Below are 71,779 nucleotides of genomic sequence, written 5' to 3'. Positions count from 1 at the left end.
ATCAATGCGCAAGGTGTAGCAGTGGACCCCAGCAATGTGGAGTCAGTAACAAAATGGACCCCGCCTAAGACGGTTTCCCAGGTCAGAAGTTTCTTAGAACTTGCGGGCTATTACCACCGGTTCATTGAGAATTTTTCAAAGATAGCCAAGCCAATGACACAGTTGTTGAAAAAGGAAGAGAAGTTCAAATGGTCAAAAGAGTGCGATAAGAGTTTTGAAGAGCTCAAGCAAGGGTTGGTTTCAGCACCCGTGTTGATTTTGCCAGATCAGATGAAAGACTTCCAGGTTTACTGTGATGCATCCAGATCAGGACTTGGATGTGTGCTAATGCAAGAAGGAAAGGTGGTTGCTTACGCCTCTCGTCAGTTGAGACCACATGAGGGTAACTACCCGACTCATGATTTGGAACGAGCAGCCGTAGTGCATGCCTTAAAAATCTGGCGACACTACTTAATTGGTAACAGGTGTGAAGTGTATACGGATCCTAAGAGCTTAAAGTATATCTTTACACAACCGGATTTGAACCTCCGCCAGCGTAGATGGTTCGAATTGATCAAGGATTATGATTTATGTATCCGTTACCATCCAGGCAAAGCAAATGTAGTTGCGGATGCTTTGAGCCGGAAGAATTACTGTAATGCTGCGGTATCAACGGAAGTCTGTGAGCAGTTACAGCAGGAGTTTGAACGGCTAAATTTGGGTTTAGTCGAAGAAGGTTTTGTGGCAGCCCTAGAAGCGCAGCCCACTTTGGTGGATCAAGTTCGCCAATCCCAAGCAAATGATCCGGAGATAGCCGAGCTAAAGAAAAATATGCGAGTTGGTAAAGCTCGAGATTTTTCAGAAGATGAACATGGAACAATCTGGATGGGAAACAGGTTGTGTGTACCAGATAACAAGGAGTTAAAGGAGTTGATACTCCAAGAAGCTCATCAAACCCAGTACTCTATTCACCCCGGGAGTACCAAGATGTATCAAGATCTCAAAGAAAAGTTCTGGTGGGTCAGTATGAAGAGAGAAATTGCAGAATATGTCGCCTTGTGCGATGTTTGTCAACGAGTCAAAGCGGAACACCAAAGGCCAGCAGGACTGTTGCAACCTCTCTAGATTCTAGAATGGAAATGGGAAGAAATCGGGATGGATTTCATCACGGGTTTACCAAGGACCGCTGCTGTCACGCCTAGAAATTTACACCAAATCTCTGAACAATAGCATGCATTAAATCTCGGTCCAGGAATCAGCCCGAGTACACACTATGACAAATTAATACACAGTTCCATGACTTAAAAACAAATAAAAACAATTATCTATCGAAATGCAGCGGAAAAGGAAAACAAGACTAGACCATCTAATCTTCAGCTTCAGCTAGCGAAGACAGCTCCACACCACAGGCATTCTTGACGGCGGACTGAACCTCACTTCAACCTTCGGAACAACCTTCTTCTGACACAGGCTCGGGCACTTGCTCTAGTGGGGGAAAAATTAAGCAAGGCTGAGTACAAACCACCGTACTCAACAAGTAACACCCAAGAGAGGGAGAACAATGAATGCAATAGGGTACAAGGAATAGGCCAAGGTCAAATTGCACAAAGCTGCAGTAATTTAGCAAAACAGTAGATAAAATAAACTGAAATAAAAGTAAAGTAACATTTAAAATAAACATCCACTGTCCAACGTTACACCACGTTGCAACAGGCCCAAACCACTGTCGAACGTTACACCACATAGTGACAGGGTCAACCCTCTGCCCAACGTTAACCACGTTGCGATAGACCCAAACCACTGCCAACGTTACACCACGTTGTGCAGGGTCAAACCAGTTCCAAGATTAAGAAAATTATTAAAGGGGTTCAACTAATCCCAGTGAGTCTGTCAGTTCGCCCAATAACCGCGGGCACGGCTATTCGAATAGTTTTACTCTGCAGAGGTGTACAACTTTACCCACAAGACATGGCTGCCAAGCATGTTACCATGCCCCAACGTATCACCACGATACCTCAGTACGGAAACCATGATAAGACCTTTCACCTAGTCCTCCCTAGACAATCGCACCACACTTCAGGTTTCACCCCCTCCTTTACACCAAGTCGGGCAGTCCCCTCTTGTGCCTTGGTAGATCCGGAAGCAGCAGAGGCTTTCGTTACACCACGATTGCCCGTCCATACTCCATCACGCCTACCCTTGCCTCGGTACGTGGAATAGGGACAAGCTAGATTACGAGTCTCACCGTTGCCCATTCTGGCTTGTGGTTAGTACGTGTAAGACCTTCAGGGTTTCCTGAGAACCGGTCCTTAATTGCCATGGGCACGACTCTCAAAACCATGCACCCACAGCCCACCATAAGCAATATTTTAGTTGTATTAATCCACCTCGGGAAATGAATAATGATAACAACCATTGAAGGCGTACCAAAGTGCAACAATAATTAAATAATAATTGGTGAGCTAGTTGAACTAAGCATGGCTAAGCATTGACTAACCCTAATTCTAGTCAAATTAACCCTGGGATGACAATAATAAATGGGAATCAACAGATGTATTGGTAAATTCCCAATAGATAAATACAATAAATAGATTTGCATAAAACAATGCATGTTTGAATGTAAAAGCGGGGGATTTTATAAACATAGGTTCAATATGATCAAAGAAGGGTGCCACTTGCCTTGCTTAGACCCATGAGGAACTTCGGCGACGACTTCGAGAACGAACGGCGCTGCGACGGGGTCAAAACCTACGACAAACAAGGCAAAACAAGAAAAACAGGCTAAAAAAACTACTGAAACAGAGAAAGAAACTATTTTTAATGGATTCTTGACAATTTTCTGGATTTAATGAAACTTGAATGGACCTAAACGGAGACTAGATGAATTACTTATGAATTTTAGAAGTTTTCTGGGTTTTTAAACTAAACAGGAAACCTTAATGAATTATTGCGCAATTAATCGGAGGCATGACGTCAGCACAAGAGCGAGAGGAGGCTGACGGCTGGGACCCACTGGCAGTGAGACAAGAGGAGAAGAGGGGCTGACAAGGGGGCCCACGAGGAGAGAGAGATCGACTGGCCGGGCCCGCTGGACAGAGGAAGAGAGCAGAGCAGGGAGGGAGAGCGCAGGCGCGGCAGGCGGCAGGCGGCGGGGCGGCGGCACGAGCGGCGACCGGCGACGTCGGCGCAACGGCAGCGGGCGGCGGCGACGACCGACGGCGCGGCGAGCGGCGGCGCTAAGGATCGGCGAGGTGAGGCGGCGGCCGAGGTAGAGAGGAGGCGCATGGCCGACGGCGGCAACGGCGCCCGACGGCGACGACGGCGCGATGGGAGGGCGACGGCGCTCCGGCGTCGGCGAGGTTGCGTCGGCGACGGCGAGGCGAGGGTAACGATGGGCGGAGGGGCGACGGTGACGTCTGGGGCACGCACACGCGTGGCGGCGGCAGCGACCACAGCGACATCGTGCGGAGGGAAAAAGAGGGAAGGGGGACGACGACGGCTTACCGGCGGCGATGTCAGTGAGTCGGCGTCGTGGCGGGACGGGTGGTGACGACCGGTGGCGTGGATGGCGGCGCATAGGTGGCGAGATCGGGCGCGGCGGCGAGGTGGCTAGGCACAACGGCGGCTCGGGCAGAGAGGGGAAAGAAATAGCGGCGGCGGGCAGGGAGGCGAATTTTATAGGGGCGGCCGGCTAGGGCGGAGGCGGCGGTTAGAGACCATGTTGCACACGCGGGCGCGACGGACGGCGGCCGTTGCGGGCGCGGGAGATGGAGTCAGTGGCGGATTCGGCGCAGGAAATCCGGAGAGCGCGGCGGCGCGAGGCGGCGGCTGGCGGCCGGGAGAAGCGGGGCGGTGGTTACTCCGGGCAACGGATTTGGCGGCGACCCGGGGAAAACAGAGTGGCGGTTGCGCCGGTGTGAGGGAGCGGGGCGGCGGTGCACGGCGAGGCGTGGCAGCGGCGCAGCACGCTAGTGCCGGCACGGTGGCAAGCAGAGGAGGTTGGACGGACGCAGCGCAGCGGCGCGAGCGCGAAGACGACGCGGCAACGGGCGACGCATCGTGGGTACTCGGCTTGTGCCGTGGCGGTGAGGGGGGCAGGCAGAGGAGGGCGGCGGCATCCGGCGCGGAGGGCGGCGAAGGACGGCTGTTCCGCGGCGGCGATGGCGAGGCGATGGAGACGGCCCCGAGAGGGTGCGTCGGCGGCGGCAAACGGCGCACGCGCGCGACGGCGACACACCCGTCGACGACGGCGGCCGAAGTGAAAAGGAGGGAGGAAGAGAGAAAAGGAGAGGCTCACCGGTGATGAGAACGGCGGCAACGGGTCGGCGTGGACGAGGCGGAGGTGGCGTGCGACGGAATCGGGTGGCGGCGGCATCGGCCGAGCGGTACGACGTCGAGCAACCAAGGCGAGCCGAAGGGGGGCGAGCGGCGGACGAGGGTTGGATTTTATAGGGAGCCGATGCGGCGGCGGCACGCTTAGGGCGGAGCGGTGGTTAGCGCGGCCGGGTGGACGCGGCGCGGCGAAAGCGGAAGGTGGTTGGCGGCGGCGCGGGTCATGGCCGGGAAAAGCGGCACAGTGGTTGCGCGCGGCCGGTGCAGGACGAGGGCGGGGCAAGGTGGCACGGCGCGGACAAGCGGGCGGCGCGGCTGCACAGCTCGGGCGCGAGCGTAGCCAGCGCGGGCGAGGCAGCAGCCGCGACAAGCTTGGCGCGGCACGGCAAGGCGACGCGGTGATGACGGCGAGCAGCGGGAGCACGAGGGAGGAGTGAGGTGGTGGTGTCGGCCAAGCAGCGACGCAGCATGGCGGCCGAGTGGCGGACGCGACCGGAGCGGCGGCGCACGACGACGGCGCAACCGGAGCAGTGGGGCATGACGACGGCACAACCGAAGCGACGGCGACACAGGCGCGGTGAGGGAGAGCAGCAGCGCGATGGCGCTGACGCGGCGACACGGCGAGGTGCGGCGTGACGGGAGCCACGGCGAGGCGGCGGAGAACGGTGGCGTGCGACAGGGCAGCGACACAACGCGGATGGCGTGGCGGCTAGGCGCGACGACACGGCGTCGGGCGGCGCGGAGCGACGCGACGGCGGGCGCCGAGGGAGAGATTGAGGAGGAAGGGGAGAGCTCACCGGGTGGACAACGACGACGGTGGGGCGGTGGACGACCGACGATGGCCGATGACCGGCGGGCGAAGGCGCAAAGGTCAAGACAAGCAAAGATGGCGGCGCAGCGATGCAGTCGCGGGCGCGACGCGCGCGGGCGCTGGCGCCGACTGGAGGTGGAAGATGGGGCTGATTGGTGGGGACCACCTGTCAGCGTCCCGGGAGGAGAGGGGAGGCGGCCTGGACTTGGCGCGCGCGTGGTGGCTATGGGCCGTGGCTCGGGCCACGCACGGGAGAGAGGAGAGGTGGATGGGAGAGAGGCTGAGGCGAGCTGAGTTTGTGGTCATCTTCATCGATGACATTCTTATCTACTCCAAGTCAGAAGAAGAGCACGAGCAACATTTGTGGATTGTGCTAGAGAAGCTAAGAGAACACCGGTTGTATGCCAAGTTCAGCAAGTGTGATTTCTGGCTGCGTGAAGTGAAGTTCCTTGGCCATGTGATCAATTCCCAAGGTGTAGCAGTGGACCCCAGTAATGTGGAGTCAGTAACAAAGTGGACCCCGCCTAAGACGGTTTCCCAGGTCAGAAGTTTCTTAGGACTTGCGGGCTATTACCGCCGGTTCATTGAGAATTTTTCAAAGATAGCCAAGCCAATGACATAGTTGTTGAAAAAGGAAGAGAAGTTCAAATGGTCAAAAGAGTGCGATAAGAGTTTTGAAGAGCTCAAACAACGGTTGGTTTCAGCACCCGTGTTGATTTTGCCAGATCAAATGAAAGACTTCTAGGTTTACTGTGATGCATCCAGATCAGGACTTGGATGTGTGCTAATGCAAGAAGTGAAGGTGGTTGCTTATGCCTCTCGTCTGTTGAGACCACATGAGAGTAACTACCCGACTTATGATCTGGAACTAGCAGCTGTGGTGCATGCCCTAAAAATTTGGCAACACTACTTAATTGGTAACAAGTGTGAAGTGTATACGGATCATAAGAGTTTAAAGTATATCTTTACACAGCCGGATTTGAACCTTCGCCAGCGAAGATGGTTGGAATTGATCAAGGATTATGATTTAAGTATCCATTACCACCCAGGCAAAGCAAATGTAGTTGCAGATGCTTTGAGCTGAAAGAATTACTGTAATGCTGCGGTATCAACGGAAGTTGGTGAGCAGCTATAACATGAGTTTGAACGACTGAATTTGGGTTTAGTCGAAGAAGGTTTTTTGGCAGCCCTAGAAGCGCAGCCCACTTTGGTGGATCAAGTTCGCCAATTCCAAGCAAATGATCCGGAGATAGCCGAGCTAAAGAAAAATATGCGAGTTGGTAAAGCTCGAGATTTTTCAGAAGATGAACATGGGACAATCTGGATGGGAAACAGGTTGTGTGTACCAGATAACAAGGAGATAAAGGAGTTGATACTCTAAGAAGCTCATCAGACCCAGTACTCTATTCACCCCGTGAGTACCAAGATGTATCAGGACCTCAAAGAAAAGTTTTGGTGGGTTAGTATGAAGAGAGAAATTGCAGAATATGTCGCCTTGTGCGATGTTTGTCAACGAGTCAAAGCAGAACACCAAAGGTCAGCAGGACTGTTGCAACCTCTCCTGATTCCAGAATGGAAATGGGAAGAAATCGGGATGGATTTCATCACTGGTTTAACAAGGACCGCTGTCGGTCATGACTCGATTTGGGTAATTGTTGATCAATTGACAAAGGTTGCCCATTTCATACCAGCTCACACTACCTACTCCGGGAAAAGACTAGCTGAGATTTACTTGGCTAGAATCATGTGTCTACATGGAGTACCGAAGAAGATCATTTCTGACCGAGGGAGTCAGTTTACTTCGACTGAATTTCAGTACAGCTTATCATCCGCAGACAGATGGTCAGACGGAAAGGGTAAATCAGATTCTTGAAGATATGCTCAGAGCTTGCGCTCTCGACTTTGGTGGAACTTGGGATAAGAATCTACCGTATGCAGAGTTCTCATATAACAACAGTTATCAAGCCAGTCTACAGATGGCACCTTTTGAAGCTCTGTATGGGCGAAAGTGTCGTACACCCCTCTTCTAGGATTAAACAGGAGAACGTCAAGTTTTTGGGACTGAAGTTTTAAGTCAGGCGGAAGAAAAAGTCAGCATAATCCGTGAAAGGTTGAAAACGGCTCAAACCAGACAGAAGAGTTATGCAGATAATCGTCGAAGGGACTTAGCCTTCGAGGCAGGAGACTATGTGTACCTCTGAGTCACACCTTTGCGAGGAGTACACCGGTTTCAGACCAAAGGAAAGTTGGCACCACGTTTTGTGGGACCATACCGGATAGTGGAACGCAGGGGAGAAGTTGCGTACCAGTTAGAACTCCCTGCTAACATGGCCAGAATCCATGACGTGTTCCATGTGTCGCAACTTAAGAAGTGTCTCCGCGTGCCTGAAGAACAGACCAACTCCGAGCACATCGATCTACAGGAAGATCTAACGTATGTGGAGAAACCAGCACGGATTCTAGAAACCAGTGAAAGGAAGACTCGGAACCGTGTGATCAGATTCTGCAGAGTTCAGTGGAGTCACCACTCAGAAGAAGAAGCGACATGGGAAAGAGAAGATGAGCTCAAGGCTGCCCATCTGCACCTCTTCGCCAGTACCTCCGAATCTCGGGGTCGAGATTCCGTTTAAGGGGGTAGGTTTGTCACACCCGGAGTATTGTCCTAAGCCTTAATTGTAAAAGAAATCCGTAAACAACAATCGGCTTAATTAACTCAGGAAGAATCCCTCTAAAAGAAATTAATTCAATTAAATCGAGGCTCACAAATCAACTAACTGGATTTAAATTCAAATTGCAGAAGTATGAAATTTGACCAAACAAATTAATTTAAAACTCGGCAAAAGTGGGGTTTTCCTTTTTCCCTCCTTTTTCCTTTCTTTTTCCCTTCCTTCTCAAATTGGGCCGAAATCCAATCTTCCCACTCGGCCGGCCCAGCCGACCGGCTCCTTCCTCCCGCGCGCGCGCCTTCCCCTGCTTGGGCCACCGCCCGGCCCAGCTCGCGCGCCGCGCTCGCCCGCGAGTTCGCGCCGCCTCCCTCCTCCCTCGCGCCACTGACAGGTGGGGCCCACCTGTCAGCGACCGAGCCCCGCCAGCTCTCGCGCCCGCGCCGCGCCGCGCCACGCCGAGTCCGAGTCCGCGCCACCGCCGCAACCGCTGCCGCCGCAATGGCCGCCGCCGAGACCGCATCGCGCCCGACTCTGTCTCCAACCTCCGCCCCGCCCTAGCCGGCGCCGCCACCCTATAAATCCCGAGCCGCCGCACGTCGTCGCCCACTTTTCCTCTCCGCTAAGTCGCCGTCGCACCGTCGCTGTATGCCGCCGCCGTACAATCCCGCTGCTGGCCGCCCGTCGTCGCCGTCCAGCCGCGTCACCGCCTCCGCCTCGGCGTTGCCAACCCTCCGCCACGCGCCCTTCGCCGCTCCCTTCGCCGCTCCTCCATCCTCTCCACCGCCCTTCACCGCTCCTCCATCCTCTCCACCGCCGAGCCTCGTCACCTCGCCGTCGTTCGCCGATCTCGTCGCCGCGCGTCGCCAGCCGCCGCGCGTCTGCGTCACCAGCTCCGTCTCGTCCTCGCCGACTCGCCCGCACAGTCGCCACCGCCGGTGAGAGTCTCCGTCCTCCTCCCCTCTCTCCCTTCCTTCCCGGCCGACCGCCGCCGAGCCGCACTCCGTCGCCAGACGTGTGCGGAACCCGTCGTCGCCGCCGCCCGCTGCTATCGTCGTCGCCTTCGCGACGTCGTCGTCATGCCGCCGCCACCCACGCCCGTGCGTGCCCGCGCTCGTCGCTCGCTCGTCGTCGCCGCGCCAGCCGTCGCCTTGCCCGGTTGCGCCGCGTGCGCCGCTGCCTTGGTCGCGCGCCACGCGCCGTCGCCGGACGCCGGTCGTCGCCGTCGCGCCGTCATCGCTGTCGCCGTGCGCCGCCGCCGTCTGCCCGAGCCGCCGCTCCCCTCACTGTTCCCCTCTCACCGAATGACGGGGCCCACCCGTCAGCCGTCACCCGCGCCCTCCTCCCTCTCTCCTCCCGTGGGACCCACTCATCAGCCTCTCCTCTCCCCTCTCTCCCACCGACAAGTGGACCCCACCCGTCAGCGCCTCCTCTCTCCTCGCTGACGTCAGCAGCCCCATTAATTGCGCAATAATTGATTTAGGAATTTTCTGTTTAGCTAAAAAACCCAGAAAACTTCTAAAATTCGTAAGTAATTCATCTTGTCTCCGTTTCGGTCCATTCAAATTTCATTAAATTCATAAAATTGTCAAGAATCCATTAAAAATAGTTTCTTTTGCTGTGTCAGTAGAGTTTGTGCCTGCTTTATTTATGTTTGTGCTTTGTCGCTTAGATTCGGACCCCACCAAAGAGCCGGTTTACTTCGAGATCGTCGCCGAAGTTCCCCAGGGGCCAGAGCAAGGCAAGTGGCACTCATCTTTGATCATATTGAACCCATTATTGCAAATTCCCCGCTTTGTTTATTCAAATATGCATTGTTTTAATTAAAGTATTTACTGTATTTATTTTTCTTCGGGTAAACCTTATTATTATGCCGTTGATTATCCAACATTATGCATTGCTGGACCAGGGGTAACTTGATTAGAGTTAGGCCTAGGTTAATGCTTAGCCGTGCTTAGAACAAGTAGCTCATGGGATCACATTTAATCATGCTTAGTTCTGAATAGCTGTAATAATGATTCATTACCTGGTTCGGGTTAATGTCAACTAAAATATTGATAGTGGTGGGCTGTGGGTGCATGGTTTTGAGAGTGGCACCCATGGCAATTAAGGACCGGTTCACGGGAAACCCTGGAAGTAATTAAGTGCTAACCACATGCCGAAATGGGTAAGGTGGGATTTGAAGCATGACTTCGAACTATTTGACGTACCGAGGCAAGGGTAGGCGTGATGGAGTATGGACGGGCAATCGTGGTGTAACGAAAGCCTCTACTGCTTCCGGATCTACCAAGGCACAAGAGGGGACTGCCTGACTTGGTGTAAAGGAGGGGGTGAAACCTGAAGTGTGGTGCGATTAAATAGGGAGGGTTATGTGACGGGTCCTATCACGGTCTCCTTTCTGATATGCCATGGTGGTATGTCGGTGCACGTTCAAGTGTAGTGGAGTCGTGTCTTGTGGGTACAGTAGTGCACCTCTGATCAGAGTATAATTTATTCGAATAGCCGTGCCCACGGTTACGGGCGAACTCCCAGCTTCACTGTGATTAGTGAACCTCTAATAACTTGAGTAAATTGGTTCTCACTCGGGACTACTGCAACGTGGTGTAACATTGAGTAGCGGTTGGGCCTGTTGCAACGTGGTGTAACGTTGGACAGTGTTGTGGTACTTTACAACTGTTATTTACTTATTCTTTACTGTATTCAATTACCTGTATTCTTTTTAATCTCGATCATTTGTTTAACTGCTGCTTTATTGCAACTAACCTTAAGCCTGTCCTTGATAATCCCTATGCATCATTTATCTCCCCTTTTCCGTGTTACTTGTTGAGTACGGTGGTTTGTACTCAGCCTTGCTTAACATTCCCACCCCAGAGCTGGAAGTTGAGTCCGATGGAGGTGCCTCTTAGGAGTGAGCTGATCTGCCGTCGAAGCTTCGCCTGTGAACTGGAGCTGTACCCGCTGGAGCTAGTCTACCCTTTTTCTTTCCGCTGCATTTCCGCTAGAATAAGTGTTATTTTCAATTGTTTCTAAGAACGATGGTTATGTAATCAACATTGTTTTTTTGTGTACCCTGGCTGGTCCTGGACAGGGATTTAATACAAAATTAAGTTCAGAAATTCGTGTGAGGAATTTCTGGGCGTGACAGGCGTGCCAGTCAGTTTGATCCTGTAACTGAAAAGATAATCATGGAAAACAGTTAACCCTGAAATCGCTATTGGCTGGATAGCCAATACCGTCCCAGGACCCTAGCCGATAGACTAGACGATCGGCTTTACAGGAACTTTATGATATCAATTATAAACATACCTAATCGGCTAAGTCACAAGCAGGATAAATACTAGATAAGCCAACCAACGAGTTAATCTTAAAAGATCGGACCCAACCGAGACAGTCTTAGGATTAATCGGTCGATCGGACTGCTCCACCATTTATCATCTACTAGCTTGCCAGCCAATGTAAGACTAAGCACGGAATTCATATAGTAAACTAGAATGCTACACTAATTACTCGCATAAGATAATATCAACCAATGACATGTACGCCCACACCAGATCTAGAAGATCGAAACTAATCGAGATAGTATAGATCTAAGCATAACCCCACATGACACTAGATAAATATTATAGCGCATGAATAATAAGATAGCAAAGCAGCGTAATTCACCAACTAATCTATTAAACTCAGCCGATCGGACAAATCCCCATAGACAGATCGCACCAAATATATAGATTGGACCTAACCGAGACAGTATGCTATCCAGGGCGATGTAACCATCGAAATATGAAGACCAGTAAGATTAATAAACCAACCAATGAATTACTTGAGATAACGCTGGCTAGAACTCCAGCAGTAAGCCCTCGCAAGCCCTCACCCCAAGCTGATAACATGAACCAAGCAAACCTAATTGATCGGACCAAACCGAGACAGAATTAGATCAGCATGACTCACACGAATAGATTAGACAGAAGAACTTACGAGAACTTGATCGAGAACTACCATTACCTCAAACCAAAACAGATTAAAATAATGATAAAACTCAGCCCGCCGATCAACTAAACAGAAGATCGGATACAACCGAGATAGTTCTGCCTTAATTGATCGACGGGTTTTGACGAGCGAGAACTTACATTGCGAAGCTGACAAACCCCGCGCTGAAAGCTCAGGCAAGTCGAAGATTTGAGGCGATGCGCCAAGTTAAATTGATCGAGAGATATCTTACAAAGACCCCGGGCACCTATCTTTATAGCCCCGGGAAATAACTAACCGGATAAGAATCCGCTAATAACTAAGTTTACATTACTCGGACTCTAATTAAATAACAGAATCCTAAACAAACTTCAAGATAAATCCTAACTAATTTACACGGACTCACGGTTAAACACCGAATCTATCTCTAATTTTCAGGCCCAATTGGACTCCCATTCTTGTCCGATTCGAACTCTATCGGCTACAACCCTTTTGTGCCCAGCTTCCTGTTCCTAGTCGATTCAAGCTTCCTTGTCCGATTCGGTTTTTAACCATGTTTCAATCAATAACACTGATTTGCCAAAATCTGGCGTTAACAACTGATCGATCAGCCTATCGGCTAAATACTGTTACATCAATGTCTGGTCAACTAGTTTCTCACTTACCTATCGACTCGATAGCCGATCGGTTTGCTTTACTGTTTATCTTAACAGTTGTAGGATCAAACTGACTGGCACAGCCGCGCACCTTCTAAGAATTTAGTTCCTGCACTGGAGCGGTCTTAGAGTGACTCCCAAGCCTTCGTGTGAGACACGTCATCACGATCATATTTTGACGTCAACATCTGTTAGCAATGGTTTCATTGTTATATGACGATCCAATGGATGTTTATTCTTATCATATATTAAGCATGCTGTCAGATGTTCTGCTATTGTTCATTAGATTATTTCCTATGATTGTCATGCATGTTATCTTATTATTTTGGATTAAAATATGCCAAAATATGACCATATTTCCAACAATCCAAAAACCTTATAGCTCCTTTTCGGTAGTTGGTTTTGCTGCTACTTTAAAACCGCATGCATTTGATGGTTCAAACTATAAGAGATGGAAAGCACGTGCACTGCTGTGGTTGGCAGCCATGCAATACTTCTTTGTCTCACAGGACAAACCGACCGAAATGTCTCTCTCACCTGAGGAGGAGACCAAATTTGAGTTGGTGGATTGACTGTTCCGTGGGGCATTGATCAGTGTGTTGGCTGACAACATAGTGGATGTGTATATGCACATGCCTTCGGAGAAGGAGATGTGGGATGCAGTTGAAGCCAAGTTCGAAGTTTCCAATGCCGACAACGAGCTATATGTCATGGAGCAGTTCTATGACTACAAAATGGACGATGACCATTCTGTAATAGAACATGCTCATGAGATACAGATGCTGGCAAAGAAATTTGAGAATAACCGCTATGAGTTGCCTGACAAGTTTGTGGCCAGTGGCCTTATTGCCAAACTACCACTTTCTTGGTTGGACTTTGCTACTTCTCTAAAACACAAGAGATAGGAGTTCGGTGTTACTGATTTCATTGGCTCTTTGGGTGTTGAGGAGAAAGCAAGGGCAAAGGACAACAAAGGCAAAAAGGTAGAGGGAGGTTCTAGCGTCAATTTGGTGGAGAAGAAGAAATCTCATGCCTCCCACAACAATAAGAGGAATGTCAAGCCTGACGTCAAACCAAATGCTACTACTGCCTTTAAGAAGAAAGACAGGGAAAAGACCAAGGGTGACTACTTTGTATGCGGTAAACTTGAGCATTGGGCCAAGAATTGTCCTGATCGCAAGGACAAGAAGGCTACCAACATGGTCATTAGCGAGGGCGAAGGAATATTAGGGTATGGTAATCTTTTACCTACTGTTTTCTCTATTTTTCATTCACCTGATTGGTGGATTAATACTAGTGCTAATATTCATGTGTGTGCTGACATTTTCCTATTTTCTTCTTATCGGGTTGGGAGAGGTTCCTCCTTGTTGATGGGAAACAGGTCACTTGTGGCTGTTTATGGTGTTGGTACGATCGATCTGAAGTTTACTTCGGGAAAGAACGTGCGGCTCACAAACATGTAACATGTCCCTTGAATAAAGAAGAATCTTGTTAGCGGCTCTCTACTATGTAGAGATGGTTTTAGACTTGTATTTGAGTCCAATAAATGTGTTGTTTCAAAGTATGAAACTTTTATTAGTAAAGACCACGAAGAAAAGCGGAACAAACAGATATCGGACGTCGCCACCTGTCCCGCCTCCTCGCCGACCTGTCGCCGTCGTTCCCATCGCCGGTGAGCCTCTCCGCTCCCCTCCTCCCCTCATTTCCTCTCCACAGGATGTCGCCGAGGCCGCCGCCTCCGCCGCCATGCGCGTGCGTGCCTTGGGCGTTGCCGTCGCCCCTCCGTCACCGTCACCCCTCCGCCCGCCGTGACCCCTGCCTCGCCGTGCGCCGCCGCTCGTCGCCTCGCGCCGGTGGTCGCCGACGCCGTCGTCGCCCTCCGGCCGCCGATCGATGTCGCCGACGTCGACGCCCTCGCGCCGCCGGTCATCGCCGTCGCCACCTTCTCCTTCTCCTCGGCCCTCGCCGTCTCCGCCGTGCCGTCGCCGCGCGCCGTCGCGCCGCTCGCCGCCAGCCGCGCCCTCCTCCCCTCTCTGTTTCCCTCTCACTGGCCAGCGGGTCCCACCCGCCAGCCCCTCCCTCTCGGTCGGGCCCGCGTGTCAGCCGCCCACTTACCCTCTCTCCCACCGACAGGTGGCCCCCACCTGTCAGCCGTCAGCCTCCTCTCTCCTCGCTGACGTCAGCAGCCCTATTAATTGCGCAATAATTGATTTAGGATTTTTCTGTTTAGCTTAAAAACCCAGAAAACTTCTAAAATTCATAAGTAATTCATCTAGTCTCCGTTTAGGTCCATTCAAGTTTCATTAAATCCAAAAAATTGCCAAGAATCCATTAAAAATAGTTACTTTCTCTGTTTCAGTAGTTTTATAGCCTGTTTTTCTTGTTTTGCCTTGTTTGTCGTAGGTTTTGACCCCATCGCAGCGCCGTTCGTTCTCGAAGTCGTCGCCGAAGTTCCTCGTGGGTCTAAGCAAGGCAAGTGGCACCCTTCTTTGATCATATTGAACCTATGTTTATAAAATTCCCCGCTTTTACATTCAAACATGCATTGTATTCAAATGTATTTACTTTATTTATCTATTGGGCATTTACCTTTATACCCGTTGATCCCCATTTATTATTGACATCCCAGGGTTAATTTGACTAGATTTAGGGTTAGTCAATGCTTAGCCATGCTTAGTTCAACTAGCTCACCAATTATTATTTAATTACTGTTACACTCTAATAGACCTTTATTGGTTGTAATCATTATTAATCTCTCGATGTGGATTAATACAACTAAAATATTGCTTATGGTGGGCTGTGGGTGCATGGTTTTGAGAGTCGTGCCCATGGCAATTAAGGACCGGTTCTCAGGAAACCCTGAAAGTCTTACACGTACTAACCACAAGCCAGAATGGGCAACGGTGAGACTCGTAATCTAGCTTGTCCCTATTTGACGTACCGAGGCAAGGGTAGGCGTGATGGAGTATGGACGGGCAATCGTGGTGTAACGAAAGCCTCTGCTGCTTCCGGATCTACCAAGGCACAAGAGGGGACTGCCCGACTTGGTGTAAAGGAGGGGGTGAAACCTAAAGTGTGGTGCGATTGTCTAGGGAGGGTTAGGTGAAAGGTCTTATCATGGTTTCCGTACTGAGGTATTGTGGTGATACGTTGGGGCATGGTAACATGCTTGGCAGCCATGTCTTGTGGGTAAAGTTGTACACCTCTGCAGAGTAAAACTATTCGAATAGCCGTGCCCGTGGTTATTGGGCGAACTGACAGACTCACTGGGATTAGTTGAACCCCTTTAATAATTTTACTAATCTTGTAATTGGTTTGACCCTGCGCAATGTGGTGTAACGTTGGCAGTGGTTTGGGTCTGTCGCAACGTGGTTTAACGTTGGGCAGAGGGTTGACCCTGTCGCTACGTGGTGTAACGTTCGACAGTGGTTTGGGCCTGTTGCAACGTGGTGTAACGTTGGACAGTGGATGTTTATTTTAAATGTTACTTTACTTTTATTTCAGTTTATTTTATCTATTGTTTTCCTAAATTACTGCAGTTTTGTGCAATTTAACCTTAGCCTATCCTTGTTACCCTATTGCATTCATTATTCTCCTCTCTTGGGTGTTACTTGTTGAGTACGGTGGTTTGTACTCAGCCTTGCTTAATTTTTCCCCCACCAGAGCAAGTGCCAGAGCCTGTGTCAGAAGAAGGTTGTTCCAAAGGTTGAAGTAAGGTTCAGTCCGCCGTCAAGAATGCCGGTGGTGTGGAGCCATCATCGCCAGCTGAAGCTGAAGATTAGATGGTCTAGTCTTGTTTTCCTTTTCCGCTGCATTTCGATAGATAATTGTTTTTGTTTGTTTTTAAGTCGTGGAACTGTGTATTAAGTTGTCATAGTGTGTACTCGGGCTGATTCCTGGACCGAGATTTAATGCATGCTATTGTTCAGAAATTTGGTGTAAATTTCTGGGCGTGACAATGCGTGAGGCAATACTCATGTTTTATGATGGAATTGCACTATATTCTAGTAATACATGTGTGTGTGTGGGAGAATTCCCTTAATGAGATTTCTGCTTTCATTTATCTGGCTTAACATACTTAGTAGAATATTCATCTAAATATCTTCCCCAAAATATTATGGATAGAGTTTTATTTCCTTTTTATTCTATCCCCTCTCTTCTTGATCTACAAGATGAACCTAGTGGTCCATTCACAATACCAACCCGAACTTGGGGCCACCCGGTGGAAAGCTGATCCAAAGTTCTAGTCGTGTAGTACTTAGGTATCTGGACATTCACGGTAGCCCATATGTGCCTCACATACGAACAACTCTTGCCCAACCTCTTTCGAGTGGAACTCGTTTGCCCTGCGTGAAACGACTCATTTGACCTTAAACCTCATCAGGTGGCTTCACACAACCCGTGCCTGTAAATGAAGAGGGACACACTATGTCCAGACTAGCAAAAATGCAAACTCTAAGTCCTGTCATCTTATTCTAGTAGATACCTATTAGTTCAAAAACCATGTCGATATTAACCCACCTTGATGGTTTGGTGACATTAAGGATAGGGTGTAGATCGACGAGATATATGATAGTTGCTTAAAGGTGTTCTAAAAAATGAAGGTATATGTCCTACCTTAGCCCCACTGCGTGGCATGTTGAAACAACATGGTACATGAGGAAGAAGGGAGATTGTCTCGTGGCTCGGCTAGGTGCAGTACGTAGGGACCATAATACCCATGACAACTCTAAAACCCACTTCCACATGTAAGGCATTAGTCAATTAAATGTTTTGGTCTTGCTGCTATGTAGAATATGTCATAGGCCTTGTATGCGCGGCATGAGGAGAATGGAATTGGCCGAAGACAGAGGAAAGAGTTTTTAAGCATGGTATTGTGTTAATCAAATATTGAAATTGTGTTTATTTTTCTCAAAATTACTTCATAATCTCTCAAAATCCTGAGACAATTTCACAATGTATTCAGGGCATGAACTAAATAAAGAAACATATCAAGATTTAATTTATTAATGAAATTTTATTTATTTAAATCATGTATTATAGAAATAATTTATTAAACAATTATTACTTTCTTGGCAAAATCAGGGTGTGACGTAGGATCACATTGGAATCCGACTCTTTGACTGCTCTTACGGACTTGTCTAGAAAGAAATACGCGGTATATTTATAAATAAAAAAATTATAAATGAAATTTTTATATATGTATTCTTAGTGATCTAAAAACCAATATACAAAATAAACTTCAGTGAAAAAAAACCTAAAATCAACTCTAAATTAAAATTTTAAATTTTAGGTTATAAGTATAAATATAAGCGAAAAGATGTTTCCTTCCGGTCTGATCTCTCCGCATAATTGAACGAACAGAAAGGAGCAGTTAGTTTTTTCTTGTAAAGAAAATTTTAATGTTGCAACTCTTTTTTTTCCTTTCTGTTAAAATTTTTGATGTTATGAGCATGTCGAAATGAACCGCAGAATTGACGAGTCTAATCAATGAGAAACCAAGTGTACAAATACTACATTCATATATACATTTACAGGAAGCTGCATTCCATTGTTTTGTTTGGTTAAATTCCACCGTAATTCTATAGATATGAACACGCTGACATATCACTTGGTTTACAATATCTGGAACAGTGCTTGTTCGGCCTGAACTATTTGTGTTCAGTTACTCAGTTTTGCTTAATGGAAGCAAACAGATCCTTGAGAGGGCGATTCGGAGCATCAACTCGAGTGAGAATCTCGATAACTTTGTAGGAAGATTCCTCTGGGCATAACAATGCCTCCACAGCCACATCTGCAACTTGCTGTCTCGATATGGAGCCCTCGTAGAGTGTATCCTACAGATCGTTCAAATACAAATATCACATGACTTGTAGGGAACAAGAGAAATTTACATTATACTCTGTCCGTCCCAAACAGAACACAATTCTAGCATTCAAATTTTGTCCCAAAAGGAATGCAATTATACAGTACTACTTTTCCCTCCTATCAGCCACATTGAAAATTTTCCTCATCTTACCCTCAATCACGCTCCCTTTCGACTAATCATTTAAGCCATTTTCATTCCCTACTAGTTTGACTTCTGAGTGCTACACTTGCACTCTTTTTGGGATGGGGTAACATTGCACGAAACGAAAACCTTTGAAGGAGTGCATAAATTACATAAAATGTCCCTAGATTAGTGGCAGTTTATTTGCCAAGTTGCTAGAAGGGAAAAGTATTTTGGTAAGGTTCAAATTGGCAATGAACGAAACGAACTCATTACCGTTTTAGGCTTTTAGCCATTGGTTGAATATGATTAGCGGACAATGATGGTAGGATAGGATAACATGCTGCAAATTAGAGGACATGCTATCGATGTGGCAATACATGTTCTATGTCATATAGATGTGTAACTAAATAGTATTAATTCCATGATGAAAACAAAAAGATATCAGAAAAATTACCAACGGTGAGCATTATTGAATGGCTGTTTATGAGCAATCATAAACATCAGTCTAGCTACATATAAGGAAACAATGGAATAATAACAATAGCTTTGCAGATCCACAGATATCTTAAGAAGATTTAAACTAGATCCAGGTGACAACACGAAAATGATGAGAGAGTTGAGATGCATTTTTTATATATTTACCTCTGGCTCCATGACTATGTTCCCTGTTGGTGGTTGTTCAGTCAGGCCTCCAGGCCTTATAATAGTGTAATTTATTCCTGATGACCTGATATGTTTCTCTGCCTGCAGCTTTGCAACAAGTACTAAACCAAACAGGTTGAGCACAATATATGCTGGATTCAGAAGTTGACCCATAGCAGCACCATTCACCAAAATGGAACTTATGAGTACAAATCTTGTAACTCCAGCCTTGCGGCATGCTTCAACAAGGTTTACTGTGCCAAAGTTGTCTACCTGTAATAGTAAATTCCTCAACTAGCTGCCACCACAACTGCACTAAGAAATAACATGAAAACTGATTTGAACTATTCATGGCTATGGATTGGACATTCCATATATACGTTGATCAGATGAGCATCCCAGAGATGTCAAGCTTAATGAAATACAAATACTATGATCATTTCTTCTTTAAAAGAACAACATTGAAGATATGCAAATACTTTATGGTTATTCAGAAAGTCAAAAACATATTTTGTTATCTATATTCCCTGTAGTAAACAGAATGAAATGTACAAGCCCATAAAAATCTCCAGTGTGGTTTATGCATCTAGGAACCTAAAGATTCAAAACATACACCTTTACATAATGAGCAGAGGAAATAAATAAAAATCAAGAAATAAAACAAAAAGAAGTACTGACAGACATAAATAGTCCATATAGTAATTAGCATTGCTCTAAGAGCTAGGTTAATGTCACCTAAACACCAAAAATAGTAGTGTAATTCTGTGATTTTAGATAGGATCTAACATTCCTTGTTTTCTTTTTCCTTATATAGTAGTTGCATGTATAGAACTATAGATATTATATAAAAACCTCTCTGTTCCATGGTAATATCCTGATAGTTCAACCATAATCTAATATGATAGGAGCAAGCAGTAGCAAAGTAAACCCATCACATGCAAGTAGCCAAGGCCTCTGCCACATCCAAGTACACATGTTTTCTAAAATGGCCAAATATGTAAACATTTGTGTATACTTAAAGCAGTAGAATGGTAAGTACTGAATCACACTGACTATTTTTGTTCCGTTGTAGTCTCTCCTGATTAGTTTAGAATATTATTACTCTCAATACTTGGTACTTGGTCGATCAGAAATGACAAAAACATATTGGGAATTCTAGCCTTGAATGTTCCGTGCTGAGACAACAAGAGTTAGCCGAACTAAGGTAGCAGCAGGCTGCCTAGTGCCCAGCCAGTGTTGACGGACGATTCACAATTGTAATGTTACAATAGTGTGGAGATGAATTTTCTCTCCCCCGGTTGAACATCCACTCCTTTAGTACATGCCATCTAAATAGTTATAAAATCTATTTTTTAGAAAAATAACAAGATAGATTAGTATCAAATATATAGTTACATAAAGATGTAAGTACAAATTCGACTTTTATAAGTTATAAAAAACAAAATAAACTTCAACCAGTATGCGCACATCAACAGTTAAATTTGTATTTTTGTTACAACCTGTATGAGTTGAATTTAAATTTACATGTTTATGGACTCTCATATTAATCTATCTTGTTAAAACTTTTTAATTTTTTAATGACTATTTAGTTGCACGACATTCACGAAAGGAGTGGATATCTAGCTAAGGGATTTCCCCAATAGTGTCAGACATTCAATCAGAACCGGACAAACCTTCCAGGGAGCAAAGGGATCAAGCGACCGCCGGAACCCCGTCGCACAGACGACGGCGTCGACGCCGCGGATCGCCTCAACCAGCTTGTCGGCGCCCTCCGTCACGTCGGCACTCACCTTCAACTCAGACCACACACTCATTTGGTGTCATCGTCACGAACAAATCAACAGCCCAACTGCACAAGCAACAGATCTACAGTAGCACTCTCACTGGGAGCAACTCACAAGCCGGAGGTTTGGGTCCTGGGGTAGGCTGCCGCGGGCACGGCCCACGTCCGTCGTGCCGGCGACTACGCCGAAGCCCCTCTCCAGCAGCTTCTCGACGACCCGCTTGCCGGTGCGGCCCGTCGAGCCGGCCACGAAGACGGTGGCCGTCTTCTTGGTGGCGTCCGACGAGCTCGCGGACGCCGTGTCCATGCTGCAGGCGGCCGTGAGGGTGAGGCGGAGCTTTCCAGCAGCACGGCCGGGAGAGAGGCGGGCGAACGCCGCGGGAGGAAGACGGGGCCGGGCGGCGATGGCGTGGAAAGCGGTAGCCATTGGATTTGTGCGGCTCGTCCGCTCGTTATTTCCCTTGCTGACAATTTTCACTGTATACTAGTACCATCCAACAGACAAGGCCAAATTGGCCGGTCAGACCGGCACGGACAGGCACGGGAATAAGTCTCCCTCAATTTATCTGGTTCAGTCTGTTTTTCGTCCTTAGACTGTAAAACTGGGTATAATCGACCCATGAACTATTAAAACCGGCGCAAAAAGTTCCTCAATGGTTTTAAAGGCAGTTTTGGCTGACTTGGCACCTACATGGCTAGGTTGACTAGATCTTCGCCCCATATGACATTGAAATGGCGTTTACATAACAACTATATATCAGAAAAACAACAGGCCCACAGAAAAACAGTGGCCCCACATGTCATTCCTACTTCCCTATCATATTTATTTCTTCTGGGTAGCTAATTATGGGCCCACATGTAGGCCTGTCATTTTTAAATTATTTTTTATGTGTAGTTGACAGGCGGCCTCACAGTTTTTATGATAGATAATTGCCATGTAAGCGCCATGTCAATGCCACGTGGGACGGAGACCTAATCAAACTAGCCATGTAGGCGCTAAGTCAGCCAAAACCGCCTTCAAATCGATGAGGGACCCCTTTTGCGTCGTATTTGATAGTTTAGGGATCGATTGTATCCAGTTTTATGGTCCAAGGACAAAAAATAGACTGGACGATAAGTTTAGAGACCTCAAGTGGACTTATTCCATAGGCACGACCGCACGGCCCAGTAGGGCATCATAAGGGAATCCACAGGGAGGGGCACTCCCCCACATGTCAAATAGACGAGACTACCCCGGAAACCAATTACTTCATAGCCACATGAAAGTGGGACCCACCACAACTTTAAATGGGACCCACCGCAGCTCACTCCACTCTTTCCCCGCCGCTCTCCCTCCCTCCCCATCGCTCACTCTCCTCTCTCTCTCAGACCACCAGGATGACGTCGGCACCTGGCGCCCCCTCCTCCGCCACCGGCGTGGATCCAGCAGCCGGCGCTCTCCTCCTCCTTCGCCGGCGCCCCCTCCTCCTCCGTCGCCGGCGCGGATCCGGTAGCCGGCGCTCTCCTTGTCCTCCTCCACCGGCGCCCGACGCCCACTCCTCCACCGCCGCCGGCGCGGATACGACGGCCTGGCGCTCCCCTCCTCGTCTGCGGGTCGCCGACCGTCCAGTCCTCCGCGAGCGCGCGACGCCCCCTCCTCTGCAGATCTCACGACGACGACGACACCGGTGGGCAAACTCAGGGCATGTCGGAGAGCGGCGGATGGCGGTGGGCAGATCTCTTCGTCAGGGTGCATCGGCGGGCGGTGGGCGAGGCGTGTCGGAGTGCGGCGGAGCATGCCCAGGCTACTCTCGGAGGAATCAAGCTCCCGCAGTGCATGCCTTGGGTGTTTCCTCGCCATGCCCGAGACGGAGGTGCGAGCACCCTCGCAAGGACGCGCAGAGCTTGGCAGGGGAGCAAAAAGTGAGATTTTCCTTCCTCTCTCCGCCGTGGCATGCTAGGGCCAAACGCCACGCAAGGGCACTGTGACTGCTGTAATGCTCTTGAAAATATGTTCATAGGGAATAAAAAATGTTATTCAGATACCTTTACATATTGTGCAACTAGTTTATACTGCTAAGCAAATAGCAAAAGCTACCCATAACACTATGGGTAGGCAAGAAGACAATAAAAAAACATAGTTGTATAGTGGCACTATTTATAAATATTCCGTATTAAACAAAAGAACTCATAACAGTTACAAAGTAGCCGGTAGCTTTCTGAATATTGTGCCTACAAGAACACACTGAAAGGATACCCTCAAAACTGAAACAGCATACACTAGCTCTCAATTTGCTAGAACACAACTAGTTGCAATGGATCCCTACCCTAGAAACATCTCATGTTTTATGAATCAAGACTCCCAAACCAATACTCTGAGAGTAGTGACCATATCTCACCCACACACCCCCAATCCCAGTTTATCTTTGCATCACCAAATTATCTACAAAACTTCAACCCTTTTGGTCCAATAAATCAGCCACCTTCACTCAGTCTTCTCCAAGTTTTCGAGGCATTCAACACCAAGGGAGTTGGCTGCAACATAGTCCATCAAGCTATCGAGGTTTTCATTTACAAGAGAGTTTTGGTTCACCAACTATGCAGTTTGGAGCTGCAGCCAATAGGCCACCATTTGTGCTGCAATTTAGCTCTTTGGCTGGTGCTGTAGTCAACACTTCTTCCTATGGATCTGAGTCTAGTTCTCCATGCCCTGCAAGACAAAAAGAGAAACAACATGTCAGCATTGATGAGTCAAGCAGTAGTAGTGAATAAGTGCCAAAGAGGCGTACACGTATAAATTGGACTAAAGAGAACCTACGCCTTCTTAGCTATTGGTTACATCACTCAACTAATCCTGCAAAGGGCATCGACAAGAAATCAGAATATTACTAGAAAGCTGTAGTTGGTGAGTTCAACACCAACATGCCAACAAATGGACACAAGAGGTCAATCAAGCAACTGAAGACACGTTGGGGTGATGTGAAGATAGAGAGATCACAAAGTTTTGTGGAGTATATGGTAGACTTAAAACTACTTGGGGCAGTGGGCAATCTGATGACATGGTCATGAACTCAGCCCATGTGGTATTCAAAAAAGAAAACAGGGACAAACCTTTCACCTTGGAGTACATGTGGAGAAGACCCAATGGAAGGAGCGATGTTGCGGGCACCTCATGATATGGACGGCGACGGAGAGGGCTGGTTCACTAGCGGCGGCATGAGGAGTAGGGGGCGGCAGAGAAGGGTTGGTGCGGCGGCAGCGGCATGGGGAGGTTAGGTCATGAATTGGGGGTGGTGGAGAGGGCTGGTGCGGCGGTGGCGTGGGGAATTTAGGATGAGAAATTAGGGGCGGTGGAGAGGGCGTGCGGCGGAGAGGGATGAGGTGAGATTTGGGGGTGGCGTGGGATGGGGGCGAGAGGAGGAGGAGTTAGACTCTTGAACTCACGCGAAGGAAACGAGAATAGGATGTGGCTTTTTTTTTTGTCTTTAGTGGGATCCACCTTAATTGATTTTCAAAACTATGGACTCCTAGATATAGGTCCTACATCTATGGGCTGCTTTGCCAAATATATTGGTGTTGCCAAGGCATGACACATGTTACATGTAGCATTAGCAGGATTTATTATTATTATTTTTCATTAAAAAATTCAAAAATAGATTTTAGATTGAAAAATTGTAGATCTATCCTCCCAACGTATAGCTAGTGTGCAAAATATAAAAAACTACCACAATTGGATGTGAAATCGATGTGTTAGAAGACAACCATGGGTGGGCAAGCGGCCTAATTTTGCACGTAGCTAGCGGGCATTTTAAGCCTTAGCAGGGGCCTCGTGTAAAACTTGCTGCAAAGTCGAGAGGGGGCTGGGAGGTCTGGCTTTTTTGCAAGCGACCTCTTTAATCATATACTAGGAAAGTAGCGCGGCGTTGCTGCGCATGACCTTAAATTGTTGGCTTCCACAGCATTAGATGATTCAGAGCTTGGTTTATCGACTTGCAGAAAAGAGGTTTTGTTCTTATGAAATAGTATATTGTATTATTTATTTCCCCCATATTTTTGTGGTTTTTCCTATGCAAGTAATTTCATTTTTCAAGTAGTTGAGCAGTTTCAGATGCTAATACCAACTTTAGCATTTTGGCAAACATATTTTTAGATAAGCACGTCAAATCATGAAGGTTTTTTTTATATGAGCCTAATTGCTTATAGACAGATTATTTTAAACTCCAAACTGAGTCTCTCGAGATATTATTCTTCAGCATGCAACAGCAACGCTGCTACTTGGCAAAGCTCATAGATTTATCTTAGCTGCACCAGACAAAGAAGGAGAAGGGCAGCAAAGGTGATATGAAGCTAAATATGTTCTGTCGTATCTACCTAGGACGGCTCATGCAGATCTCTGCGCGTTGAACCATTGTTACATTTTGCAAGTGTTATTGGCATCATCGTTTCCTACCGTTTCTCTCTACCTGACATATATACAGTTTTTTTTCCATATATGGTCTTAATTTGGTTATGATCAACCTATATATGGGGATTAATACTATACCTACATATCACTATACGGCAGATTGGCGGTGACAGTAATTGGTCAGTAACGGCTAACAATACAAGTTATATGATGAGAGCACATTATGAAGATTAGACACTAATGTACTTATGCAAGATTCAGAGTTTATAGTAGTACTACATTGCAGAACAAGAGCAGAGCCATCCATATATCAAATCTGCCGTTCAGAATAACACACAAATTAAGAGCAATCAAATTTTCACCCTTTTTTTGTCCCAAGAATAATCCATTTTCTTACCCAATGACACAAAACAAATCATAGGTACAGCAGAGCAAGGAGAGGGGAGGGATAAATGACGACTTCTTGTACCTGTTGACTTACAATTCAGGCATACTCAAGGAACTACCCATCATGGCACCAGCATTGAGGCCAGGTCGGCCATACAGGGCAGCAGCGAACTTGGCAGTGGGAGATGGTCCTCTAGGTCGAGGGGAACAGCGTGCATTTGGATGGGTGATAGAACGTTCGACACAGTGTGGAGCCGGAGACGAGATGGGCTATCGTCGGCACGGCACGGCGCAGGGTGATGCCCTGACACGATGCGCCGGAGCAAATGTCAGAAGCTGATCATTTTAGATGCAGCCCAGCACTTCAGCTAATACTGAAGAAAGGATGGCTTATTATGAGTAGATTATAATCAGTAACAAGCAACGACATAGAGAAACTGAGCATGTATCATTATTTTCATGCTTCAACAAATATAAATAGTCCATAGACCACATGTGTGAAACGTGAATCTAATTCTACGAGCAGCAACTGATGAAAGCAAAAGCCCACCTTTTGATGACTTATGCACAAACACGATGTGCATCCCTAGAGTTGTTGGGCGGCAACTGCAAACGGAGCGGCATGAGCCTCCCATTGATCGGGCTACATGAGCAGATAATCACGTCGCCGAGGCCCGTCTCCTCCTGCAACCTCTCCAAAAGCTCCTCCAGACTCGTACCATTGAACTTGAATGAGTGTCCTTCCTGATCCACGCCAATGTCGCCATTTTCATCCCCAATGTGGTAGTGGATCGCCCACCCATCCACCATTTTCAGCGGCACCGAGAAGGATTTTGTCGACTGAAATGGCAATGCGTCCGCAACAATTAGCACTTGGCATTAACATCCCCATTGGGCTGATCAATTCGTCGAGCAGATGGTTGGTGTTGAAGTATGGACCTCCATCCTGGTCAGGCCAGGCTGCGGTGGCGCAATAAACCCCGGTGGCGGCGGCGGGGGCTCCGCTCCGTACGAAGGAGGGCTCGCCGAACGGTGGTGCTGCGGCTGCCTTAGCGCCGCCGTCGGCATGGGAGACGGCGAGCGAGAGGGCAGCTAGTAATGCGGCGTGGGGTCGGCCGGTGCGGTGGTGCGGGAGAGGGGTGGGAGGATTCCAACTGGGGTGGGAGGGCCTGGATGACCTTGACGTCCCAGAGTATCCAGCCGGCGAGGCGGTGCGGCACGTCGTAGTTGACGGAGTTGCGCCATGGCGCGAGGCCGCCGTTGGCGCGGAGGTGCGGAGGCGGGCGTGGGGGCCGCTGCGGACGGGGATCCCCTGGACGGAAGAGTCGGGGCGGTGGGGCAGCGTCTGGAGCACCTTGTGGCCGGTAATGCCCCTGTAGGCCGCGTTCGGATGCAGGGGCAAGTTAACTTACCCCTAATATAAAAAACATAGAAATAGATATATGATAAATTAATTATTAATTATTAAAAAATATAAAATAAATTAATATGATTTTTTTAAAATTTTTATAAAAAATACACTGTTTAGCAGTTCGAAAAGCGTACACGTGAAAAACACGAGGGAGATAAGTTAAGTTGAGGGGCTAACGAACGCGGCCCTAGTCGAATCGGGTAGATGGGAGAGGGGAGAGGAGATACGAAGGAGGCGACCTCGTCGGGAAAGCTTTCGTTCTGATGGGCCACATGGACCAATCACGACCTGAGAATCAGGCCAAGATTCAATATACAGAGATTTGGGTGTTTTAAATATATTTTTCTGATAATGTAGATTTATTTGCACATGTTAAATAATATTAAAGGAGATGAATCATATGATGGTTTGCATTTAGCATTGGAACTAAAAGGATTTCAACGGAGTCTCAAGATGCAGCTTGTTGTAAATAAATCTGACAGATCTGTTAATTGTAAATATATATTGATTGATATTTTCATCATAATAAATCTGAGAGAGATCTGTTAATTTACTAAAGTCTAATTTGGTCTTTTTCTTTCTCGGTTTATTGTTCTTTTTTTTAATTTTTGATGTATAAATGTGGAAACTCTAGTTCCCTATGTGATTTTTTTTTCTTGATTCCTGTACGGAAAAGTATGCATGTTGAGGGGAAGTGAGGACCTCGTTACTGTATGGGGGTTGTCATACAGGAGAACTGTTCATCAGAAAAAAACATACTTCCTCTATCCAATATTAATCGTAAATTTTTTTTAGACAAACAGTCAAATATTATAGGTAAAAAGTAAAAATTAATTTATTTTGGGACATAAGGAGTACACCATTAGCACAATGCCATTTTTGGAAAATTGTGTGCCTCACCCATGCACGATGCGATTTTTGGCAAGGGTATTTGTGTAGCTGTAGGTACCAATTCTTATGTTTAAAATGGACCTAATATAAAATTTTGGGAGCAAATTATTAATATTTTTTTGGGAGATGCTCTCGTATTCGCATATTCTCCTCCCTGAACCAAGCCCGGCCAGGGAGGGTCACAGGCAGTGCGGCAGCTGCGGGCCCTAAATCTAGGGTCCTCACTCTTAATTTTTGGTAGTATGTACAATATTTTTAGTAAATATTATTCCTAAATATAATTTAAATATTTACAATAATAATTCATATATATAAGAAATATATTTATTAATTATAATTATAGTATGATAAAAGGTACAGTATATATGTTTAATTTTATGTGGGAGTCTGGAACAGTTTGTACTGGCCGTGCTCTAACCGCACAGAATACTTCGCGGAAGCGCGATCTTCTCCGCTGTCCACCGCGCGCGCGCCGCTTGCCTCCCCGTGGCGCCCCCGCATCCCTCATGCCTTGTCATGTGTGCCGCCCGCGGGATTGTGAAAGGCAGCACGCCTCAACCCTCAAGGTGATCGATTCGCGACGTGCATCCACCGCCACGACCACCCGAACTGGTAGGCCGCCCAGCCCAAGCAGGCCAGCGAGGCCCTCTTTAGTTCCAAAAATTTTCCTTGTTCATCCGTCATATTAAATTTTTGGATCCATATATAAAGCATTAAATATAGTTAAAAAATAATTTATTGTATAGTTTGGAAGAAATTTGTGAGAAGAATATTTTGAGCCTAATTAGTCCATGATTAGTCACAACTGCCATAATAACTCATATGTGCTAATGACGAATTAATTAAGCTTAAAAAATTTGTCTTAGGTTTTCTGACACTCTATATAATTAGCTTTTAATTAGTCACCGAAATAGTCTTTGGATATCTGGTCAAACATCCATGTGACACCCAACCCAATTTATTTTTTTGCGTACTAAACCTAAGTTTGTGCTACTAAGGGTAGTCATAATACGCTTGCGTGGTGTTTGGCTCCAGCATGCCACGGCTGAGACAGGAAGGAAAATCTCACTTTTTGCTCCCCCTGCCAAGCCCCGCGCGTCCTCGCGAAGGTGCGTGCGCCTCCGCCTCGGGCGCAGTGAGGAAGCACCCAAGGCATGCATCGCAGGAGATCGAATCCTTCGAGAGTAGCCTAGGCATGCTCCGACGCGCCCCGCCCGCTGCCCGCCGTGCTCCGGCGTGCCCCGACCGAGATCTGCCTGCCGCCATCCACCGCACTCCGACACGCCCCGAGTTCACCCGCTGGCGGCATCGTCGTCGCGAGATCTGCGGAGGAGGAGGGTGACGCATGCTGGCAGCCAACAGAGGATGAGGGGAGCGCTGGGCCACCAGATCAGCACCGGCAGCGTACGAGGAGGAGGAGGGGAGTGTTGTCCCGCTAGATTCACGCCGGCATCGTCGTGGTGAGATCCGCGCCGGCGACGGAGGAGGAGGGGCGTCGGGCACTAGCGGAAGAGGTGGGGGAGGGCGCCGGCGTCGTGGTGGTGGTCGTGAGAGAGAGAGGAGAGTGAGCGACGGGAAGGGAGGGAGAGCGGCGGGGAGAGAGAGAGGAGTGAGCTGCGCGTGTTGGTTCCCTTTAAAGCTGTGGTGGGTCTCACTTTCATGTGGTTTACACTGTGAAGTAAGTGGTTTCTGAAATAGTTTCGTCTACGTGACACGGAGGGTGTACCTTCCACTGTGAATGGCCTACGCCGCTCGCCTCTGCCCAAAAGAAAAAAAGAAAAAAATACACGTGCTGCGGGCGCCACCGACCCACTGTTCTGCTCTGGCGGCTTGTCTCCGGCATGGAGGAGTGATCACGGCTGTTCGAGGCCAACCTTTTTGACGATGCCTCCTGCCTCCACTGTGTCGGCTGCCAGTTTGTTTTCATCTTCTATTCTTATTCAAACCGTTTAGGCTGAAGGTATACTTTACATACTGCTCGGCTACTCCGTAGTATACAACACCTAGGTGCAACTTTGTTTTTACGGCCGTTTTCCCTCTTCTTGTGCAGTTGCGTTTCCAACTCATTACGATATATGAACAGTGACGAACACACTTGAATTCACTCTTTTTGGCGATTTTTCTGTTGAGATCGATTATGACGTGCATCAGTTTAGGATTTAGAGGCTGCGTTTTAATTTAATCCAATATCTAAAAAATAGAGAAATCTATGGATCATATGTTCTCATGACTCATGAGCTCATCTGTGTTGGCTAGATCTTGTTTGCTGCTCCGCTGTTTGCTTGCTGTACAAGAACACGGCGGAAGCCACCGTGAATGCGGTGTACGAAATTATGCAGTAATGCGTCATTCACACCGCTCGCCGTCGATTGACGCCCCTAGCACCGGTGTCGGCAGCACCTAGCAGTAGCTCCATACGGGAATGGTTATTATATAAATTAATCTAAACCATTTTTATTCAATTAATGAATCTATAATTTAAAAGAGTTATTCCATACCAAATTTACTGTACGAATATGTTAAATCAACGACAATACTACATTACTAATACACAATGTTTGTGAGTCACAAAAATATTCATGAAAACCACATCAATAGGTAGCTCAACTAGTGAGGTGTGAACATAGTTAGAGGCAGCTACCAGCGAGGCAAACAACAGACTGAAAGTGTCATGAGCTCCTGGCTATAGGGCACCATTTAGCCTGCCACTAGGAAGAGTATTGAGTAATATATACCTAATTTTATCCGACCTATTTTTTAATGAAACTACACATAACCAAATTAAATGGGCGTACCCAATGAGTATGGGTAACCTAATTATTAAGAGATGTGTGAGTTTCATACATAGAAACAAATCAAAATTTATACAAAGTTATTCATCTCTATATTAAATAATTCCACCAAATTTCACTCAAATTTGATATTTTTTATAGAGTGAAGTGCACCAGCGGTCCCTAAACTTGTGTGCATGTGTCGTCTAAGTCCCTGAACTCTCAAAATGCACTTTTGGGTCCCCGAACTTGTCCGGGGGTATCATATAGGTCCAAACGGGCTCTGACCCGCTCCATCTGCTAACGTGCCATGTCATGGTGGCACCTACGAGAAGGGAGAGAAAAGAATAAGAAGGAGAGAGATACTGACATCTGGGACCCACATGGCCCCACCAACACGTAGGCGCCACCGTGGCATGTCACGTCAGCGGATGGAGCAGCCCGGAGCCCGATTGGACCTATATGACACCCCCGGACAAGTTCGAGTACCCGAAAATATATTTTGAGAGTTCAGGGATCTAGATGACACATGCACACAAGTTTAAGTACTGTTGGTGCACTTCACTCTTTTTTATAATGTGAATATAAGTTTAAATATTTAAGATCCGAATTTAAATGGGTAAACTAGGTACGACAGCCCAAATAATCAATACATGGATTCTCGGTTATTAAGGTCCAAACCATTTGCACCATTTAAATTCTGGGAGCACCATATTTTAGATAAGTTTGTAAGTAAGTAAATGGGCTGAACCGGTCCTCAGGCGAATCACATTTGCTCAACGGCCCAGTAGTATCTGTCCAATGCCGAAATAGAGTTCGAGGGGAAAGTATTATGATCCCTGGAGGGTATGCCCCCTGTCTATTGTATGCTATTTAAATAGTCATTAAAAAATTTGAAAAAAAATGTGAAGATAGATTATATCACTACATAAACATGGAAGTTTAAATATAACTTCTATAATTCATAAAAAAATAACAAATTGAACTCTAAATAGTATTCTTACAGTCATATTTGTTATTTTTGTTATGGATTATAGAAGTCATATTTGAACTTGCATGTTTGTGTAATGATATATCTTATGTTAATCTATCTTCACAATTTTTTTTCAAATTTTTTAATAATTATTTAGATAGCATGCAATAAACGAATGAATATCTCTTCGAGGGTTTAAAATCGACTCCCCACGTATAGTACTAGCAGTAGCAATACCCACAATCGCAAACCGAACAAAACCATTGGAACATCACTTGAACGTGGAAACCAATCAGGGCAGACAGCAGAACGACATCATCATTGCGATCTTAATTAAACAACAGTCCTATTGACATCTTCAAGAGAAACTTCTCTATGAATTTTCAGACGAGATTCAGGCAGCATGGATAAGATAGCACGAGACAGCTACGATCCGCGGTGCCGAGCCCAACATAGCACGAGGATAACAAAAAAAAAGAAAAAAAAACACGTTGTATATCATCAGCATGCATGATGGTTACAACACGAGCCACCATTTGAGATACGAAAGGAAGAAGAAATAAAAAGCAGCAACTTCTGAAGAAAAAAAAGAAAGCAACAATCCATGCACGCAGGCAGCTAGAGCCATGGCCCGGGCACCCCGAGGACACTGACGGAATAAAAGCAAGAAAGCGTGCGGCGACGGAGCTCTCTTTTCTAATCTTTCTCCTCCGATCCATGGCACGAGAGCTCCGCCATGACGATCTCTCTGTTAGCTAGCAAAAAGGTGCGGCTACTGGGCTTTCCGACAACAGTCAGTCTCGTTACCTGCCAGCAGAGAAAGATTTTTTACGGCCGTTGAGGCCACTGTGGATCGATGTCGCCTAGCTGCTTGAGCCACGCACGCCGAGCTTCTTGACCTCCACCTTGAGCGACTTGAGGTACCTGACAGCCTCGTCGAGGACGGCGGGCGTGTCCATCCTGTCGCCGCCGGGGATGATCCCCTTGAGCGTCCGCATCATCTTCTTCATCCGCTCCTTCTTCCTCTCGCCTCCGGCCTCGGGCTTCCGGCCGCCGCCGCAATCGGACCTCGACGCGCCCGTGCTCACCCCGTATCCGGACGAGCACGTGGAGTCTGGCGAACCCCCGGCTCGGCACCCTGGCGTGCGACCCGTGCTCAGCACGTCGTCCTCCTCCTCGCCGTCTTCCGTGCTCATCAGCGCGTCGATCTCGTCGGTGTCCTCCTTCTGCCGGATCGAGCACCCACCGCCGTCGTCCTCGACGCCGCAGTAGGCGCTCTTGCCGTTGTAGTCCTGGTCGAAGCCGTAGCAGTGGTGGTCATAGCCGCCGGAGTTGCCCAATTTGTTAGCCAGGGACGGGTGGAACATCACACGGCTCCGGTCGTAGGTCTGGTCGAAGATGACGTAGTTCTTGGGGCAGGTTTCCGACGGCTGGAACTCGAGGCCGGTGAGCGGCGCTGGGAAGTCGTGCTGCCTCCGACCAGCAAGCGGGTCTTCATAAGCAGCAGGGTACGGGTCGCTCATGTAGTATCCTCCACCGGAGCCGTAGCCGGCCATGTCGTAGCCGGCGCCGCCGTAGCCATAGCCGTAGCCGTAGCCGAAACCGCCGTACCCGAACCCTGGGTCGCCCTGCATCAGGACGCCTATGCGGTGCTGCTCGAATTTGTGTTGGCTTGTGGTTGTGTTTGTCCTGGAAATTGAGGAAAAGTTTTGCTTTTGATTGAAATGAAACTAAACAAGTATGAATTCAAGGGGTGTTTTGCTAACTGGAGCTGGCTTTTTCCGTGGTCCAATTCAAAATTGATTTGGTTAGTTTGTTTGGGTTTTGAGGCTGTTTGGTTGGAATGTGTGAGCTAAGCTAATCTACGTCACAGGCTTGAGCAGCTGGCGGAAGTATTCGGCCTGCAGGAAACAACCAATGTCAGTATAGTTGACAAAGGAACAGTTTACATTGGAGAATCAAAAAGTAGGTAAAAACTCAACGTAGTTCCTTTTGATGTGTCAACTTGATATAAAAACTGTAGGGTAAGATGATGTAGTTTGCCAATATAATTATCCTAAAATTTTTGCCCGTAAGAACAGAGCATAGGAGCAAAGGTCCAAACTCAGAAATAAAGGACAAAAATAGGGGCATAAGGTAATGAATATGCGTATTATCCGTCAATTTATTGAATAGGTGAGAAAAAAGGAAACTATACATGAACCGCAATGCACGAACTTCTTTTCAGGACATCTTCATATAGGCGAAGCCAAGATGTTGTACTATGCGTGTACAAATTGCAACATTAAATAAGGTTGTTAATTGACTGATGGCTATTTAATACAAATTGATAACTGATGGTTGTTAAAACGAAGTTATTCGAGTATCTGTTCAATATTAATGCAAGCTAATTAAGGTGTTAATTGAATGATGGCTGTTTAATCGAAGATATAGGAATATCTATTCAGTATTAATGGGAGCTAATTAAGATTGTTAATTGGCAGAAGCAAAACATGCTCCGTGGACTGCGGGAAGCACTCCTAGAACAGCGCCGTGGAGTAGTACGGGTACTCCCATCGTTGTAAAATGTTAATATTCTAATGTTTGAACCTTATTTTAAAATACAAATATTTTTAGTAATATTTCTACTACTACTTGTTTCTCCAATTATTTCTCATTAAAGATTATTTTCATTATATTTTATCTAGTCTCCCAATACTCTTATATTATTAAAAACACATTAATCTTACTCCCTCCGTCCAAAAAAACTAACTTTTTTGTTTTTGTGTCGAGCATTTGACTGTCCGTCTTATTTAAAAAATTTTTAAGAAATTTTAAAAAAATTAGTCACACATAAAGTACTATTCATGTTTTATCATCTAATAAAAATAAAATAAAATTATTAATCGTAAAATTTTTTTAATAAGAAAAAGAGTTAAATATTATATAAAAACTAAAAATTTAATTTGTTTTGGGATGGAGGGAGTACCTTGAAGTTGACACCAATATTTTGACCAAACATAATTTTGTCAACTTCTAGTGTTTTAATAAAAATCTTCTGTCAACTAGCTAGCCCTTAGCCCCTCATCGTTGACATCGAGGCGGGGCTCACATGAAGTGGGCCCGTCCTATTTGCATGCGACACTATGGGACTGTTTAGTTCCAAAATTTTCACCCAAAATCATCCGATCAAATTTTTGGATATCTAAATAGAGTATTAAACATAGATAAAATGAAAAACTAATTGCATAGTTATGTGAGAAATCGTGAGACGAATCTTTTGAGCCTAATTAGGATGTGATTAGCTATAAGTGCTACAGTAACCAACATGTGCTAATAACGGATTAATTAGGCTCAAAAGATTCGTCTCGTGGTTTCTAGGTGGAATCTAAAATTTGTTTTGTAATTAAACTACGTTTAATACTTTAAATATGTATTTAAAACCTTGATGGGATGTTTTCGTAAAATTTTTTTGCAATCTAAACAAGGCCTATATCTCGTACTTTTTTTCTTCTCTCTACACATACACTTAACGGACAGCTCCAATGAGCAAGTTGCTTATCCACGAAATGTCATGATGATTATGATCCCCACCAGCAGCACATTGATTGATGGTCTTCCAAATAAGTTAAAAGGACATGCTTTTGCAGGTAGCAGAGAATGCCTACGAAATTGATGAAATGCAACGCAAAGAAATGTGGCAGGATAAGAGGACGACGCACGGTTTGGTCTGGTGTTCTCACGTACCTGGCACACTTGCATCAATCTGTAGTAGTACGCGACGGCGCCACTGGTCATAACGACGGCGTCAAGGATCCTCCGGTCGAACCCAACGCACATGTCCTCAGCGGGGGCACGGCTCCTTGTCCCTCCACCGCCTGGTATGGTACCGATCCCCCGGCCCGCACCAGCCTCGACCGCGATCGGTCACAGGATGACGCGGAAGAACACCGCCAGCTGAACGGACGTCGTCCCCGCCCACGGCATCCTGCCCCCTCTGCCCTGCCCTGCCCACACACAACACAACACAACACAACACAGCACAGAACAAACCTCTCGTTACAACTTGGAAGCCATCAATCACAGCGGTGGTAGGATCTGATGCGACGGTGTAATGCACTTGGCGTACCAATCTTTATCAGGTCGCTGGTGATAGCTTGGTAGTAACTGAGAGCGGACCAGAAGAGATACTAGCTAGAAGTCTAGATCGAGCGATGGAACGGAAACAGGGGAAGTGAGACGGATGGATGGATGGAGCCAGCAATGGGTGGTTTTATATACAGTGCATGAGGAAGCGTTGGATGCTCGGATTGGTGTTCCACCCTTTCTTTTTTTTCTGTTCGCTGCACTCCTTTTGAGCAGATGATACAGAGAAGCGGGCAGGAGCAGGACAGGAAGAGAGGAGAGAATGGAGAGTGCAGTCCAGTGCAGAGGAATGGAGCGAATGAATGGATGGGCGCGCGAGGAGCGAATTAACGAGGTGGCGTGCGCAGCGAATTAATGAGGTGGCGTGCGCACTCGATGGCTGTGTTCGAAATGGCTGCTGCCCCCGCGGGTGGTGGGGCGCTGGACCACCCGACATGCGAGATTGCTCGTCGAGATTGTACTTCACGGGCTGTCTGCTAGCGCCCACTGCCCTACTTCCAGATTATATGTGGCACGCTCAGAGCAGGTACAATAGCAATAGCAGGCTATAATCCAGTTATAAGCATATTTTAAAGAGATAAGATGGGAGAGAGAATGAAAGTGAACTACTAATTTATAGCCATCTACACACGGGCTCCCAGACATGTATGACATGTGAGACCATGTATTGATGTTTTGTAGGTAAGTATTGTATGAATTGACTATTAGATGGACTATAGATGAATTGGAGCTAGTAGTTGGCTATACTATTGAACTTGCTCTACCAATACTTGTTTCCTTCCAGAAAAATATTATGTATTTTAATACTTCCTCCGTTTCATAATATCATATGTTTGACTTTTTTTTAACATTTGATCATTCATCTTATTCAATAACTTTAAGTATGATTTATAATTTTATATACCTAGATAATATTTTTGAATAAAACGAAAGGTCAAACGCAAATCCAAAAGCCAACAGCATCAATTAAGAAAAATCAGAGCAAGTACGCTGTTGTCACGCCTAGAAATTTACACCAATTCTCGGTCCAGGAATCAGCCCGAGTACACACTATGACAAATCAATACACAATTCCACGACTTAAAAACAAATAAAACCAATTATCTATCGAAATGCAGCGGAAAAAGAAAACAAATTAAACCATCTAATCTTCAGCTTCAGCTGGCGATGACGGCTCCACACCACAGGCATTTTCGACGGCGGACTGAACCTCACTTAACCTTGGGAACAACCTTCTTCTGACTTCTGACTCAAGCTCTGACACTGGCTCTGGTGGGGGAAAAATTAAGCAAGGCTAAGTACAAACCACCGTACTCAACAAGTAACACCTACAAGAGGGGAGAATAATGAATGCAATAGGGTAACAAGGATAGGCTAAGGTTAACTTGCATAACGCGGCAGTAATTTAGCAAAACAGTACATAAAATAGACTGAAATAAAAGTAAAGTAACATTTAAAATAATCATCCAATGTCCAACGTTACACCACGTTGCAATAGGCCCAAACCACTGTCCAGCGTTACACCATACTGCAATAGGGTCAACACTCTGTCCGACGTTAAACCACGTTGCGACAGACCCAAACCACTGTCAATGTTACACCACGTTGCACAGGGTCAAACCAATTCCAAGATTGATCAAGTTATTAATGGTTCAACTAATCCCAGTGAATCTGTCAGTTCGCCCAATAACCACGGGCGCGGCTATTCGAATAGTTTTACTCTGCAGAGGTGTACAACTTTACCCACAAGACATGGCTCCCAAACATGTTACCATGCCCCAACGTATCACCACGATACCTCAGTACGGAAACCATGATAAGACCTTTCACCTAACCCTCCCTAGACAATCGCACCGCACTTCAGGTTTCAGCCCCCCTCCTTTACACCAAGTCAGGCAGTCCCCTCTTGTGCCTTGAGCAGCAGAGGCTTTCGTTACACCACGATTGCCCATCCATACTCCATCACGCTCACCCTTGCCTTCATACGTCGAATAGGGACAAGCTAGATTACGAGTCTCACCGTTGCCCATTCTGGCTTGTGGTTTGTACGTGTAAGACTTTCAGGGTTTCCCGAGAACCGGTCCTTAATTGCCATGGGCACGACTCTCAAAACCATGCACCCACAGCCCACCATAAGCAATATTTTAGTTGTATTAATCCTCAACGGGATATTAATAATGATCACAACCATTAAAGGTCTATCAAAGTTTAATCAATAATCAAATAATAATTGGTGAGCTAGTTGAACTAAGCATGGCTAAGCATTTCCTAACCCTATTTCTAGTCAAATTAACCCTGGAATGGCAATAATAATGAGTGGGAATCAACGGATATATTGGTAATTGCCCAATAGATAAATACAATAAATAGATTTGCATAAGACAATGCATGTTTGAATGTAAAGCGAGGAATTTTATAAACATCGGGTCAATATGATCAAAGAAGGGTGCCACTTGCCTTGCTTAGACCCACGAGGAACTTCGGCGACAACTTCGGGAACGAACGGCGCTGCGACGGGGTCAAAACCTACGACAAACAAGGAAAAACAAGAAAAACAGACTACAAAACTACCAAAACAGAGAAAGAAACTATTTTTAATGGATTCTTGGTATTTTTCTAGATTTAATGAAACTTGAATGGACCTAAATGGAGACTAGATAAATTACTTATGAATTTTAGAAATTTTCTGAGTTTTTAAACTAAACAGAAAAACCTTAGTTGAATTATTGCGCAATTAATAGGGCTGCTGACGTCAGCGGAGGGGGAGGTGGCGGCTGACAGGTGGGGGCCACTGTCAGCGGGTGAGAGAGGAAAAGGAGCTGATAGGTGGGCCCGGGAGGAGAGAGGGAGGAGGCCGGCTGACGAGCGGGACCCGCGTGAGAGTGAGAAGAGGGGTGGGAGGCCGACGGGTGGGGCCCGTCGGTCAGAGGGAGAGAGTAGGGGAGTGGGAGATCGGCTCGGCCGGGACAAGAGGGAGGCGACGGTCGGTGGAGCGGGTGACGACGGTGGGGCGGGCGGCGCCGGCAGAGGGTCGGCGACGGCAACGACGTCGACCGGCGATGTGAGGACGACGACGGCGGCGGCGAGGGCAACGCTGAGCGCAAGACAACGTGCGGCGGCACACGGCGTCGAGGACGACGGTGACGGCGCGCGGGAAGGCGGGCCAATCGCGCAGGAAGATGGGCGCGTCACCACTACGGCGTGGCGGCGGCGACGTTCGGCAGCACTCCGGCGACGACGTCCGGCGGTCCACGGCGCCCGACGACGGTGCGGGTAGCCCGGCGGCGGTGTTGGGACGAGGGAGAGGAGGAGAGGGAGACGGGGACGCTCACTGGCGGAGGCGAAGTTGGCAGAGGGTCGGCGAGGCGGGGGAACAGGTGATGATGGCTGACGACGCGGACGGTGGCGACTGGGCGGAGGGATCGGGCGCGGCGGCGGTGAGGTCGGGCGCGGCGGCGACCGGGTGGCGAGGGGATGCGCGGCCGCTGGGGATGCCAGCCGGCGACGACGAAGGCGTGGTTGTGACGGCGGCGCAATGGGACGCGCGATGACGACCAGCGGTGACCGAAGGCGGTAGCGGCGGCGCAGATCGATCGGCGGCGGTGAGGGTGGTCGGGCGCGGCAGCGGCTTGAGTGGAGGAGAAAAATGACGGCGATGCGCGAGAGAGGAGGATTTATAGGGGAAGGTGGCGCCGGCTAGGGCGGGGCGGTTGTTGGAGACCGAGTCGCACACACGGGCGCGGCGGCAGCGGCCGTTGCGGGCGTGGCGGTTGCGGCGGTGGTGGCGGTGTCCGGCTCGAACACGGCGGGGAGGCGACATAGACTTCGGCACGGGGCATGGCGCTGGGTTGAGGCGAGGCGAACGGGTTTGGCCGGCGGCCCAGGCGGGAGGGAGGAGGACGCGCGGGCGGGCGTGGCGTGCGGGCGAGCAGGCAAGCTAGGCCGAGGCGGCTGGCGGCCCATGCGGGGAAGCAGGCCGGCTCGGCTGGGCCGGCCTGGAGGGGCGAAGGGATGGGCCGGCTCGGCTAGGCTGGCCTGGGAAGGAAGAGGGGAAAAAGAAAAAGAAAAAAGGAGAAGGAGTGAGGAGGAAAATTGGACTTTGGCCCAATTTGAGGAGGAAGGGAAAAAGATAGGAAAAGAAGGGAAAAAGAAAAACCCCAATTTTGTCAAATTTTAAATTAATTTGTTTGGCCAAATTTTATAGTCTGCAATTGAAGTTTATATCCCGTTAATCAATTTGCGAACCTCGATTTAATTAAATTAATTCCTTTAGAGGGATTTTTCCTGAGTTAATTAAGCTAATTATTATTTACGAATTTCTCTTACGAATTTAGGCTTGAGATAAAACTCCGGGCGTGACAGAGTTCGGCTTGGAGGAGGAAAAAAATGAAAAGAGAAAAAGAAAAGGGAAAAGGGAGAAGGAAAGGAGGGAAAAAAGAAAAGAAAAAGGAAGGAGAAAAAAAAGAAATTGCCTCCAATTTTACCGATTTTTATTAAGTTTATTTTATCACGCCCCGACCCTAGGAACTCCCTAGGCTAGGCCCGTGCTCTAGGACATCAAACACGTCCTCACTCATGTGCACCCAGGAAAAACTTCCCGGTCGGTCACCCATCTAAGGATTTGCTTTAGGCCAAGCACGCTTAAGCTTGGAGTTCTCTTGAGATCAGCTTCCGGAAAAGAAGTTGCAACTTGTTAGTAGGAGTATCTATCAAATCCTATTAAGCCTTGGGCTGGGATGTTACATATTTGAGCAAAATTTTATTCTTTGCAATTCAAATATAAATCCTATTAATAATTTAAAACGCTTTCGGGACATTTTAGAACATACCGAAAAACTTCCAATTAATTAAATTAATTTACACTGGGTTTTCTCTTGAACTTTAATTAAACAATTTATTATTAATGCATTATTTCTCTGAAAATTCTTCTTTGGCAAAGAAGGTTACATAGATCATCGGATTCTTGGAGCCACATACATATAGATAGAGTTATTGACTGTAAATAAGTAATGGGCATTAAATCCTAATCGAGCACCACAATGTTGTTCAATTTTTGTCTTGTTGGAAATATTATTATTATATTTAATGTTTATTATTGTCAGAATTCTTATTCTAATGTATTTACCAAAAGATAAAATATATAATTATTTTCCCTTCTCTTCATACATTTCTGTCAAGTAGGGGATGCAAAATCATCTTTTGTTTCAGCTGAAGGGTATCACACGACGTAGAAATCAGATGAATTGGCCTTTGTTCAGTACAGACAACTACAGCATGAAATTAATTCACGGACGTTTTGTCAGGAATCTACGATCTAACCAAAATAGAGAAACTGAGTCCAATGGAACTGACAACATTGCACCTGTACCACATCGTTGATCTAATGACTGAAAATGGTTTTTCACCGGTCAAACCTTCATCCCTTTTATTAAGGGTGGCGTCCTTCGGAGCAGAAGTGATTGCAAAACTGGTAAAAGACATCCTGCAAGTAATCAGGAAAAACTTGGATGTGCTCGCCTAGAGGTTGGAAGATCTGCAATGCGTAAGTCGACCTCTGATCAGACACCACCCACCATACGGCTTCGAGCAAAACCTCTAAGCAGAAGCCTCACAAGATGTTGGTGGATCGCCAAGAAGTTGCCAAAACAAATGGATACGAGAATATGATGAAGTATCTACATGAATTTCATTTGATGAAGAAAGTCTTTGTAGGTTCGCGGTGTAGCACCCCTTAAGAGATGATAGCATCAAAGCTGATGGAATGACGAAGGAATCCATCGCCAGAGGCCCATTCACTCCAAGTGCGAAGCTAGAAGATGATGGAGGCGAATTGATGGAGATCTAGTAGCTAGTAGAGCTAGCCAAAGATCAGAGAATCCATTTTGTCAAATATCTTGCAGAAGGGGTGTTAATAATGGTGAGCCTGAAGCGCAGAGGCTTCACACGAGAGTATGAAGGTACCCGCTGGTGAATGAGAGTTATACAAACCATGAATCTTGTAGCCTCCACTCCAGTGTGTCAAGTGTCGAAGGAAAGGAGATGATGAAAGAGATATATGATGGACACACTACACCATTACCCATATTCGCCAACACTTCTTTATGTAAAGAAAAAGCATAATTAACAATAGAGGAGTTGTTGGTAAAGGCTTTGCCAATTGATATTTCAATAGTCGGCTTTGCAACAGTCGATGAAGGCCTTACTGACAGATGTAACCTTATTCAACACAGTGTGTAGGCATCTAGACTACGCTTTGCCAACACATAGGCTTCTTTGCCAACACATTCTATTTTCTCCAATAAATAGACCATCCATTTGGCCTATAAATAGAGCATCCATTGTGTGCTTACATTCCATGATTTTACATGCACAATTGTCAATAGCTAGACCCATAAAACCATGCCGAATGATTTCACATATCTAATCCACCTATCCCTCCGTCCATTAACAAATTAAACACAATCAATGTCATAGATTCATCCACAATACATCAACATATAGTAGAACATATATCCAACTTGTCAGAGACTGAGCTCCTCCAGCGGGAGTTCGCTGAACCCCCATTGTGAGTTCAGCCCAGGGGTGCAGGGTTGAGTCGGAAAAAGCCCTGTGAACTAGAGACTATGCATGAGAAATTATACAGGTTCGGGCCACTGCAAGGCGTAATACCCTACTCCTGTTGCTTGAGCACTATCCGAGTAAATGCGTACAAGGTTCTGAAGGAATGTTCTCCTCCTTTTCTTGTGTCCTTTTTTTGGTTCCCTCCGACGGTTGGGTAGGGCCTCCTTTTACACTAGTAGGGGGACACTACAATTGCCCTAGTCTCACTAACTACGGATGTACCGGCTATCATTAAGCAACAGCTAATAGCTCCTCATCATGCTCGGTCGACGCTGTGGTGATCTGTTGGTGTCACGCAGCTCCTGTTCAATCCCCTCCGTCAAAGAGTAGGTGTGGTGGGCAGCCATGCTGTACTTTCTCGGTCCCATCAGTCAGAAGGCCGGCTTAGGGGATGGCCACGCCTCTCTTGCCCGGTACCATCGGTCAGCGCCTAGGCCTTAGGACCAGTGGTTGTTTGGACCCAGCGGTCCAAAAGGAATGCGATGGTGACGGAGTGGGAACAGTCCATCCCTGTGATGATAGGGACGTCACCGTTTGGTTAGGGACACCTGTCCCTTTTTCGCCTCTTTTTCTGCGGGGAGCGAACAGGGGGCATGCGCCCCTGTGTGACATTTAATGTGGCGCAGCCCCACGCCCACACCGATCATGCAGGCGGGGCGCACTCTAGGCCCCCTCCATCACAATAAATGCGGTAGTTGGGCGCTAGGGTTGTGTCCGCCGCACGGTGGGCCCCGCGGTGCTGGAGCCATGCATCGTGGGGGTTGGGAGCACCCCAACCCCTCCGTTCGGTCGGCCTCCATTCAGGGCCTGACCCTAGAGGCGCTGGCTTCTGGGGCCCGACCCCCTTCCCTCTTGGGTCCTGGGAGTTCCTAGGCCCATAGCTGCTACGCACCAACCACGTGAGGATACCCCCGGGCCCATATCTCCGACAGTAGCCCCCGATGTTTGGTGGGGCCCATAGTTGGGTGCCATTGAACGCCTCACCTTTCTAGTAATGGGCCCGCGTGGATGCCAGAGGTTACCTGGGAGTGGGGCCCTATACTGTGCTGTTCAGTGAGGCCCACAGGCGGCGTCAGCGAATTAGAACGTTCTCCAATATTGCCCAAATGTAGGGCGCTTGGGCTTCCGCGAATTAATTACGGTTATTCCCTCAATCTCCCTACCCTTAAAAGAGTGTTGGAAACGAGGGGCCGCAACCGTCTGCGCAACCACCTGCGTGCGTCTGCCACTCTATATCACATCTTTCGTGAGAAATGAGAGGGTGTAGATGCGACAACAGCTATGTGCGGGAGTCGAGGAGGCGCACCGTACGTGGGGTGGGGGGATCCCTCCACTCCGCGCGTGGCATGTGGTTTAGTGGGGGTGAGGAATCCAGAAGACAACCCAGGCAGTGGGAGCATTTTTTGAGGGAAAATGGAAGGCAAACCGATGCGGAGGCATAACCGGCGAGTATAAGAGGGGGACATGGCAGTCTCAGCCTCTTTTTCCCGCCATTCACCTCTTGCATGCACTCTCTTCTTCCAGCCCTTGTCCTTTAGGATTGCTCACCACCATTTTCCTTGTTCATCTTCCCATGGTGCGCGACACCAACCCGCTACCAAGCAGCGTGCTCCCGCCATCGCGGGTCACCTCCCAGGCGCAAACTGGCCTCCTCGAGAAGATCATGCTAGTGGTGCCCGAGCAGGCGGCCATTCAACTCGGCGAGGCCCGCCCGGCGCCATCGTTCCCAGACAAGGCCATCTTCATGGTCTCGTTTGCCTTGGCAAGGCTCGTCCCGCCATTCTCTTTCTTTTACGACGTCTTGGAGTTGTAGAAGATACAGATGTTGCATCTCTGCCCCAACTCCATTCTCTTCCTTTCCATCTTCACTTATTTGTGCGAGATGTTTGTGGGCGTGATGCCCATGCTCCCCCTCTTACAAGATTTCTTCATGCTTTGCTGGTTGAAGGTCTCATTGGCGATCGGGGGCTGGGCCTTCCAGGCGCGCGACAAGCGGGCCGATGACTTCACCCCCATGCACCTGCGGAAAAAGTGGGACAATTGGAAGACCAACTGGTTCTACACCAGGCTCCCGAACCATCCCCGCCTGTAGCTGCCCGAGGGGTCGCCGAAGGCCAATGACAGCTGGCTAGCGCCGCCCTTGGGTGCATCACAGGTCTCCAGGCCCAAGGGCTCAACAGCCATATTGTCTTCGGCGACATCATGCGTCTCCGCATCATTTCGCTCCCGGAGAGGCCTCGCCCGACAGACTTCTACACCGGGGTGGATGATGACATGTGCACACACGTTGGGGGCACTTGCGACTAGGACCAGCAATCCTACGCAATGGTGATCCGTCGGGTGCTAAGCATCCCCGACGTTGCGCTGACCTTGGTCCTGATCGGCATCCTGCCGTTGTGCAGTGACCTGGGGAGAGACGCCCTTCCAGCAATGATGCGGTCGGTGGAGGCTGACACCAGTCGGGCCGACACATCTGCTGGCGGTGGTGGGTCCAGTGCTGGTGGGAGTGGCGGGCCTAGTAGCGCTCCGGGGCAGGGGCACCAGACACGGGATCATCATCCGATGGCAAGGGGAAGAGGAAGTGGGGTCTCGGTGGCTCACCCCCTTCGTCCCCCTGTGGCACGGACCAGGCTTCATCCTTCCTTGCCTTGGGGGCCCAGCACTTTGGGGCAGTGCCCCAAGGGGGGAGTTCGTCTACCAGTGCCAATCTAGACCAGACATCATCTCGCCATGCCTCAGGGGCCCAGCAGCCCAGGGCAGCGCTCCGCGGGGGGAGTTTGTCCACCGGTGCCGATCCGACGACATAGGCTTAGGTCGGTGAGACCCAACCGTGGTGCAACGTGGAGGTGGAGCCACCGGAGTGGACGTTTGATCCCTCCAAGAGGTAATCGCACCTATTTTTTCTTTTCTCGTCTTCTGTTTTTGCACTCTCCTTACTTTGGATGTGCTTTTTCAGCCGCCGGAGTCATAGTCGCCTATTGGGTGGTGGCACCAAGGGGGGCCCGGTGGGGAGGTGAGTGGCAATATCTCCCAAGCATCAGAGCACGAGGCTGGGTCCTCAGGCCGTTTTGCCCCCGACAAGAGCAATGGGAGGCGCGAGTCCTCTCCTCGCTCTGGGCCCGACATGGAGCCGCCTCCCGAGCCTCTCCCCGGGCCCCTTATCTGGCCGTTGTGGCCTCGGCCGCTGTGTCTGGGGCCGCGGCCTCGACGGCTGCCGCCTCAGACCCATCTTCGAGCATCCCTGCCACCCCCGGTTCGGGGACGCTCTTCCAGGCCAAGTGGGAGTCCCAGGGGACCATCCTGCAAGGCTTCGTCACCTAGATGAAAGGAGTTGAGGAGGAGTGGGCCACGATCCAAGAGGAGCGGGACACGGTGGAGGAGGCGAGGGCCAAAGCGGAGCCAACGGCTGAGAGGAACAGGCTCGAGTACTACCAGCAGGTGGAGAGGCTGGACGTACAGCAGTGGGAGCTGCATGACGTCCTGCGCGAGACGGAGGAGGACCAGCTGGCATTCGGGGTGGCCATTTCCCTACTAATGGCGGCGAAGGAATGGCTACTGTCTACCCACCACTCGTCGACGGACACCGCGCGACGAGCTGAAGGTGCCGTCGAGGCACTGGAGCGGGCGGTGGCGGCCATCAAGGCCCTGTTTGGGGCGATGGGGACCAGCGGGAGCATGAACTCTAGCTGCACGATGAGGCGCTGGGCTGCAGGAGGTGGCCCTGGCCGAGGAGAGAGAGGCGATGGCTCGGCGGGAATCTGCGCTGGCCCCACGTGAGGCGGCTCTAGCCGAGAGGGAGCGAGCTCTCGCTGACGCCGAGCAATCCTCTTGCGTCCGCGGGGAGGCCTTTGTCGGTAAGCACTAGGAGGTGTCCTGTCGGGAGGTCACCATCCGCCGAGCAGAGGAGCAGCTGGCAAATCGCGAGAGGGCCGTCATTGAACGGGAGCAGCGACAGTTGGAGTCTGCTCGAGAGCTGTGGGCTGAGGAAGACTGCCGCCGGCAGGCGCTCGAGGTGCGGGCGCGGGAGGTTGGCGACCTCGAGCGGCAGTCACAGGAGCTGGACGTGTGCGAGCGCACCCTTCAACAGGCTTCTCGCTCTGCTCCTCGGCGGTCCGGTGACTCATCATCGTCGCCATCCTATGTCAACCTGGAGGCCAACATCGACACCTTGCAGCTGAAGCTGAAGGGCGGCCTGCCAATGATCACCGCGTCTGTGGACCGTGTGGTGGAGGCCGCACGGGCGGCAGGGGCGAAAGTTCTCACCCCGAAGGTCTAGGAAGGCCAGGACCTAGGGTGGCTCTCTTGTCACCTGGACTAGCTGGCCAAGGGGTAAGGGCTATTTCGGACGCCGTCAACGAGATGACGCAGCGGTCGTCGATGGACCTAGCGCGCAAGGTGGCCGAGCGGATCTTGATGATCTTCTTAGCTCACAGTCCGGACCTTGACCCCTTTATTCCCATAGACGACTTTCCCGCTGACATGGATGTGAAGGCGATTCGGTCTGCCATAGGGGACAACGCCTAATTTCTCCTGAGTGCCTCCGGCGACCGAGGAGTCCGGGTCAGAGTCCACCGGTAGCAGCAGCGACGACAACGACCCTGAGTACCGGTAGTTGGACCTCGACCTCGACGCCCCCGACGCGTAGCGCCTTCATCGCCCCTGCCAGCATTTATCTTTATAGTTAGTTTGTTTTATGTTCTGTGAGACTGTTACATGTGAATCTGGAAACTAGGGTGGCCCATCATGGTCACCATCTATGGTGTTAAGTTTGTGTCTCTGCACAGATAGATCTCTTTGGGTTAGTTGAGTTATTTGCAACTGCTGTGTTCCTTGCCCTCTCGTGCAGCCGCTGAGGCCTGGTGCCTTTTGGAGCCTTGATGGGATATGCGGATTAGCAAGGTTGGCTATCGGGGGTGGCCCGAGAGGGGGCTGGGGACGACATTGATGCCCTTCCGAGCCCCTAGGCGTCGGTCCATCCCGGGGCATGGCTTGCTTGTCGGGTTCCTTAATTGGCGACATGCTTGACTTAAGCCGCGGGGGATATAGACAACTTAGTCAACCATCTCAAGGGGGTGTGTCGAGGGGATCGTGGGAACACAACAAAAAACATAGCTAAATATAACAAGATATATAAAATGGGAAAGCGATCAAGAACACTTATTTATTGAGATCTGACTATGGGAGCCCCCAGCAAACCCATGGCGCTCGAGAGGGGCCGTGGGTTGGTCTAAGCCCTGAATACATTACACTGTTGTGGCTTATGTATATAGCCTATGTAGGTGCGTTATGTTCCACCGGTTTGGCAATGGCATGCCTTCGTCCGTGGCCAGCCTGACCACTCCTGGTCGGGGCGTCTCGATCACCCTGAAAGGTCCCTCCCAAATGGGGGATAACTTGCTCAATCCTGCGCGTGATTGGACGAGATCATTGATCTGAAGTGATCGAGGCTGAACATTGCATTGATGGTAGTGATGCAGGTCTTGCTGGTATCGGGCTGCACGTAATGCTGCGCACCATCTTCTTTCCTCGAGGTGGTCGACGTCGTCGCGTCGTAGTTGATCTTGATCAACTTGCACGTACATTGTGGCCCGAGGTGAGCCTAGGGCCAGCTCAGGCGGGAGGACAACTTTTCTTTTCTTTTTCCGAATTGGGCAGCAGCCCAATTCTCCCTTCCTTCCCCCTTTTCTTTTTCTCCCCTCCCCCTCCTGGGCGGGCCCAGCTCCTCCTCCCTCCTCGCGGGGCCTAGCTCCTTTCCTCCCCGCGGCCGAGCCGGCCCGGTCCTCCCTGCTCCCACCTGGGCAGTGCCCTCGCCTCGGCCCAGCTAGCCGGCCTGCGCCCGCACCAAGTCCCCACTGCCTCCCTCCGCGCCGCCACAACTAGGACCGAACCGAACTCCACCCGCCGCTGCAACCGCCACCGCCGGATTCGCCGTCGTGGCCGACTCGGTCTCCAACGACCGCCCGGCCTAGCCGGTGCCACCTCCCCCTATAAATCCCCTTTCCGCGCGCGTTGCCGCCCCCGTTTTGCCCGAGCTGCCACACATCCGAGTCGCTGCCACTGAGCGATCTTTGCCGCCGCTGGCAATCAACCGTGGCGCTGGCCGTCATCACCTGTCCCCGGTCCACACCAACTCGTCGTCGTCCCCACTTCGCAGGTGAGCACCACCCTCCCTACTCCTTCGCTCTTTTCCATCTCGGCCACCGCCGCCAACTCCATGTGCCGCTGCCACTCCCTTGCGCCGCCGGTCGCCATCGACGCTCCCTCGCAAGCGGGATCCCCTTCGCCTCGTCGTTGCGGACACGCACGTATGCCTGTTTTCCCCGCGCCACCCGCGCGATAGCCGTTCGCCGCCACCGTGGTCACCGGGTGCCGCTCGCGTCGCTCGGCCGTGTGCCATCCCTAGCCGCTGCCCCGACTGCACGTCGCTGCTCGTCGCCGGCACCGCATCGCTGCTCGTCGCCACTCGCGCCGCGGTGTGCCGCCACTCCCCGCCGCCCCGACGTCGGCGCCATGTCTCTCCCTCCTCCGCTGTTCTCTCCCACTGGACAGCGGGGCCCACCCACCAGCCGGCCACCCCCCTTTTCCCTACCGTGCGGGCCCCATCTATCAGCCCGGCTGACCCCTCTCTCCCCTCTCTCCTCCCACTCGGGCCCACTTGTAAGCCCCTTCCTCCCTCCCTCACCCGCCAACAGGTGGCCCCCACCTATCAGGCGCCACCTCATCCCTCTGCTGACGTTAGCGAGCCCCATTAATTGGGCAATAAATGATTTAGGACTTTTCTGTTTAGTTAAAAAACCTAGAAAAATTCTAAAATCCATAACTAATTCATCCGGTCTCCGTTTAAGTCCATTCAAATTTTATTAAATTCATAAAATTGTCAAGAATCCGTTAACAGTACTTTCTTTTGGTGTTTCAGTAGAGTTTGTGCCTGTTTTATTTATTTTTGTGCTTTGTCGTTTAGATTCAGACCACGCCGAAGCGCTGGTTTATTTCGAGATCGTCGCCGAAGTACCCCAAGGACCTGAGAAAGGCAAGTGGCACTCATCTTGATCATATTGAACCTTTTATTGCAAATTTCCCTGCCTTATTATTCAAACATGCATTGTTTTACTTATAGTATTTATTTGATTTATTTTACGGGTGACCTATTATTATGCCGTTGTTTATCTAACTATATTCATGCTATACCAGGGGTAACTTGAGTAGATTTAGGCATAGGTTAATGCTTAGCTCTTCTTAGAACAAGTAGCTCATGGGATCGCACTTTAATCATTACTAGTTCTGGATAGCTGTTAATTAGGATTCATTACCCGGTTCGGGTTGATGCCAACTAAAATATTGATAATGGCGGGTTGTGGGTGCATGGTTTTAGAAGTCGCACCCAGGACAATTAAGGAATGGTTCACGGGAAACCCTAGAAGTAATTTAGTGCTAACCACATGCCGAAATGGGTAAGATGGGATTTGAAGCATGACTTCGAACTATTTGACGTACCAAGGCAAGGGTATGTGTGATGGAGTATGGACGGGACATCGTAGTGTAATGATGGCCTCTGCTGCTTTTGGATCTACGAAGGCACAAGAGGGGACTGCACGACTTGGTGTAAAGGAGGGGGTCAAACCTGAAGTGCGGTGCGATTAAATAGGGAGGGTTATGTGGCGGGTCCTATCACGTTCTCCTTCCTGATATAACATGGTGGTATGTTGGCGCACGTTCAAGTGCAGTGGAGACGTGTCTTGTGGGTACAGTAGTACACCTCTGATCAGAGTATAATCTATTCGAATAGCCGTGCCCACGGTCACGGGTGGACTCCTAGCTTCACTGTGATTAGTTGAACCTTTAATGACTTGAGTAAATTGGCTTTCACTTGGGACTACTGCAACGTGGTTTAGCGTTGAGTAGTGGTTGGGCCTGTCGTAGCGTGGTGTAACGTTGGACAGTGATGTGGTATTTTACAACTGTTATTTATTTATTCCTTTATTCAATTTAATCTCTGCAATTTATTAAATGATGCTTTACCGCAACTAACCTTAGCTTATTAATTTATTACCCTCTTTTCTGTGCTGTTTGTTGAGTATGGTGGTTTGTACTCAGCCTTGCTCAATTTCCCCCTTCAGAGTAAGACGTGGAATCCAATGGAGGTGACTCTCAGGAGTGAGCTGTTCCGTCGTCGAAGCGTTGTCTTTGGACGAGAGCCGTACCCGCAGGAGCTAGTCCACGTTATCTTTTCCGTGGCACTTCTCGATTAGATCAATTGTTATTTTTAGTTGTTTTTAAGAACGATGGTTATGTAATCAACATTGTCTTTTTGTGTACCCTGGCTGGTCCTGGACAGGGATATTAATACATAATTAAGTTCATAAATTCGTGTGAGGAATTTCTGGGCATGACATCGTCAACGGGACGCAGTGCCTCTCGGGCCCCGAGGGGGCCTTAGGCCGCCGCTTGGCCCGAGGGCTTCTTTCACCAACTCCAAACTGGGTCACTCCGCCTCGAGGGTAGGGTTTTTCTAGACCGCTGGGGTAGACAAAGTACCTTCGCGTTCCACGACAAGTGCCGTACTATTCACATGCGTCATCGCCGCTATGTATAGGAGGAGTGGTTCTCCCGTTTCTAGGGCCACGAGGATGGGTGCGGAAGAGAGATATCGCTTGAGATCACGCAAAGCTCGTTCTGCTTCCTCAGTCCACACAAATGGCCTTGTTCTTTTCAATAATTTGAATAGGGGCAACGCTCGCTCTCCCAGTCTTGATATGAATCGACTTAGGGCGGCCATGCATCCGGTGACGCACTGCACATCCCTAAGCTTTCTGGGGGGGTGCATTCCCTGTATTGCATTTATCTTCTCAGGGTTGGCCTTGATGCCACGAGCAGAAACCAAAAACCCTAGAAGCTTGCCAGCTGAGACCCCAAAAATGCACTTTTCGGGGATTAGCTTCCTGCACGTGGTCCGGAGATTGTCGAAGGTCTCGGCCAGGTCCAAGAGCAAGGTCTCTTGGTTGCACGTTTTGATGACAAGGTCATTGACATACGCCTCAACATTGCATCCTATTTGGCTACTCAGAGTAATATGAGTAGAACGCTGAAAAGTAGGGCGTGCATTCTTTAAACCAAAAGGCATAAATACATAACAGTAAGTGCCGACAGACATAATGAATGCAGTTTTCTCCTCATGTTCCCTAGCCATGCAGATCTAATGGTACCCTGAATATGCATCTAGGAAACACAAAAGGTCACACCCCATGGTAGAGTTGACTATCTGATTTATGCGTGGAAGAGGGAAATGGTGTTTAGGACATGCCTTGTTGAGGTCGGTGTAGTCAATGCACATGCGTAGCTTGCCGTTGGCCTTGGGGATGACCACCGGGTTGGGTAGCCACTCCGGGTGCACTACTTCCCGAGTGAAACTAGCCTCCGAGAGGTGAGCTAATTCCTCTCGGATGAACGCATGCCTCTCCGGGGCCTATCACCATGCTTTCTGCCAGACTGGTCTCGCGACCGACCGCATGGCTAGGCGGTGCTCGGTCACCTCCCTTGGGACCCCTGGCATGTCCAACGGCTTCCATGCAATCACATCGACATTTGCCTACAGGAAGGAGACGGGTGCGTCTTCCCTATTTGGAGTCCAGGTTGCCACCGATCTTGGTGGTTTTGGACAGGTCGTCACCAAGCTAGATGAGCTTGACGGGCACCTCATGACTCCTAGCGATCCGCTTTTTTGGGGCCCTAGAGACTGATGCCTATGGTCCCTGGTCAGCGGACATGACGGTGGTGGCCATGGCGAGGGCCTCGCCGCGCATCTCCGTGCATGCCAGCGCCATCTTCAAATTACTGTGCACCGTGATGGGGCCGCTGGGGCCTGGCATCTTGAGCTGGCGGTAGGCGTAGTGGGTGGCCACGATGAACTTCACCAATGGCAGCCTGCCAAGCATGACATTGTAGGGGAGACTGAGGTCCACCACTTCGAAGTCGACCCGCTCTGTGCTGAAGTTGGAGGGTCCCTTGAAGGTTATGGGGAGCGAGATCTGTACTAGGGGCCAGACCTATCCCGGCGTCACCCCAATAATGGGGAGGGACGGCTTGAGCTGCATCCTCGGGACCTTGATGGTGTCGATGGTCTTGGGACATAGGAGGTTGAGGGCCGCATAGATGGTTGGGGAGGTCAGTAGGGCCAGGTGGCCGCTACCGTCGACGCTCACAGGGTGGTCGGTCTGGTCGAAGGTAAGGGACACCTCAGCCCGTCGCGACCGCCACTCTGCCTCATGGGACGGCACCGTGGCCAGAAGCTCACTCTTCATAGCCTTGAAGCTACGACGGGAGGCATGGGCACAAGCCCCACCGTCGATGGTGGCGACGGCGGGCTCTGCTTCGTGGAAGCTAAGGTCATCGTCATCGTCATCAGCGAGGGACGATCGCTTAGCCTTCTCTCACTAGTTCTATGTGGGGGCCGCTGGGGCTTTGCCCTTGCGGTCGTTCTTCTTCTCCTGCTCATAGTATCGCACACGTTTGGCAAAATTTTTGACCGATCGGCTCTCAGTGAGGCTGTGGCAGGAGATGTTGTGCACTGAGCACCATTTGTCCGCCGACCGCTCTGTGTCGGCAGACTCGCCATGGCTGCCCGCGGCCTTCCCCTTGCGCTGTGGACGTGCAGCGCTGTCCACGGTGAGGACAAGCCCTTTATCATCACCTTGCGACGATCTCTTCTTCTGTTGCTTGCTTCATCGGTCCAGATCCAGACCTTCTCCTGATGCCGTCTCCTGATGCCGTTGCGGTAGGGGTAGATGTGGCTGCACCGGAAGGCGTTCCAGGCCCAGATCTCCTCCCTCCGAGCTACACGATCGACAAGCTCAAAGAGCTCGCCTGTGGTCTCGGGCTCCTTGGAGGCCATCTTCTCCAACATGCGACTAAGCCGGGCACCATTCCTAAATGCATTAACCGCATGAGTAGGAATGTGTGGGATAGTGTTACGCACCTGGCACAACTGCTGGATGTACAGCGAACGAACTCGTCGTCCTGTCATGCACGGCGTGGAGGTCCACCTCCTCCCCGGGTGAGAGTACGTGCCCTAGAAGTTCATGATGAACTATTGGTACAGGTCCTCCCAGGAGTGCACGGATGCCGCTGGGAAGTTCATTAGCCATGCTCACGCCTGGCCCTTCAGCGCCATGGGGAAAAAGTTCACCATGACACAATCATCACCCCCGCCACCTTGATGATCGTGGTGTAGATCTGGAGTAACTCGGTGGGGTTGACGCTGCCGTCATACTTCTCCGTCAAGTGCGGTCGAAATTTCGTGGGAAAGTGGACACTCCGCAAACTCACCACAAAAGCTCGACATCCACCCCCGGAGGATGGGGACGGTGGGGGGCGTGAACTCTTGCACTGAGAAGGCTATGAATGCCAGAATTTGGAAATAACCGTTTGAGATTAAACCGTGATTAAAAGACCGAATCAAATGGGAAACAGGGCAATCGAACAGAAGACCAAAGTGGAGTACAACTCGGATTCTGGCATTGCAGATTGGACCTGTGAACACTACAGATAGATTCAGAAGTAATTAGAGTCCGTGTAAATTAGTTTACATATATGTTAAAGTTTGTTTAGGATTTTTCTCTAAATTGGAGTTGTCCATGTGTAATAGATTAGTTATTAGAAATGGATCCATATTCGGTTAGGTTAGTTATTTCTCGGGGTATAAATGTAGCACCCCGTAGCTTTGTAAAATCATCTACATCATAATATAGATCAATTATTCTTGGCACATTGCCACCCTCTTCACCGAGGTTTCAACACCGGTAGAACTTGGCACGTGACACGGGGCTGCATCGATTAGATCTCCACCGAAGGGGTATGTCCTACGTTCTATCGGCCAAGGTCATCGTATCAGCTAGATTAGAACTGTCTCGGTTCGGTTCGATTTTCTAATTTGGTTGCGTGATTGCTAGTTGTCGTATCAGTTTCAAATTGAGTTACTCCTGTATGTTGGGTTGATCTAGTCGAGCACTTTGGGTAATCTACGTTGATTTGATATTTGCTATTTGCTATCTTCAATCTCATATTGTCTCGGTTCGGTCCGATCTATTAGATTACATCTATCAAATAGTTTATGTCATGTTGACGTATTTTGCTTATTGTTTTATCAGAGTACTTCGGAGTACCAGCCGATAAGTTATCAATCATCGCCTCAGTAGCTTGATGGTGATCTAGATCTGTTTAGTATCTATCTTGATATTGTTATATGTGATCTTGTACTGTCTTGGTTTGGTCCGATCTTCTACGATTATTCCTAGTAATCCAGGCTAGATGATTTATAGATCTTGGTCGTTTGTTAGTCATTTATAGCCGATGTTCTTTGCCGATTTACATGCTTGTCATATTTACATCAATAGAGTAGCCGATTGTCTTGCTGCATTATTTTTATACCAATCGGTTTGATTTTGTTAGATCAGTAGTTATTTATGTTGTTTCGGCTTGTGAGAATTGCATGCAAATTGGTTTTGGCCAATCGTAACAAATATTTCATCGCTTATTTAACTACTCGAGTATATTTATATCGGATTTATAGCCGATCCAAGCTTTCAACAGCCGATCAGCTAGGTTCTGCTACATCGTACTTCCGATCGGCTTGTTTTATCCTTCATCTTGTTAGTTACAGGATAAAACTGACTGAGACGCCCGCGCTTTCTAAGAATTTAGGTCCAGCACTGGAGCATTATGAGAAACAACTCTCAAGCCTTCGTGTGTGACACGTCGGATCACATTTTTGACGTCAAGAAAGACATCCCCCCTTGAGGGAGAGGTGTTGCCCGTGGTGCGTGCTGTCGGAGACGTTGGGGTCCACGTCGCTGGTCTATGGGCACGCGCTCCCCATGAGGAGCGGGCGTTCCATGTGACCTGTGCGTCGCCACGCTCATTGCGCCGTCTCTCTGGTCGATGCCAGTAGTGAGGGCTGTTATCGCCCTCATTGGTCGCGTCGCTATTGTCCTCGACGTCCTCCACCACCACACTTGGATCGTGATGCGGGGCAGAACGCGGTTCTCCTGCCCTTTCGCCATCACTGACCGACAATCGCGATCAGAGAAGGTTCCTTCCCGGGAAGGAGAGGCTTTCCTAATAACCCAAATGACGCACCCCCTACCTGGCACACCAGCTATCGGAGACAAAGCTCCTTGAGCAGGAGTTCGATGAACCCCCTTTGTGAGTTCGGCCCAAGGGTGCAGGGTTGAGTCCGAAAAAGCCCTGTGAATAGAGAGTACGCAGGAGAAATTATATAGGTTCGGGCCACCACAAGGCTAATACCCTACTCCTGTTACTTGAGCACTATCCGAGTAATGCGTACAAGCTTCTGAAGGAATGTTCTCCTCCTTTTCTTGTGTGCTTTTTTCAGTTCCCTCCGATGGTTTGGTAGGGCCTCCTTTTATACTAGTAAGGGGACACCACAATCGCCCTGGTCTCACCAACTACGATGCATCGGCTATCATTGCACTACAGATAATAGCTCCTCATCGCTCTCGGTCAACGGCGTGGCGATCTGTTGGTGTCACGTGGCTCTTGTTCAATCCCGTCCGTTAGAGAGTAGCTGTGGTTGGCAGTCATGTTGTCCTTGCTCGGTCTGATCAGTCAGAAGGCCGGCGAAGGGGGTGGCCACGCCTCTCCTGCCCGGTCCCATCGGTCAACTCCTAGGCCTTAGGACAGGTGGTCATTCGGACCCAGTGGTCCGAACGGAGCAGCCGCCCTCGCTTCTCTGCAGCTGTCTGTTGTATTAAATGCGACAGTGACGGAGTGGGAACAGACCATCCCTGTGATGATAGGGACGTCACCGTTTGGTCAGGGACAACTGTGCCCTTTTCGTCTCTTTTTTGCGGGGAGCTAACATGGGGAGCATGCGTGCCTGTGTGGCATTTAATATGGCGCAGGCGCACGCCCATGTCCATCATGCAGGCGGCGCACACTCCAGGCCCCCTCCCATCGCAATAAATTCGGTAGTTGGGCGCCAGGGCTGTGTGCGCCGCATAATGTATTGTATTTTTTCTTTTGTATTGATACACATGGAATGAGTGAAAATTGAAGTTATATGGGACGGAGGGAGTATTTGAACCTACATATTTATCAGTGATATGTAATTTATTAATTAATATTATCAAATTTTGAAAACTTTTTGATAACTATGGGATGACATGCATGAACGTTGGAACTTCCTCTCATGAGTTTAAAACACTTTCCCTACCTGAAATGCTTCGGTAATTAGAAACAAGTGCCTTCTTTCCGTAAAGAAATAAACACATGTCATTTTGGAGTTGGACATACATTTACTTACACAATTGAAGTTTTAAAACATGTCTGATTTTTAATACAAATTAATACTCCCTCTATCTTTATGATTAAGGTTGTCTAAAAAAATCACATTACAAGGTACTGTAGCACTCATGCTTAATGCTCCATGCATTTTGAAGCATGTACGTTCTTCCGGTCCGTGGTGCTAGCTCCTGGACAAACTATTTTATTATGCTTTAATTTATTACAAAAGTTTTTTAAATATAACTCCTCATTTTGCATATTTATAAAAATATTTGAATATGACAAACGATCAAACATACATTCAAAAGTTAACTATATTAAATAAAAAAGGTGAAGAGAGTATATAAAATTAAAAAAATGGTTAATTGTGGGAAGACTCGATAAGTCCAATCTCACGACACCTCCATTGTTTCTCTCTGTTGACGCTGAAAATAACAATCAACGGTCACACACATAGGCCTGGGAGTTAATCGTAGACCACGCCAGTGCAAGACCTAATTCTTAGAATTGTTGGGCGTGTGCCGGTCAGTTTGATCCTGTAACTGACAAGATATAACATGCAAACATTTAAACCCAAAATCGCTATTGGCTGGATAGTCGATACCGTCCTAGGACCCTAGCCGATGAGCTAGACAATCGGCTTTACAGGAATTTCATGATAACAGAGACAAACATGCTCAATCGGCCGAATCAGTGGTAGGATAAACACCAAAAAGACCAATAAACTAATTAATCTTAAAAGATCGTTCTTAACCAATACAATTTTAAGATTAATCAGCCGATCGGACCGATCTGGTGCTTATCGCACGTAGAATCAACAGCCGATAGGTGACTAAACATGGAATTTAATGTAAACCAGATTGCTATACCAATTACCGACATAGAAAATAACAAATAATTGCATACACGTTCACGCTAGACCTAGAAGATCGAATCCAATCGAGATAGCACACATCTAACATAACCATGCATGGAGTCAGTAGAGCATTGCAATATACGAGGAACAAGATATCAAACCGGTGTAATCTACCAACCTATTCACTAATCTCAGCCGATCGGACAGATTTCTTGTGACACCCAGAGTTTAATCCCAAGCCTAGTTCATAAAAAAAATTCGTAAACAATAATTGACTTAATAAATTTAGAAAAAACGCTCTAAAGGAATTAATTCAATTAAATCGAAGTCCGCAAATTATTAACTGGATTTAAACTCAAATTACAGAATATAAAATTTTGCTCCAAAAATTTAATTTAAAACTCGGCAAAAGTGGGGCCTTTTCTTTTCCCTCCTTTTTCTCTCTTTTCCCTTCCTTCTCAAATTGGGCCGAAGTCCAATTTTCCTCGCTCTTTTCTTTTTCCTTTTCCATACCTCCTCCTTCCTCTCCCTCCTCCTCTCGGGCCAGCCTAGCCAACCGACCCATCTCCACTGGCCGTTCGCCTTGGCCTAGTGCGCCGTCCTCCGCCCGCTTGGCCTGCAGACCGCCTCGGCCCAGCTGCCCTACCTCGGCCCAGCGCGTCGCGCCCGTGAAGTCCGTGTTGCCTCCCCACGCCGGCCGAGTCCGACATCGCCACATCGCCGCCGCCGTGCCCGCAACCGCCACCGCCGGATCTGCCCCCGTGGCCGACTCGGTCTCCAACCTCCGCCCCGCCCTAGCTGGCGCCACCTCCCCCTATAAATCCCCTACCGTGGCTCGCCGTCGCCACCTTTTCTCCATCTGCTAGAACCGCCGCCGCGCCCGTCCCCTTCGCCGCCACATCCGATCTCGTCGTCGGACGCCGATCGTCGCTGCCTACCCGCGTCACCACCTCCGCCTCGACCTCGCTGATCCTCTGCCACCTTCACCGCCACCTGTGAGCACCCCGCCGCCCTCATCACCTCTCCCTCACCTTCGCCACCGCCGCCGGACTCCCCGCGCCATCATCGGGTGCCGAGGCTCACCAGTCGTCACTGCCAGGCCACCGCCTGCCACCGCTGTCGCCACGCCGTCGTGGTGCCGCTCCCGCCGCCAGTAAGCCGTCACCGTCCTCTCTCTCCCTCCTTTTCCTCTCCGCGGACTGTCACTGAGGTCGCCGCTGCCGCCGCACGCGTGCGCGGCTTGGACGTCGCCGTTGCCCCTCCGCTCGCCCGTCACGCTGTCACCGTCGCCTTCCCGAGCCGGCCGGCTGACGTCCTCCCCTTCGTGCCACCATCGCTTCGCTCGCCGGTCGTCGTCCTTTGCTCGCCGGTCACCGCCCTCTGCGTCGCTCGCCGGTCGCCGCCCTAGTCTGTCCTTGTTGATCCTTATGCATCATTTATTACGCTCTTTTCCATGCTGCTTGTTGAGTATGGTGGTTTGTACTTAGGCTTGCTCAATTTCCCCTTCAGAGTTGGATGTCGAAGCGTTGCCTGTGGACTGGAGCCGCACCCACTGGAGCTAGTCTATGTTACCTTTCCGCTGCATTTTCGTTAGAATAAGTGTTATTTTCAGTTGTTTCTAAGAACGAGGGTTATGTAATCAATATTGTCTTTTTGTGTACCCTAGCTAGTCCTGTACAGGGATTTTAATACACAATTAAGTTTAGAAATTAGTGTGAGGAATTTCTGGGCGTGACAAGTTGGTATCAGAGCCACCTTTGACCATAGGATCAGCCCAAAGGAAACCCTAAGAGCCCTCTGCTTTTCATGTTTGTGAATTGTTTGTGAAAGTTAGAGTTGTTTTGAAAATGGGTTAGTGCTTTTCAAAAGTCTTTTAACAAGTCAAACCTATTTGGTCAAAAAGCGTGAGTAAATTAATTTATGGGTAAAATTTATTTACTTTGCTTCTTTTATGGTTTATTTGTCTTGAAACAAAATTTTTCATCCAATGATTCTTAATCCTTGTTGTTTTTTAGATGACCGGTCACTCCGCATTCCACCGTGTACATGGAATAGATGGATTCGTGGCAGAGCTGACAAGGGTGTCCTTCACAGCGGGCTACCCTTATGAACCGAAGTACACCACGATCCATCCTCTCAGTGGCGAGTTCCCCCACCGCGTCAAACTGGAACTACACGGGATTCCCAGCTACCTCCCTAACCTGGAAGCGGAAGGAGCAAGAGGATCACATGAGCATGCCTGCTAGGAGGCCGCCTACAACTTGATGACAACACTCAAGGCTAGGCATGACCTGACGTTTCGTCACTCGGCCTACCGATATCACCCTGGTCGTGGACCCAACTCTATGGTCAGCAAATTTCGGTCTGCCCGGAGCGAACAAGACCCTACCTTTGGTAGGATGTGCACAGTGTAGCAAGGCCTCGATAGAATGCATCACGATCTCCATGAAGCAGTCAAGATACTGAACGATGACAAACTCACGAAGATCATCCGTCTGCCGGATGAGATTGATTGCTTAAAGAATGGGAACGCTAGGCTCAAAGGACTTCCAGAGGCCGGCAGTGCAAGGCTTCCCACCACAGCAAGGAAACGGACCCACGTGCCTCCAAGAGTTCAATCCTACCCCGGTGCCCCATCGAACCGTGACCCTTGATGCAGATGGTACCGACGTCTCCAACCCCAGTCCTAGAGAATAGCGCCTCTTCCAATGACGCTGTTGGAGAGCCCAATGGAACCAATTCAGCCTCTAGTAGCAACGGGTCCGTCTCTAGCGAAGACGAGGCTGGTCTCTGCAACAACTCTAGGAGCCACTCTGAAGATGAGGAAGACCCGTCTCCTGCCGTCGACCGTCGCGCTTCTTCCGAGCACCAAACCTCACCCATAGTTTCGTTTCTTTAGTCGTTGTGTGTTAGTTTTGGTGTGTTAGGTTTGCTTCGCTTGGGGCTAGTGGTGAGCCATAGCAGTAGTGGGGTTATGGTTGTTCCGCCAGGACTTGTGTGGTTTTTAAGCGTGTTTCTTAAGTCAGACAATTACAATTCATTAACTAAATAAACCCCTTTTCACTTAGCTGTTTCTTTTTCTTCTTTCTTTTTCTGTCCCCCCGCTCCTGCAGATGGTGAACACTTGCAATGGCACTCGTGACAACGACAACACCGGCAGCGAAGGACCTCCCTCACCTCCGCCACCAGAGAATCCATCACTCACTCAGATCCTCGCCAGCCAGATGCAGATGCTAATTCTAATGATGCAGCGGATGCAGCAACAACAGTAGCAGCACCAACAAGTGATCCAGCAGCTACTGAATCAGAATCAGTACAACCAGCCGGAGTTCCTCCGTGTCCGCCCCCCGACGTTCTTGAGCACCACCAATCCCATGGAGGCAAATGATTGGCTCCATGCTATTTGAGAAGAAGCTCAATCTACTGCAGTGCACCGACCAGGAAAAGGTGTCCTTTGCTACACACCAGCTGATGGGTCTCGCCGCTGCTTGGTGGGATAATTTCTTGGTTACCCGCACCGCCACCACTGAAGTCACCTAGGCAGAGGTTCTGTCTCAACTTCTACAAAGCTCACATCCTGGACGGAATAGTCACGCAAAAGAAGCGTGAATTTCATGCTTTGCAGCAGGGTACTAAAACTGTGACGGAGTACCTGCATGAGTTCAATCACCTAGCGTGATGTGCCCCTGAGGATGTCCGTACGGATGCCGAAAGGCAAGAGAAATTCCTTGGAGGTTTGGATGATGAGTTGAAGAAGCAGTTGCTTTCGGGTGACTATGCTGACTTCGAGAGGCTGGTCGACAAGGTCATTCGTCAGAAGGACCAACACCTCCAGATGGACAAGAAGAGAAAGGCCTCCCAGTTTAGGTCTAACCAACCGCACCCACAGAAGCCCTGGTTCCACACCGGCCATCACCCTCCCAGTCAGCAGCCCAGACAGTCAACCTTCATTGTCCGCCAGCATCGTCCATACAACCCCAACAACTTCAACAACAACAGTGGCCCTCACAGCACCAGCTCCTCGATAGCAGAATGCTCATTCTCCAACAGCTCAGCCTCCTCTAGCCAGGAAGTATTCAAGTGCTAAGCCTAGGGTGTGCTACAACTGTGGCGACCCAGGCCACTTCGCCAACAAGTGCCCGAAGCCAAAGCACAGCGGGCAGAGGTTTGTGCAGGCTCGTGTGAACCACGCCACTGCAGAAGAAGCACATGTCGCGTCAAAAGTGATACTGGGTAAGTTTTCTATCAACTTAGTACTTGCTACAATACTTTTTGATTCTGGTGCTACGCATTTGTTTGTTTCAACTAAATTTGTGGGATTGCATGGGTTAAGAAAGGAAGAACTTAAGAACCCAATGTGGGTTAGTACCCTAGGAAATAGCATGACCTCAGTCAGCTATAGTCCAAATGTGCCCATAGAAATTGAAAGAGCCTAGTTTCTAACCATCTCATCTTCTCAAATCCAAGGAGTTATTTGTGCCAAGTGTACCATCACTTTGATCAGTGTAGAAGGTGAAGTCGTGACTTATCAGTCGCCAGAGTTTGTCAAGATCAAAACAAGTCTGAATCAAGTAAAAGCAGAAGAGCAACCATTAGAAACAGTTAAAGATCCAAAGAAGTTGGAAGATATACCAGTGGTTTGTGAGTATCCAGAGGTTTTTCCAGATGATCTCACCACAATGCTGCCAGGAAGAGAGATCGAGTTCCGTAACGACTTGGTACCTCGAATTACACCGATCTATAAGAGGCCTTACAGAATGGCAGCCAACGAGATGGCAGAAGTGAAGAAGCAAGTGGATGAATAGCTTCAGAAAGGTTACATCCGATCGAGTACCTCGCCTTGGGTTGCCCCGGTTATCTTTGTGGAGAAGAAGGATAAAACCAATTAGGATGTGTGTAGACTATCGTGCTTTGAACGATGTCACCATCAAGAAGAAATATCCTCTGTCAAGGATTGTTGACTTGTTTGATCAGTTGAAGGGAGCTAAAGTCTTCTCCAAGATTGACTTGAGATCACGATATCACTAGCTGAGAATTTGAGAAGAGGATATTCCTAAGACATCATTCACTACTCGCTACGGCTTGTATGAATGTACCATCATGTCGTTTGGACTTACTAATGCCCTGGCATTCTTCATAAATCTCATGAATAAGGTGTTCATGGAATACCAAGATAAGTTTGTGGTTGTCTTCATTGATGACATTTTTATCTACTCCAAGTCAGAAGAAGAGCACGAGCAACATCTGCAGATAGTGCTAGAGATGCTAAGAAAGCATTAGCTGTATGCCAAGTTTAGTAAGTGTGATTTCTGGCTTGTGAAGTGAAGTTTTTAGGTCATGTGATCAATGCTCGAGGAGTAGCAGTGGACCCCAATAATGTGGAGTCAGTGACAAAGTGGACCCGCCTAAGACAATTACACAAATCAGAAGTTTCTTAGGACTTGCGGGTTATTACCGTCGGTTCATTGAGAATTTCTCGAAGATTGTAAGCCAATGACACAACTGCTGAAAAAGGAAGAGAAGTTCAAGTGGTCTACCGAGTGCACCAAGATTTTTGAAGAGCTCAAGCTGAGATTGGTGTCAGTCCCAGTGTTGATTTTGCCAGATCAGGCAAAAGACTTCCAAGTTTACTGCGATGCATCCAGGTCTAGGCTTGGATGTGTGCTAATGCAGGAAGGAAGAGTGGTTGCGTATGCCTCTCGTTAGCTGAGACCGCATGAGGGTAACTACCCAACTCATGATTTGGAACTAGCAGGTGTAGTCCATGCTTTGAAAATCTGGCGGCACTACCTAATTGGTAACAAGTGTGAAATTTATACGGATCATAAGAGTTTAAAGTATATCTTTACACAGCCGGATCTGAATCTCCGCCAGCGAAGATGGTTGGAAAATATCAAGGATTATGATCTAAGTATTCATTATCATCCAGGCAAAACAAATGTAGTTGCAGATGCTTTAAGCCGAAAGAGCTACTTCAGTGCCTCTGTGTCAATAGAAGTCTGTGAGCAATTGCAGCAGGAGTTTGAACGACTAAATTTGGGTTTAGTCGAAGAAGGTTTTGTGGCAGCTCTAGAGGCGCAACCCACATGAGTGGAACAAGTTCATTTAGCCCAAGCAAATGATCCAGAAATAGCGGAACTAAAGAAGAATATGTGAGTTGGTAAAGCTTGGGACATTTCAGAAGATGAACAAGGGACAATTTAGATGGGAAACATGTGTGTACCTAATAACAAGGAGCTAAAGGAGTTGATACATCAAGAAGCTCATCAAACTCAGTATTCTATTCATCCCAGGAGTATAAAAATGTATCAAGATCTAAAAGAAAAGTTCTGGTGGGCCAGTAGGACTGTTGCAGCCTCTTCAAATTCCATAATGGAAATGGAAAGAAATCGGGATGGATTTCATCACCGGTTTGCCAAGGACCTCTGCCGGTCATGACTCAATTTGGGTAATCATGGATCGATTGACGAAGGTCGCTCATTTTATACCAATTCACACCACCTACTCAGGAAAGTGACTAGCTGAGATTTACTTGACCTGGATGATGTGTCTATTTCGAGTGCCTAAAAAGATCGTTTCTGATCGAGGGAGTGAGTTCACCTCGATGTTTTGGCAGAAGTTGCAGGACGAACTAGGAACCCGTCTGAATTTTAGTACGGCTTATCACTCGTAGACAGATGGTCAAACGGAAAGGGTGAATCAAATTCTTAGAGACATGCTTAGAGCGTACGCTCTTGACTTTGGTGGAGTATGGGATAAGAATTTACCATATGTAGAGTTCTCATACAACATCAGTTATCAAGCCAGTTTGCAGATGGCACCGTTTGAAGCTTTGTATGGTCGGAAATGTCTTACACCCCTCTTTTGGGATTAAACGGGGAACCTCAAGTTTTTGGCACTAAAGTTTTGAGTCAGGCGGAAGAAAAAGTCAGAATTATCCGTGAAAGGTTGAAAACCGCCCAATCCAGACAAAAGAGTTATGCAGACAACCGTCGAAGAGATCTAGCCTTCGAAGCCGGAGACTATGTGTACCTTCGTGTCACCCCTCTACGAGGAGTGTACCAGCTTCAGACCAAAGGAAAGTTAGCATCACAGTTCGAGGGACCCTACCGAATAATGGAACACCGGGGAGAAGTCGCTTATCAGTTACAACTCTCCGCTCACATGGTCGGAATCCATGACATGTTCCATGTGTCACAGCTCAAAAAGTGTCTATGTGTGCCTGAAGAGCAGACCAACTCCGAGCACATTGACTTACAGGAAGATCTAACCTATGTGGAGAAGCCAGCATGGGTTCTGGAAACGAGTGAAAGTAAGACTCGGAACCGTGTGATCAAATTCTGCAGAGTTCAGTTGAGTAATCACTCAGAAGAAGAGGCAACATGGGAAAGAGAAGATGAGCTCAAGGCCACCCATCCACACCTCTTCGCCAGCACCTCCGAATCTCGCAGTCGAGATTCTATTTAAGGGGGTAGGTTTGTCACACTCGGAGTTTTATTCCAAGCCTAATTCGTAAAAAAATTCGTAAACAATAATTGGCTTAATTAATTCAGGAAAATCCCTCTAAAGGAATTAATTCAATTAAATCCAAGTCCGCAAATTATTAACTAGATTTAAAGTCGAATTGCAGAATATAAAATCATGCTCCAAAAATTTAATTTAAAATTCAGCAAAAGTGGGGCCTTTTCTTTTCCCTCCTTTTTCTTTATTTTCCCTTCCTTCTCAAATTGGGCTAAAGTGCAATTTTCCTCCCTTCCTTCTTTTTCCTTTTCCTTTCCTCCTCCTTCCTCTCCCTCCTCCTCCTCCCGACCAGCCTAGCCGACCAGCCCATCTCCCCAGGCCGTTCGACTTGGCCTAGCATGCCGTCCTCCGCCCACTTGGCCCAGAGGCCGCCTCGTCCCAGCTGCCCCGCCTCGGCCTAGCGTGTCCCGCCCGCGAAGTCCACGTCGCCTCCCCGCGCTGGCCAACTCCGACTCCGCTGCGTCGCCGCCGCCGTGCCCGCAACCGCCGCCGCCGAATCTGCCGCCATGGCCGACTCGGTCTCCAAGCTCCGCCCCGCCCTAGCCGGCACCTCCTCCCCCTATGAATCCGCCACCGCGGCACGCCGCCACCGCCTTTTCTCCAACCGCCTGAACCGCCGCCACGCCCGTCCCCTTCGCTGCCGTATCCGATCTCGCCGTCCGACACCAGTCGCCACCACCTCCGCCTACCCGCGTCACCACCTCTGTCTCGACCTCGCTGATCCTCTACCGCCTTTGCCGCCGCCTGTGAGCACCGCGCTGCCCTCATCTCATCTCCCTCGCCTTCGTCACCGCCGCCGGATTCCTCGCACCGTCACCGGGTGCCAAGGCTCACCGGTCGTAGCCGCCAGGCCGCCATCCGCAACCACCGTCGCCACGCCGTCGTGGTGCCGCTCCCGCCGCCGGTAAGCCATCACCGTCCTCTCTCTCCCTCTTCCTCTACGCGGACTGTCATCGAGGTCGGCGTCACCGCCGCGCGCGTGCGCGCCTCGGATGTTGCCGTCGCCCCTTCGCCCACCGTCACCCCTACCTCGCTGTTGCCGATGCGACCCCGCCGTGGTCAGAGCGCCGCCGTGCCCGTCGCGCCGTCGCCGTCGCCTTTCAGAGCAGACCGGCCAACGTCCTCCCCTTCACGCCGCCGGTCGCCGCCCTCTGTGTCGCCCACCGGTCGCCGCCCTCCGTCACCCGCTCGCCGCTGGCGCCGTCTCTCCTCTCCCGACCGAGGCCACCTCCCCTCCTCCTATGTTTTGGGCCGCTGACGAGCGGGCCCCACATGCCAGCCGACCGTCCCTCCCTCTCTGCTCTCTCTCTCCCTCTCGGGCCCATCTGTCAGCCTCTCCTATCTTTCCCTCTATCACCGACAGGTGGTCCCCACCTGCCAGCATCACCTCTGTCCTACACTGGCAGCAGCAGCCCTGTTAATTGCGCAATAATTAATTTAGGACTTTTCTGTTTAGCTTAAAAACACAGTTAAACTTCTCAAATGCATAACTAATTCATCCGGTCTCCGTTTGTGCCTATTTTATTTATTTTTGTGCTTTGTCGCTTAGATTCGGACCCCACCGAAGCACCGGTCTATTTCGAGATCGTCGCCGAAGAACCCTAGGGACCAGAGCAAGGCAAGTGGCACTCATATTTGATCATATTGAACCCATTATTGCAAATTCTCTGCTTTATTTACTCAAACATGTATCGTTTTACTTAAAGTCTTTATTGTATTTATTTTACGGGTGACCTATTATTATGCCGTTGTTTATCCAGCTTTATTTCAGGATTACCAGCGGTAACTTGAGTAGAGTTAGGCCTAGGTTAATGCTTAGCCGTGCTTAGAACAAGTAGCTCATGGGATCACACATTAATCATGATTAGTTCTGAATAGCTGTTGGGGTTAATGCCAACTAAAATGTTGCTTATGGTGGGTTGTGGGTGCTTGGTTTTTAGAGTCGCTCCCATGACAATTAAGGACCGGTTCATAGGAAACCCTGGAAAGTTATTTCTATGCTAAACCACAAGCCAGAATGGGCAATGGTGGAATTTGGAGTGTAATTGCGAACTATTCGACGTACCCAGGCAAGGGTGAGCATGATGGAGTATGGATGGGAGTCGTGGTGTAATGACGGCCTATGCTGCTTCCGCATTCACCTAGGTGTGAGGACGTCCCAAAGCCTAGGTGGTGCAATGCTCCAAGACATGTCAGCGCGAAATATCTGGATGGATGGGGTCTCAAATTAAACCCAAATAATTACGGTAACCATCCAACCTCATCGCAGACCCCGACATGTCTTGAAGAGGGCACTACAGAGGCTTTAAGCCATCGGATATGAAATAGAAGACATAACCATTGGAATAGCCACGCCAGTCATCTACGTCATACGCCCGTCAACCACTCGATGGTGGCAACCAAAAGCGTACCCCAGAGACTCGATCTCAACAAAGGCATATTCCCCGGTTATCTCAACCATTTTAAACCCATCCTCATGTGGGACTAGTTGCCCAGGAATGCAACATAGTCTCACATAACTCATCTCAAGCACGATATCCGAATCATAAGTGGTTCTAAGCATAAAGCATAATAGTCTTAATAAGTTCTAAGTAGTACTTGGCGACAAACCATACATATTGGTTCATGCGGTAAGCGTGCTACCCAAAAGCCCATAGGCAAACCGGCTAGGGTAAATCCCTAGTTAGAACCATCCTGGAAATCACAAGCTGCATCAAACTCCTCATCCAAACAGTCAATACCTGCAGCAGGGTCTGAGCCAAAAACAAGTAAAAGAAAGCAAGAAATCAGTACATTAATCAAATTAATGTACTGGCAAGTCGGTGACAACCCTAGCATGCTACATGTTGGCCATATTCAAGGATAAGCTGTGTATAGGTTAATTTGCATAAATGCCAATTTTAGTTCACAACATTTTCTTAACGGAATTTTTTTTAACAATAGTATAGAGTTAGTAAAACTTGTAATGTAAATGAATAAATAACACGCGTTTACCTCTCAAGGTAGATCATCACCACTTACCATCATATCATCACCATTCACCGAACTTTACCCAAGTTCACCAATAAAACATTCCAACCATTTTCCATGTTCACAAGAGTTTATCAAAATCACAAACTATACTCATGACACTTCACCATGCCGCTCATGACCGTGAGCACGGCTAATCGATTAGTTTAGACTCTGTAGAGTTTGTACAACTTTTAAGCCCACATGATATGGTTCGCTCTAGTTTGTCCGATACCCGTCGGTATCACCACATTCTACACATTGAGTGTGATCTAGAGGTCATAACAAAACCGTTACATTGTTTATTGTCTAGCCTTGCACCATCCCGATGTGTGTTTTACCCACGCTACTAGCAAAGTAGCGCCACTAGGTAGCGGGCCCACGCTTTAACCTAGCGCCGTAAGGAACCCTACCCGGAATCCCTCACGAGGCATGACACCGTTGTATTGGACAGACTGCCCACTCAATCATCACATACCACAAGTCATTAATAAACTTCATCACAAACCATAGGAAGTTCCGATAAGTTACCAAAACCCGGTAACCCATACCCTTCGGCCTACCCAGATGCAAGGCTAAACTCTAAACAACTTAATTGGTTATGGCCAGCCCATACTTAGCACATGTGGTTTGTACTGTTTTCATTAGTTGGTGACATAGAGTGAGGTCCTTAATCGACCCGGGCGAACGCTCCCCCTATCGGTGCACATCTACTACCATATGTACACCACTCGCCGCTCAAGTCTAAAAACAAGTTTCCTCCATTTTCTATTCACAATACTCACACATTTAAAATTCTGTCTAGTAGCATCAAAATAACCTTTTTCACATATAATATTTATCAAAATGAGTAATTTGTAAGGCGGTAACCGAATATATAAGCATATAGCGGCAATATAAGCATAGCATAATCCCAAATAACACAATAATTGTATCCAAGAGCACCCTATGGTTACAACCAGCAAGGATTCAATATTTGAAGGTAGGTTATGCAGCAATTTGGTCATATCTACCATTCCCATATTTATAAAATTTCTTTTTCTAAAATTAATACTAGCTAACGTATGCATGTTTGCAATAGAATCATTTAGCCCATTAAAACATAGGATCAAAGTGGTCAAAGGAGGGGCTGACTTGCGTTCGTCCGCAAACACCTCAACCTGGTCTTCAACAAACTCACCCTCTTCTTCTTCGACGTATTCTTCCTCTATTCAAAATAGGCGTATACGATAAATACAAAAATGCATAAAAACCAAAAATGCATGAGACTTATGCAGTGAGTGTGTGCTGGTCTCAGGTGGCCTCTAGTGAAGAAATTTTTATTTTATCACTTTGTTTTACAGAGATATGCATTTAATAATTAAAAAGGTTTAAAAAGGGCTAAGTTTTATTAAAAAGGGCTAAGGTTTAAAAAGGGCTAAGTTTTCGGATAGGACCCTAGCTTTAGTCGAATTCTCCGAAGGAGGTCCCTCGTCGGCTCAAACAAGGGGCAGCCATGGGTGAGTTGGATTTTCAGCTCACCGGCGACGATCGGTGGCCTGAATCGATTCGAGCGCAAAAGAGAAAATGTAGAGGGGGTCCTTGCGCATCCGTGAGTGGTGGTGGTGAGGGAAATGGTGGTCCGTAGCCCATGGAACACGAGCAACAACAGTGGTATGTCTTGGTATGGCCATGCATGTGCTTGTAATGGCTTGGTTAGTGCATGCAAGGGCTCGGTTAGTCGAAAATAGATAGTGCCAGAGATGTCTCAAGGTACTAGGGTGCTCACCAAGCGAAGAAACGGATGAAACGATGTCCACAGGAGCGGTGAAGAAATTGGCCGGCGGCGAGGTCGGTGACGCCCAACATGTGTTCGATAGATTGCTTCTTGGGCAAAAGAGGCACGGATGAGCTCGGCGTGATACGTAGATCACGTTCCATAGAAAGAAAGTGAGAGGGACTCACCAGGGATGGAGAACGACGACACCTAAGTTGCCGATGCCGGGAAAGACGGTGAAGCTCCGAGTAACCTGGGCATGGGATGCTTTTGCTCGGGCTTGGAACCTGATGGGGGGAGGATGCCCTTGCTACTGGTGCGCTGGCTTGAGAAATAAGCAAAAATGAAGTGGGGGAGTGAGAGAGAGAGGGGTGGCTAGTGAAATCATGGGGTTTCTTGGGCTCCCATTGGGCATGGAGGGCGGTGGAGGCTGTGAGGAGAGATTGGGAGGCTGCCATGTGGGTCCTAGGAGTGTGGAGCCCACTTGCAAGTGAAAGAAATTTGAAATCTGGCTTGGAGGCTGTCATGGAAGGTTGTCTGCCAAGGATCTTTGGAGGGGATTGAAGGGAGATTTTGTGCAGCAACAAGCGTGTACTAGCGATCCTCTTGGTCAGGGGTGATGTGGAGAGTGAAAGGGCTGAAGTGGTTTTGGTTAGAAGTCTTTGGTTTAGGCTTAATAAAGGGATGAACATGGGTTGACAGCATGATTAGCAGCCGTTGACAGCGCAGTTAGTAGCTGATTCGATTTTTGGAGGGAGAGAAGAAAGGGTTAAAGAGTGATCTATGGTGTGCCACTCCTCGTAGTGTTAGAGGAAGGTTAGTAGAAGACTTTGGATGAAACCAAACTTCAAAAAGAGGTTTTGAAATAAATTTTACTAAGAGAGCAAGTTTGAATCTACTAAGCAGTTTTTCAGGATTTTCGAGAGATTAAAATAGATCAAAGAGATAGCAAACCTTAATGAAAAATTTTGAAACTTTGAGGTTGATTTCTGACATACCAAGGTATTTTTCAGTATTTTTGTAGAATTTTTGGATGCACATAAATACCAAATTAATTATTTTTGTGACTCTAGGTCTATTATTGCATGTGATGATGAGATGATTAAGATCCAAAAACAATTAAAATCACTCGTAACCACATGATGCATTTAAGTTAAATTTAGTTCTCGGGTTTACGGGCTTGGGTATGTTACACTAGGCACAAGAGGAGGCTGTCCGACTTGGTGTAAAGGAGGGGGCGAAACCTGAAGTGTGGTGCGATTGAGTAGGGAAGGTTATACGGCGGGTCCTATCATAGTTCCCTTTCTGGTATGCCATGGTGGTATGTCGGCGCATATTCAAGTGTAGTGGGACTATTTCTTTTGGGTACAGTAGTACACCTCTGATCAGAGTAAATCTATTCGAATAGTCGTGCCCATGGTTAAGGGCGAGCTGCCAACTTCACAGTGATTACATGAACCTTTTAATGACCTAGGTAAACTGGCTTTCACTTGGGACTACTGCAACGTGGTGTAGCGTTGAGTAGTGGTTGGGCCTGTCGCAACATGGTGTGACGTTGGACAGTGTTGTGGTATTTTGCAGCTGTTATTTATTTATTCTTTTATTTACTTAATTACCTTTACTCGGTTTTATCTCTGTTATTTCTTTAAATGTTGCTTTATTGCAACTAACCCTAGCCTGTCCTTTGTTGATCCTTATTTATCATTTGTTCCTTCTTCTCTGTGCTGCTTGTTGAGTACGGTGGTTTGTATTCAGCCTTGCTCAATTTCCCCCTTCAGAGTTGGATGTGCGATCCGATGGAGGTGACTCTCAGGAGTGAGCTGTTCCGTTGTCGAAGCGTTGCCTATGGACTGGAGCCGCACCCACTGGAGCTAGTCTACATTACCTTTCTGCTGTATTTTCGTTAGAATAAATGTTATTCTCAGTTGTTTCTAAGAACGATGGTTATGCAA

The 71,779-nt window shown here is 48.5% G+C and overlaps 2 protein-coding genes and 1 pseudogene across 3 annotated transcripts; all 3 read right to left on the bottom strand.

Moving 5' to 3' along the window:
• Window positions 1-17,898: 17,898 nt before the first annotated feature.
• On the bottom strand, window positions 17,899-21,311 carry LOC102715396 (uncharacterized protein At2g34460, chloroplastic). 2 transcript variants are annotated; one of them, XM_006656007.3, is made up of 4 exons: window positions 20,940-21,311; window positions 20,715-20,831; window positions 19,042-19,314; window positions 17,899-18,244 (listed from the first exon to the last, which is right to left on the bottom strand). In XM_006656007.3, exons 1-4 carry the CDS (start codon window positions 21,249-21,251, stop codon window positions 18,077-18,079), a joined length of 870 nt encoding a protein of 289 aa, XP_006656070.1. In that variant the 5' UTR covers window positions 21,252-21,311; the 3' UTR covers window positions 17,899-18,076. The 2 variants fall into 2 exon arrangements, with proteins under 2 accessions (XP_006656070.1, XP_040381475.1); XM_040525541.1 differs by lacking the exon at window positions 20,715-20,831 and having other exon boundaries at window positions 20,940-21,307.
• A 4,676-nt stretch (window positions 21,312-25,987) lies between these two features.
• LOC107304348 lies at window positions 25,988-30,247 on the bottom strand (annotated as a pseudogene).
• A 1,710-nt stretch (window positions 30,248-31,957) lies between these two features.
• LOC102715670 (transcription factor bHLH144-like) lies at window positions 31,958-36,016 on the bottom strand. The gene is made up of 3 exons (XM_015838474.2): window positions 35,750-36,016; window positions 35,368-35,627; window positions 31,958-33,542 (listed from the first exon to the last, which is right to left on the bottom strand). Exon 3 carries the CDS (start codon window positions 33,273-33,275, stop codon window positions 32,505-32,507), a length of 771 nt encoding a protein of 256 aa, XP_015693960.2. The 5' UTR covers window positions 33,276-33,542; window positions 35,368-35,627; window positions 35,750-36,016; the 3' UTR covers window positions 31,958-32,504.
• Between the last annotated feature and the right edge of the window lie 35,763 nt (window positions 36,017-71,779).

Source organism: Oryza brachyantha, chromosome 6 (genome assembly GCF_000231095.2).
Source record: "Oryza brachyantha chromosome 6, ObraRS2, whole genome shotgun sequence".
NCBI lineage: Eukaryota > Viridiplantae > Streptophyta > Magnoliopsida > Poales > Poaceae > Oryza > Oryza brachyantha.
This window is presented reverse-complemented; position numbering and strand designations above follow the sequence as displayed.

Coding starts and splice junctions, on each gene's coding strand:
- LOC102715670 (XM_015838474.2), bottom strand. CDS start 33,275: ATGCAGGGCGACCCAGGGTTCGGGTACGGCGGTTTCGGCTACGGCTAC.
- LOC102715396 (XM_006656007.3), bottom strand. CDS start 21,251: ATGGCTACCGCTTTCCACGCCATCGCCGCCCGGCCCCGTCTTCCTCCC. Junction 19,315..20,714: donor ATCCCTTTGCTCCCTGGAAG/GTTTGTCCGGTT, acceptor TTACTATTACAG/GTAGACAACTTTGGCACAGT. Junction 18,245..19,041: donor ACATAGTCATGGAGCCAGAG/GTAAATATATAA, acceptor AACGATCTGTAG/GATACACTCTACGAGGGCTC.